Genomic DNA, 71,569 nt, shown 5'->3' with positions numbered 1-71,569 from the left:
GCAGGCATAGGCTTCTCGACAATATCGCAGATACACTGCATACGTCCTAGAGTTAGGTTCACGTGTGTGTAGCATGATTGCATGGTTTGCGTTGACTAAAGTTGTCCCTACGGTCACTCTTAAGGGATGCAATGAAATCATCTCCGCATTTTATCTATTTTCCCATTCATTTGTTTCATGTCAAGTGTAGTCGTATCTCTACCTTTCATGCATATTCTCATTGTGTTGTCTGTTAGATAGGAGTAGGAGTAGGATTAACTTAGCAACATCCCCTCCATTCTTTTTAGTTTTGTAAAACACTCGGCAGCAATGCACATTGTAACGGTCATGCTGTGTCCAGGGCCTGTTGCCCATGGCGCATGCCCAATCCAACCCCTTTCTAGCTTACTTTCACATCCTGTATGTATTAGTGTAGTTAGCTTGCTTTCTTTACATTTTCATTGTAAGTGACCACTCGCCCTTTTGCATATGCAAGGGCGCAAGTTGGCTTTTTTGTTCAGAATGCACTATATGGGGATAAGACTAACCATCATTTCCTCATACCCGGAGTAGTACTCTATAAAGCCGTTGTTGTTGCTTATTGCTTTCTATTCTACTACACATTTTTCTTTCTTTATTCACACTCACAAATCTTCTTACGAAAACCTTTTCTCCAAACCCGTTTTCTAAAACCGTTTTCCCTAAAACGGGGGGAGGTTGCAAAGGCACTCGGTGTGCCATCGGCAGTCCGTAATCGAGTTGGCTGGCTTGTTCGTGAGCGGGAACAAGTGCTGCAATCGCTAAGAGAAGCTTCCGAAAGAGCGATTGTGACAGTTGGTATCAGAGCCAAGGTTGGCTTATAAGAAGAGATCAGTGATCATGTCGGCGACGAAGAACCTGAACAACCCATGTGAACAGATTGGTAGAGATGGAAGAACAAATGTCTCTACCTGAGAGAGGTCCCAGATAATGTTCGTTTCCTTGAGACTCGGCTACAAGAAGTTGCGAGAGAAAAGCCGATGGAATTGATGCGGTGTAGGCCGCCTAGACGGATTCCCGTCAGAGAATTGATGATGAGGGTAGAGACCCTCGAGACAAGACAGTACGGTCCGACAGCTTTGAACGAGGCGATAGCTCTCTCGGGCTCTGTTGCCCACATAGAGGAGCGTGTCGAAGAGCTGGACAGCTCCCAAAAACAATACTTCGAATGGTAACTGACTTATCTGAAAGACTTTCGATCGGCCCTGGATGTCGTCAGAGCCGAGATAGCGGATGTGAGTGCTAGAGTGAATCTCACCATCCGAGCGGTAGGGAACCAAGCCCCCACCTGGGGGAGCAATGGCAGTGAGCCGAATAAAAATCCCAGAACCGAAACCCTTTCTGTGGGGTGCGAGAAGCGAAAGCCCTGGAAATTTTTATCTTCGACCTTGAGCAATACTTCAAGGCGACGAACACAGTGACTGAAGAGTCGAAAGTCACAATAGCAACGATGCATCTAGTTGAAGATGCGAAATTGTGGTGGAGATCACGATTTACAGACATACAGGAAGGACGCTGCACTATTGATACTTGGGATAGATTGAAACAAAGAACTTCGTTCGCAGTTCTTCCCTGAAAATGTCGAGATCTTGGCTCGACGAAAACTTCGAGAGCTAAAGCAAACAGGTAACATCAGGGACTATGTAAAACAGTTTGCAGGACTTATGTTAGACATACGAGATATGTCTGAAAAAGACAAGGTCTTTTGCTTTGTGGAAGGGCTGAAACCGTGGGCAAAATCAAAACTATATGAACAGAGAGTACAGGATCTCCCCTCTGCCTACGCGGCAGCTGAACGGCTGTACGACCTTAGCACTGACTCGCAAGATGTGAGGAAACAATCAACTCCTCCAATGGGGGAAACAGAAACAGCCGGTTCCAGTCCTCCCCGACCTGGGGGAGGAGACAAGAACACAGGGGGGAGACCGTAAATCATCCCAACCGAGATCAGGAAAACAACTAGCGGGGGCCGCCACAACAGCATAACAATTACAATTGCCCCCTATCTTGTTTCATATGTAGAGGGCCACAACAGGGCGGGCGAATGTCCAAATCGAACTGCGTTCAATGCTTTTCAAGCCACATTGGCCTCTACCTCCGAAGACAAGGCTGAACTGGGGAGGAGCGGTAAACGAGCCAGTGGCAGAAATTGAGAATCCCAGGATGGGGGCATTGAAATTCCTATCTGCACTTCAGAAGAATATGGGAAAGGCGACGGAGCCACTAGAAAAAGGTCTCAATGTATGTGGACGCTTGGTCAACCAAAGATCGGCCAAGACCACGATGGTTGACTCTGGAGCTACCCATAACTTCATGGCTGAAAGGGAAGCTCGCCGCCTGAACTTGAATTGGGAAAGAGATGCAGGGAAGATGAAAGCTGTGAATTCCGCAGCCCTACCAATTACGGGGATAGCGAAGAGAACTCCAGTGAAGTTAGGAGATTGGAAGGGCTTCGTTGACTTCGTAATTGTCAAGATGGATGATTTCGACGTAGGTACTGGGAATGGAATTTCTGCTTGAACATAAAGTCATACCAATGCCCCTTGCCAAAATGCTTAGTCATTACCGAATCTACACCGACGTAGTCCAAGCCAGTATCAAGCAGCCAAATGGGGTGAGAATGATCTCAGCCCTCCAATTGAAGAGGGGCCTGGCCCACGACGAACCCACGTTCATGGCCATCCCGATAGAATCAGTTGAGTCCACTGAAGAGGAGACTCCCCAAAGACGTTCTATTGTCTTGAAGAGTATCGGACGTCATGCCGAAAAAGTCTGCCCAAGTCCTTACCCCACGAAGGGGGATTGACCATGAGATTGAGTTGTTGCAGGGGCAAAGCCGCCTGCAAGAATGCATAATGCGGATGGCCCCGCCAGAATGGCTGAACTTCGGAAAACAGTTAGACGAGTTTGTTAGAGGCAGGATTTATTAGACCGGCAAAGGCTCCTTATGGAGCCCAGTACTGTTTCCAGAAGAAGAAGGATGGGAGCCTCCGGTTGTGCATCGACTATCGGGCTTAATAAGCTCACAGTCCGCAACAAATATCCCCTTCCTATTCATGACTTATTTGATCAGCTTCACAGTGCTAAGTATTTTCTCGAAGCTGGACCTACGGTCTGGATATTATCAGGTTCGAAATTGCTGAAGGAGACGAACCCAAGACGACCTGTGTCACGAGATATGGAGCCTTCGAATTCCTCGTGATGCCCTTTGGCCTCACCAATGCTCCAGCAACGTTCTGTACCCTAATGAACCAAGTGTTTCACGAATACCTCGACAAATTCGTCGTAGTATATCTTGATGACATTGTGGTCTATAGTGCCTCGTTGGAGGACCATCGGCGTCACCTCCAACTAGTCTTTGAAAAGCTGAGGAGAAATCAGTTGTATGTAAAGAGAGAGAAGTGCTCCTTTGCCCAAGAGCGCATAAATTTCCTCGGCCACGTGATTGAGTGTGGTCGGAATTGGTATGAAAGAGGGCAAGGTGGCCGCAATTAGAGACTGGAGGGTACATCATCCGTGACCGAACTACGATCCTTCTCGGACTAGCCAACTACTATAGGCGGTTCGTAGAAGGATTCTCGAGAAGAACAGGGCCGTTAACCGAACTGTTGAAGAAGGATGCAATGGAGCTGGACTCCTGAATGTCAAGCCGCCTTTGAGGGCTTGAAGAAAGTGATGATTGAGGGGCCGGTCCTCGGAATTGCACGTGACCATTGATCTATAGCGCCGACACAAATCCGAAGCACGAACACCGTTACCAACAAAAGATACCGGGACGGACTGTCCATGTGTCAAGCGATTATTAGGAGCTTGGAGGTAACCCGCCGCGGAAGCCGCACTGAATGCCCTGAGCTTCTTCTGACTTCGCGTTGGGCGGTGTTTCTCCTCCAAGACGGACAGCCCATCGCGTATGAGAGTAGAAACTAAATGATGCAGAACGGAGGTATGCCGCCGCCTCCGAGAAAGAGATGTTAGCAGTAAGTTCACTGCTTGAGGGCCTGGACAGTATCTCTTTGGGGCCAAGTTCGTGGTCAAGACCGACAATAACTCCATTTGTCACTTCTTTCAACCAACCGAAGTTGTCGTCCAAACAGGCACGGTGGCAGGAATGTTAGCGGAGTTCGACTTCCAATTCGAACATAGACCGGGAAGAGCAAACCAAGCGGCTGACGCTCTTAGCCGAAAGAGCGAACATGCGGCCCTGTGCATGTTCGCCCGCTACAAGCAAGTACGTTGAGTGCAACAGTACGAGAAACTGTCAAAACTCACTTGACAAATGATACAGCAGCGCAGGCCATCTTACAGTTGGCCAGGAGGGAAGACACGCCAGTTCTGGGTGGAAGATGATCTACTATACACCAAGGCAATCGCCTCTACATCCCCAGATCGGGGAGTTACGAAGGTCACTGATGAAGGAGTGTCACGACACACCGTGGGCAGGACATAATGGTTGGCAGAGGACTTATGCCCTTCTGAAGCAAGGCTAACTATTGGCCAAGTCTTCGAGACGATGTCATGCAATTTTACCAAGACTTGCCTTGTCTGCCAACAAGATAAGGTTGAAAGGGCGAAATTAGCGGGTCTGCTGGAACCCCTACCTGTGCCTCTAGACCGTGGAAGAGTGTGTCTCTCGACTTCATCACCATTTGCCCAAGGTGGGAGAGTTTGAATCGGTCCTTGTTATCATCGACCGTTCTCGAAATATGCCACGTTCGTCAACGCCGAAAATGTGCACAGCCGTTGAATGACTGCTCAGTTGTTCTTCAAACACATCGTGAAATTATGGGGTGTCCCCATGAGCATTGTTAGCGATCGGGACGGAAGATTCACTGGGACTTCTGGAACAGAATTGTTCAGAATATTGGGATCATCACTGAATATCTCCTCTAGCTATCATCCCCAAACCGATGGACAGACGGAACGCTTCAACAGTAATGCTCGAGAATATCTGCGTCACTTTATCGACGCTAGGCAGAAAAACTGGGTCCAGTTGTTAGATGTGGCTCAGTTCAGCTTCAATAGCCAGCAGAGTTCCGCGACCGGAAAAACACCCTTCGAAGTCGTGTGCGGCAGACAGCCACTCATGCCACACTTGGGTGGACCAACCCTTATGCAGGCAAAAGTCCTCAGGCACATAACTTCACTAAAGAGTGGAGCGAAACCTCTGAGATCGCTCGCGCTCTACCTAGAAAGAGCATCGAAGAGGATGAAGAAGTGGGCTGATAAGAAGCGGAGGGCCCTTGAGTTTCAAGCTGGGGAACAAGGTCCTGATCAAGCTACGACCGGAACAGTTTCGTTCCGAGGCCAGAGAGACCAACGGCTAGTAAGGAAATATGAAGGTCCAGTGGAGATAATTGAAAAGGTCGGGAGAACCTCATACAGGGTTCAGTTACCCTCATGGATGAAGATTCATCCTGTCATCCATGTGAGTATCCTGAAGCCCTATCATTCCGATCCCGAGACGAACAGCGAAACATGCTAAGGCGCCCACCGGTCACGATGAAGAGTTCTGCTGAGAAAGAAGTTGCACAAATCCTGGATAAACGTACGCGCCGTATTGGAAGACCCAGACGTGAACTGACAGAGTTCTTAGTGAAATGGAAGGATCTCCCCGACGAAGAGATCAGTTGGGAGCGGGCCGAAGACTTGAAGAATGCAGCTCCAGCCATTGCAGGTTTTGAACAAGGTCGGTTGACGGGGAACGTCAACCAATTAAGTGGGGGAGAATGTAACGGTCATAGCTTGTCCAGGGCCTGTTGCCCCATGGCCGCATGCCCAATCCAACCCCTTTCTAGCTTACTTTCACATCCTGTATTGTATTAGTGTAGTTAGCTTGCTTTCTTTACATTTTCATTGTAAAGTGACCACTCGCCTTCTTGCATATGCAAGGGCGCCAGTTGGCTTTTTGTTCAGAATGCACTATATGGGGATAAGACTAACCATCATTTTCCTCATACCGGAGTAGTACTCTATAAAGCCGTTGTTGTTTGCTTATTGTTTCTAGTCTACTACAATCTTTCTTTCTTTATTCACACTCACAAATCTTCTTACAAAACCTTTTCTCCAAACCCGTTTTCTAAAACGTTTTCCCTAAAACGGGGGTGGAGGTTGCAAGAGGCACTCGGTGTGCCATCGGCAGTCCGTAATCGAGTTGGCTGGTTGTTCGTGAGCGGGAACAAGTGCCGCACATCGCTAAGAGAAGCTTCCGAAAGAGCGATTGTGACACACATCACTGCATACATATAGCTACAAGTCCCTGTGTTCGACCTAAGATTACCCAAGAAACTTGCATTCGCGTTGTACTTGGCGTGAGCGCAAGAAAACTTGTGGCAGGACACAATGGTCATCGCATACATTCATTAACGCATACGACAAATACTATCAACGCATATCTTAAGAACATGCATCGCATACCGCGTCCACGGGATTTTGGTTGTCGAGTAAAATTGACTTCTAATTTCCCGCCATCAACTGCCCCTTTCTCTAGTTCGTGGTGTCATACCTGGTGACAACACGCAGCACTTCAATACACGCTAGCAGGGTAAACCATCAAACGACAACACACAAGTAGGATTTCATGTATATATATATTTCCCTAAAGGTTTTTTTTTTAAAAAAAAAAAAACGGGCGATGACGAAAGATCCATTTGTGGCCATAAGGAACAGATTAAACTCACGATGTAAGTCAGTCTACAGAACCTAAAACTTAGGCTCTAATACCAACTATAACGACCCTAGTTTCCTACTACATTCTAGGACGTTCCTTCAAGCATGCATAGGCTTAATCGTACAATCTCTTTTAAATCATCAAATTAAAGAGCCAACATTTATTTAATAATGCTCAAACGAGTAAAGATGTGAAAACATAATTAAATAATAATAAATAAACTAAAGCAAAATAAAATAAAATAATTTACTATTCGGGGTACCCCTAAACCCTACTAAAAACAAATGAATGAAATTAAATAGTCAAATAATAAAATTAATATATCTTGCATAAAAGTGAAAGACGCCTAACTCCTAAACCAGATTTCAAAACGTAATACTTGTCATGCACCAGTCTGTCAGCAGCTCACTCAGTGATCTATTAATCTATCCATTGGACCCAAAATGGGCAAACTCGAAGACATGCTTTCATAAGTAGTGACACAAAGGTCACGACATAAATACAAGTGGTGATCCCAAAAAGGACATCGTACATATTGTGGGCCCGAAGGCTCACACATGCTATGTGCATGGCCTAACGATACACTAATAGCCACTAAAATCTCACATCAGACATAAGCATGCAATCAAGGTCATGACTCAGCATCAAACTTTAACACCATTACCCATACTAACTGTTTCACAGTCTACTCATACATCATCGGGCCTTAACACAGTCTATTCATACTTCTCCCCTTAACCCTTATGTCCAACTTCATCACAGTATGAATACAGCACAAATACCCATAATAGACCTCATCACAGTTTCACATATGGCATAAAAATTCCTCAGCATACTTATCAAAATTTAGGGCAACCAGCAGTAAAGACCTTACTCCACTTGAGAACTTCCTTCACTGCTGCACGTTCCTATAACCAATCACAAATTAGGCCCAAGAATCTCGGGCTACCAAAAGGGAACCAACACTTACCTCGAACAGAAAAATCAGGCGGAACCAACCACGAATCGGCGACAACCGACACTGTTCTAGTATGCAATCGAACGAGGTGAGCGATCTGATGCGCGTTGGGCTTCGGCTAACGACGGAACACTGACGTGCGGCAGACGAACAGAGGCGGAAGGGGAGCTCGGCGTGGCTGGAACGACGAAGAGGCTCGCGACTTCATGCTCGGTGGCTTCGGACTCGGTCGATGGCGAAGACGAGGGCCTCGCGAACTCCGGCTTCAATGGCTTCGTCTGCGTCGGGTCGAACAGTGGCGTGGAGAAGAAGCACGATCGGCGGCGGAAGGCGGAAGAGGCGGAAGGCGAACTTGCACAGCTGACGACGGAGATCGACGAAGAGGCGCGCGGCTGACGATGGAGATCGACGAAGAGGTGCACGGTCGACAGCGGAGATCGGTGACTGTAGAAAGGGGGGCTGGAGGAGGAAGAAGAAAAAGAAAAAGAAAAAAGAAAAAAAAACTTTTTTTTTCTCTTTGCACGCAGCCCGAGGCCCCAACTTTTATAACCCTACTTCCATCTTCCTTTTCCCAAATTAACCAACTATATTGTTTTTATTTTATTATTTATTTATTTTCTTTTTCTTTTTCTTTTTTTAAATTTTGGGTCGTCAAACCTAACCTTAGATACCAAAGATTGACGTTTTCCTTAGGAGAAACTTTTGGTTTTTTAACTGTCGTTGTCGTACTGAACATTTCGGTGTTAAATAATGCTTTTATGACTAACGGCCTTAGTACATATAAGTTACTTTTCATTGAACCATAATCAATCTCCATTTCACTAACCATAACTTTAAAATGTATATATATTTTTTTACTCATGATACAATTATATACATGTATTTATTTTATATTTATTTAATTTCATTATTTTCTAGATAATATATTCTCCAACAACTCCTAAAAATAGTTTTTTTTTTACATTTTGAAAAGAAAGTTTTCATTAAATAAATTGAAATTAAGTTTTATTATTAATTCAATATATAAAAATAATTAAGTCAATTTTTAAATATTAACATTTTACTTCTTTTTAGAATAAAATTTTAAATAAATGATCTGAGTAACTAGATTGAGTTTGGTTCATTTTTCTAATAAAGATTATTTGGATTAAAGAAAATTACAATTTGAATAATTAAGTCAATTTTTAAATATTAACATTTTACTTCTTTTTAGAATAAAAATTTAAATAAATAATCTGAGTAACCCGAACTAATCAAAGTCAAATGTTTCATGGTTGGATTGGGTTTGGCTCATTTTTCTTAATAAAGATTATTTGGGTTAAATTAGAAAATCCTTCAACCCATCTCAATTCAAATTCAAAAAAAAAAAAAAAAAAAAGGGTAAAAATAAATAAACAAATAAAAAATAAAAAACCCCCCGACCCATCTATAGCAACCGTTCCGGTTTGTAAACACGTCTCTCAAGTCCCCACACGTGTGAAGTAATCGAAATTCTCAACGGCTAGTAATTATATAAAACGGCTAATTTTTTGTTCCCCACTCTTCAGGACCATCATCGCTTTTTCGTTCTCGCCTTTTCACTTCACACTTCTCTCTGTATTTGTTCTAACCACAATAATAATCAATCCCATGCAAGATCCAAAGAAGAATATCTAGCCCAAGAACGAGAAGACAAAAACCCATCAAAAGAAAACTTGTTTTTTCTTGGCGATTTTCTAGGACGAGAAACTGAGACCGAAATTTTTCTCGGGAAAATTCAGTTGAGATTGAGGAACCCCATGTGGACGAACAGCGGCAAGAACAATTTTCCCTGCAAGGGATTTTCAACCCCACCGCCGTCGTGGAAATCCAGGCCGTTCCGGTCAATCAAAACGTCGCCATTCTCAGAGAGGAAAAGATCGTCTCCTAATTCTGCAAATAAGTCTGATCTTTTTCATGTCATTCATAAAGTTCCCGCCGGGGACTCTCCCTATGTTAAGGCTAAACAAGTTCAGGTTTGTGAGTTTTTGAATTTTGGGTTCGAATTCTTTTGTTGATTGGTACTCTGTTTTGTTCTTGGTGGCTTTGTTCTGTTTTTTGTTTTGAAGTTTCTGGTTCTTGAATTGAAGATTGTTGGTTCTGTTTTTGAATCTGTTTCTTTCCTTCTCTGTGGTGGTTAATTCAAATAATGTTGGGTTTTTAAGTGGGAATTAATGAGAAACAGAGAGGAATGAATTGGAGATTAGTTGTTAGTTTAATAAAATGGATCATTTGGGGTTTGGTTGAACTGATTAAAAGCTTGAAGAAATTAAAGCTGTGTTCTTGTTTCAATGAGTTTGTAGATGATTAGTGATTAGAATGTATGTACTAGAAACCATTTGGTTTTTGAAAATTATTTCCTCTCAATTTCTTACGGTAGAGTTGAGAGTTGAATTCTTAGCCAAATTCAAAAAACAAAAACAAGTTTTTAAAAATGATTTTTTTTCAAAACTTGGTTTGGTTTTTTAAAACATTAGTTAGAAGTAGATTTACACATCAATAGATTTATAGGCAGAAAGGGTGTTTTTAGATTTAATTTTCAAAAACTAAATGAGTATCAAAGGGGGTTTCGGCGTTTTGAAGTGATGAAAATTTAGGTCTTTGGTCATTTTTGCTTTTGCAGTTGATAGACAAAGATCCTAGTAGGGCTGTTTCTCTGTTTTGGGCAGCGATAAATGCCGGTGATCGAGTGGATAGTGCACTGAAAGACATGGCTGTAGTGATGAAGCAGCTGGACCGCTCCGATGAGGCAATTGAGGCGATCAGATCGTTTCGCCATCTCTGCCCTTATGATTCTCAGGAATCCATTGACAATGTCTTGATTGAATTATACAAGGTAAGAACTTTTGTTGGTTTAATGAATGAGATTTGTGTATTCTGTTTACTGTAAAGAGAGAAACCATTGTTCAGTCTCAATTTTTAATGAATATGGCAATGTTTAAGAAATCATTGTTCAGTCCCATAGATGTCATTTGAGATTGAATTTTCTTGCAGAGATCTGGAAGAATAGAAGAAGAGATTGATATGCTTCAATGCAAGCTGAAACAGATCGAAGAAGGCACGGTTTTTGGAGGGAAGAGGACGAAGGCTGCAAGATCCCAGGGGAAGAAGGTGCAAATTACCATTGAACAAGAGAAATCAAGGTAGCTATTAAATTTGTTTTTGTTCTTTTCTTGATTAATTCTACATCGGACTTACAAGAACTCTTTCCCAACTCAGAGTTCTTGGCAACTTGGCCTGGGCTTTCTTGCAGCTGGACAATGTCTATGTCGCTGAAGATTATTACCGGTGAGTCGGTTTCCTCCGTATACTTTGATCCAATGAGGTTAAGATTTACCATTGGAATGAGAGCTAGCTTTTTTCATGTTTTCTAACATCCAAGGCATCATAAATTCATAAGTTTTTAAGGAAGTAATTTTTGCTTGCAGGAAAGCTTTGTCTCTCGAGTCAGATAACAACAAAAAATGCAATCTTGCTATCTGTCTGATCCTTACGAATCGGCTCCTGGAAGCAAAGTCTCTGCTTCAGTCTGTAAGAGCTTCTTCTGGAGGTAAGCCCATGGAAGAATCATATGCCAAATCATTTGAACGTGCGTCTCACATGCTGGCCGAAAAAGAATCAAATTCATTCAATTCAACAGGACACGAAGAAGATAACTGCACTGTGACTGCAATAACCTCAAAGAACACGACTGCTAGAGCTGGGCCTTGTGTTCCTCAGATGACTACATCCACAAGGTGGACTCATGATGATGAACAGATGTACATCAATGAAAATAGTCGGGACGACAATCATCACTGGGATTGCTATGAGAACAAGTCAAATGGAGCTGTGAATTCTTCACATAATTATCTGCATTGTGATAAATGGAGTGAAGGTTGTTTCATTGAAAATCTAGGAAAAACTGACTCCTGCATTCTTCCCATCAAAAAGAAGGGAAACCGAAACAACCAGGATGGTTTATTGAGATTAGTAGATGAGAGTTTCAACTGCTGCTCACTGTATTCATCTCCGATTCCAGCGAAAAGAAATGTCGAAGTTCCATTCACTCAACCGAAAAACTCCTTTTGGGAATTCAATAATCGATGGCGGTCGAAGGAAAGGAGGCAGCAGCGAAAAAGATCTAGGAAAGTTTTGTTTGAGAATCCTTCAATGAAGGATCAAAGTTTTGACAATGGCTTTGTTGTAGATGCTTCTTCTGAATCTGAAGGAACCGCCGGACCGACTTCGAATTACAAGACAAAGTACAGGTCTGCAGCTCCTGATCCAGCTGAACTGGAAGTTCCATTTACACAGCCAAGGAGTTGTTCATGGGGTATGAATGGAGGAGAACATTCGAGAAAGGCGACCGAATGCTTCCGAAGTTTGATCAGCAGCAGTTCTAGTAGAAAACTTTCATTTGAGCCGCCCACAAACACTGAAAATATTCAAGATTCAAACTTTGGAAGATCTGAACTTTCCAGAGCAGTGAGTGATGAACCTCAAGATCTTGCTGCAGACTGGAAAAAGACTTCTTGTGGAGATATCAAGTATGGAGAAGGCGCAGTGCTGTACGGCTCGATCAAGATAAAGGAAGAACACGTAACTGTTGATCAAAAGTTCAAAGATAATTCATCAACAGTTGGTGGGAAGAAAAGTTGGGCAGATATGGTTGAAGAAGAGGAAGAAGACAGTGACGTCGAGAAAGAAGAAGATACAGAAGAAATGTCGTCGTCAAGCGGAAGAGGTCAAGTCAATTGCTTTGACGACAATTGGAGCAGCAGCAGTGACAATGGAGAGTTCAAGTTCAATGATGAAAATCTAAATTCCAACATACTCCACCAGAAAAATCAGAGTCCAAGCAGCAATAATCAAGTGGAAGATATCATAACATTTGATTCACTTGAGATCAAAGATGGAGCTAAAGACTCAGGTGACGTTGTTTTGTTGAGAAATCCGGCAGTACGGCGACCCTTGTATTTCGACCAACAGCCTATGCTAGAGTCGACCAATAACCGCTGCACCTCGCCACTGCCAAGGAAAGATTTGACAACTGAGGTTTGTTGTAATTCTGGGCAGGAAAACAACTTGATGAGGAGAAACAGATTGCAAGTATTCCATGAGATAACAGTGCATCAAGAGCTAGAATGTTAAGAAAAACTCTCTCAAAGTTTGCACTTCTTTATTCTCTCTCATTTTGGCTTGTTTTGTTTTTGGGTTGATACAGTAGTTCCTTTTTGTGTATCTTCTTCCACATCATATACTGATATTGTAAAGAAGTTTGTAAAGGATGCTTGCTATACTATACTAATACAATACTCATTATACCCTATAGTTTAATCAACTTCGAGTTGTCTATTTAGCTTATAAACTTTTAATTAATTGTTCTTATCTTTCAATTTTGTGTCAATGCTAATAAATTTGAATTTTATGTCTAATATGATTCTAACTTTTTAGTTTTCTATGTTAGTAGGTTTGTAAATTTTAGAAAATTTAAATATTTAACGATTAAAATTGTAATTTTGAATGCTCATAAATCAAATAGACACAAACTTCAAAGTTCAAGGATTAAATTTTTATTTTTATTTTTCCTTTTGAGTTTGACAACATTTAGAGTCGAAAGATGTATCTACATAACCTCTCTTCATGAAGGATATATATGACTACACCGATTGAACTATGTTTAGGTTGTCATATTATTGCCAAAATGAGCATAACTCATTTGGTATAGTGTTTTATTAACAACCTCGAAATCAGAGGTCCGTTTCTTCCGTCCCACATATTGTTAAAAAAATTGTCATATTATCATCACATATTTCTCTATCACTAATCTATTCACACTCATTTTTACACGAAGAAAACTATATAGTTTGATTAACATAAAAATACTACTTGCATTAAATTTTGAAAAGAGAGAGGGGAAAAAAAAAGACTAAAACTAGCCTACAAGAGCGTTACTCAATTGTCACAATGTTTATATTATTAACCTCGTGGTCTGAGGTTCAATCCCCACCCCACACTTTAGTTACCATACCTTTAAAAAAAAAAAAAAAAAAACGCTAAAACTAATAATGAAGCAAGCAATACGGGAGAGATGACCTCTTAATTGCCAAATAATGGCAAGGAAATGTTTCTTTGTTTCATATGGTTTTTTTTAATCTTAGATTTTTGTTGGTAAATCAACGGTATAAAAAATCCATATCAAAGTTAAAAAGAAAATATATATTTACCGAAATGAACATAACTCAAATCATATAAAGCCTCTACTTTAAATCTCAATGTGAGAGTTCCCATCTTACATGGTTGTAAGAAAATGTTATTTTATTTTAAGAAAGCCAATATAATGACTGCAAATTTTAAAAATCAATTGAATTGATATAAATTTGAACTCTATAGATATAGAATTTTGTATATTATGTGGATTAATAAATTGTAAAAACTTTTAATATTCGATAGCTAAAATTATAATTTTAAAAATTCATAGATCAAATAGGTACCAGTTTTAAAATTCAAGGACTAGCGCGCGCAGGCACATATATATATATATATTGTTGTTTTGATTCACTAGCATTTGGAGTAGTAATATTCTAATATAAATCTCTTGGTCAATAATGTATGACTACGTCAATTGAACTATGTTTAGGTTGTTATATTATTGTTATATACCTATTCATCGCTACCATGTAAGTATAGTTGTGTTACGTTCATTTTCACGCGCACATATATATTAGAAAAATATGTTTGTTTAATAAGAATTAGACTTGTTTTTCTTTTGGTAAAAAATCCTGTTTTTCTTAAAAAGGACTTCAAAAATGTTGGTCAAATTTTAAGATCTTGCACATATTTCTCAGTTTCATTGAGTTCAACAAATATGTGTTAGGTTGATCATTCATACTCTACTTATAAAATCCGTTTTTTGGATTTTATGATCAAATCAATGTAAATTTTTAAAACAACATTTTTTTATTTTCATTATATCCATATTTTGAATTTTAAATTATAAAATTTAGAATTATATTAAATAAATATAAACATATTTAAAAATGAAGTATGTTATGTTATAAATCAAATTATTTTAAAAAAAATTGAAATATAAATTGTATTACGTAATGTATTATAAGTCATATAACATTTAGAAATAATAATTATATTTTTTTAATATAAAATATGTTCATAAATAAATTAATAATAACTATTGTCATCTAATATTTAGTGGAAAAATTAACTAATTCTATAATTTATAAATATGGTATCAAAGACATTTTAGTTTAAATTAGAATCCAATTTTTGAATACGCTATTAGACACATATATAAAAACATGAAATATAACTTTATTTTGTTGAATCATTGTTTTTAGGCTACATTTACCAAACCATAACGAAGATTGATGTAATGGTAATGAAATTTCATCGATGAATTAATGGTAATGAGCTTGAATCGTAAACGTAATTGGATTGATTTTGATCGTATTTAAAATTATGAATTTTGTCAGATTTACTATTATTGTTACTTCTACCTCTACTTTTTTGAATCATTCTTTCAAAGGTATGTTTTTATGCCACGTTTACCAAACCATAATGAAATTGAGTGTAATAGTAATGAAATTTCATCGATGGATTAATTGTAATGAGCTTGAATCGTAAATGTAATCAGATTGATTTTGATCGTATTTACTTAAAATTATGAATCTTGTCAGATTTACTGTTATCGTTATCTCTACCTCTATTTTTTAGGGTCAGTAAATATGTCAAAATTGATAATTTTTCAGTATAACAACAATGATAGTTGTACCGGTAACTATAATGGTAAGAATAACGATAAGACGTAATTCTCATACACAATCATATTGAGTACTCTTTATTCATCAATCACGTTACATTATTTCATTACAGATTAAGATGTGGGATCCATGTGATAGCACAAATATATAACACAAATAAACAACACAAAAAATAATTAAACGAGGCTTGTTTTTTTTTAAAAAAAATTATGGATCTATTACGTTTTTAATGGGATAAACATGACATTAAATTTTCTATCAACGAGACTAGAGATGTTCGATTTCCCCATAAGGACGGGGCGGGGATTCCCCGATTAGACGGGGGAATGGGGGAGGAGTGGGAAAAAAAATTCCCTGTGAACTAAATGAGGACGAGGACGGGGAATGCATTTCCTATCCCCGTCTCGATTAGCTTTTACATATTCATTTAGTATAGTTATCTAATAATATGATGTTATTATCATTATATAAATATTATATTTAAATTTCAAATTTGACTATTTATTGGAAAAGATAATGAATATGTTTAAATTTAGAGTGTAATAATTTGAATTATATTTATTTCTACTAAAAAAGTAATTAGCTTTTTTAAGGCAAAATTTGAATAATTTATATTTAAATTTAAATTATCATTCAAAACTAACCCTAATAAATAATTTAATAATAAAATTAATTATTTAATTAAAATTGGTTCACACAAGTGATTTAAATTAATTGTTGAATGACATCCTGGCCCCTAAACTCTTTAAAAAAAAAAAGTTATTATTAAAGAATCTTAATTTTTTTAAGGCAGAAAATTTGTTGGGAAATCCCTAAAATTCAAATTGGTCTTCCACGATTGAATCCTCCCGTGTGCGACTGCTGCTGCATCAGCGGTGAAAACTTGCTTCCATCGGACGGCGACACCACAATCGGACCATCGAACGACGGCCCACCATCGGACGGCGGCGCACCATCTGTGAACACTTTTCTGATTTTAGTTTCGTTTTTAGCTTCCAAGCCGGTGCTTGCAGCCACAGCCGGGGATAAGGTCCATCTTCAGTGGTAATCCCTGAAATCACAGTTACGTTTATTTCACTCCGGATTTATTCTTCGTTTTCATTTTTGTTAGCGCTGGTTACAGTGTTTGAAAATTGGGTGGACCATATAATTTCTAATGTTTTCTGGGTACATTTCACTAATTTATGAAGCCATACTCTGATCAATCTGATTGAAGGTGATTATGGACAGTCAGATTATAAGCTTGAATTGGAGGTGTAATTTCTTGGTTCAACAACGTAGGACGCGGAATTTTCGAACTTTGTGTGTTTCGAAGTCTGCTTCTTTTCAGACTTCTTATTTTTCCGGAGGTATAATTGTGCATTTTTGTCTGTGCTTTTCGATTCCTTGTGTGTGAATATGGAGAAGTCTTTACTTCACAAGGTCTAGAGCAAATGCTGTAGAAGTTTATATTTATTGCATTTGATTGAACAAGAAATTAACAATGGCTTTCGAGGACGCTGGTCTGTCAAATCCAAATGTTACGTAGTTTTGGATCGTGGGATGAGGATACCATGGTCGTCATGCTAATATTTTCTTAGAAGACTTCGTAGTTCTTTTTCTTTTTTGGCTAGGAAACATAGACATTTCATTGATATCATGAAATTACAAAAAGGGAAGTCCTATCCCATGGATTACAAAAAGCTTTTTGAATTGTTCATCAGATTTGTTAAGCTATAATTACTAAAAAGGCGAACTCAATTTACACCAATTAAGTGACAAGTATACAATGGATGTTAAAAGGATTGAGGGTCTCATGCCTTTTTGTTGCATAAACAAGAATTAAGCTCTAGCTAGATACATATGGGTATCTTCTTCCGCAAAAAAAGCCTGAATAGAATTCAACAAAATGTTATTTTCTTTCTTGAAAGGATACCCAATGAGCAATAAAGGATGTACCGAGTGTCACATGGAAAATTAGTCTGCCAACCAAAAGCTTTAAGATTGTAGTTTTTAGCGTCCGAATTCTGATTGTAGTTTAATGGACTTGGTAGAAATTTTTGTTCTTCTTATCTTCCTGCCTGCAACATTTTATTGTTCACTCTGTTTGGTATTTTGTTTCTATCAGGAATTTTGGGTAGAGGCATAAAGTGTTCAATGAAGTCTTACAAATTATCTGAACTTAATCAGGATGCTGTCACTAGTCTAAAGGCTCGTCCTCGTATTGATTTTTCTTCAATATTTGGTGTGGTGCGTTTTATTCACTGTTTTCCATATCCTGGTGTTAACTATAACTTTAAACTTCAGTTTCTCTTTCAGTTTAAAACATCTGATTTTAAATTCTATGTTTAGGTCCAGCCCATTGTTGATGATGTTCGAAAAAGAGGCGATGCTGCAGTTAGAGAGTAGGTGGTCGTGGTTCTTTTTTATTTATTTCATCATATATATTCTATATTTACTCTGAATCATTTGATCTGTGTGTAAACATAACCTCTCGCCAAATTTGAATATTTTGCAGCTATACTGCAAAGTTTGACAGAGCGGAACTCAACGAGATTGTTGTTAGTGTCTCTGACCTGCCAGAGCCAGAGGTAACTTTGAATAAATCCAGGATCCACATATTTTAACTAATTATGTATTTACACTGCAAAATGGATTCATTATTATTTCTTTTGGATTTACATAATTAAACTGGACTTCTTGGGTTTTTCTTCGCATATTGATAATTGGCATTTGTAATTTTTGCTTTCACACAGCTTGATGCAGCTGTCAAAGAAGCCTTTGATGTAGCTTATGACAATATATATGCATTTCATGCTGCCCAGATATCAGTGGAAAAAAGTGTAGAAAATATGCCTGTGAGTTTGCATCTTAATTTGTAGTATTATCAGCTATAGGAGCTTTTAATCTATGTTATAAGCTTTGTACACAAATATTTCAGGGGGTAAAATGCAAACGAGTGGCAAGAAGCATTGCTTCTGTTGGTCTCTACGTTCCTGGGGGAACTGCTGTTTTACCTTCAACAGCTTTGATGCTCTCGATTGTGAGTTACCAGTACCATTGTGAGTTACCAGTACCATAGGATCTTAGTTGCTAAGGATGATCTGTACAATTCGATTTTTGTCATGTTTACCTGTTAGGAATGAGAAATAGGGAATGACGCTCATTTTCTATTATTCATATCTTCATTGCATACTGAACTTCTAATATGATGTGGAATGATTTCTAATTTATGCCTCACTCCAAAATTGAGTCATTCCATTGATCCTGAAGGTAAGGAATGCTACACTCATGTTTGTGAATCTCTCTACTTTTCACTGTCTCATTTGTTTTGGGGCCCGCACTAGTTTAAACTTGATTTAAATATCAATGATTTTTTTTAGTACACTTCCGGGTGTGGGAGATTGAACTTGTGTCAGGACGGAGCACATGGCACTAATATTGAGCTAAGCTCACTTTGGCATTTTAAATATCAACAATAACACATATATTTATTCTTATTTCCAGATTTTTTTAATTATTTTTTTATTTCAATGTATCTTCATACTCATGCCTCATTAATAAATGTGGCTTATGAGATACCAGATGCATCCATTAACACTTCTTTTTATTGGCGTCAGCCTGCTCAGATTGCTGGTTGTGGTACTGTTGTTCTTGCAACACCTCCCAGTCAGGATGGCAGCATATGCAAGGTATCTTCTCTACCTTTACATGCTTCAAGTTTATCCTGTTTTGGGATAAAAAGCACATATAACAGCAATAAGTGAGACGTATTTCTTTTCAATTATCGCATGTAAAGGGTCTAACTGATGCCAATTTATTTAGGAGGTGCTCTATTGTGCGAAGAAGGCTGGTGTGACTCACATTCTTAAGGCAGGAGGAGCTCAGGTGATGAAAATGTGCACGACGGTCAAAAATACATATTTCTACTCTTGAATGTACATTGAATAGAGAGATGGTTGAGTTTGTTTTTGTGATATTAGTTGTCAAAAATAAATATTTCTGACTGCATGACCTTTTGTGATTGTAGGCTATCTCTGCTATGGCTTGGGGGACAGAATCTTGCCCTAAGGTAATACTTTTTTAGATTTCATGTCACTTTTACGTTTATTTACCATATAGTATTAGAATCCTTTGATTTATAGCCGAATTAGTGGTTTCTCAAAGCTTTCTAAAGATTGATGTCAATTTTGTTTCTCAAAGCATATGAATATCCTTTATCTAATATCCTGTATGGCTGTATCAATATGTGAGAACTTTTGTGGATGGATTATAGCAAATTCAAGCAAGTAATAGGGTCTTTTAAGTCTTGAATATTTGAAATACGTGATAATAATGCCTTGTGCAGATGTAGTCTCCTGGTAAATGCCTATTAAAATATTTTTTGCACTCTATTTGATAATAATCAATCCATTTCTTTTATTGATTAATTATTATATGTTATTGTCAACATACGTTCAAGGTTATATATTAATATGCAGTGGGATATGTATATATTTATTATTTTATGGTTATATATTTTGGTCGAGCTTCCTTTGGAGTTAATTGGTTCTTTGTTTGCAGGTTGAGAAAATTTTTGGCCCTGGTAATCAATATGTAACAGCTGCCAAAATGATTCTTCAAGTATGATTTTTTTTTTCAGCGTCTGTGTTTTAAAATTTATTTTCATGGGAGACCAGAAGAATGTCTAACAATATTGTAGTTTCTTATTCACGGGAATTAATGTTCAAGATGGAGGTTGTCCTAATGTTGATATTTGTTTTTTCATGCAATAATGGTCATAGTTAGAGGTCAAAATATCCCATGTGATGATACCTGGTGTCACGGGGTGGAAGCGTGGTATGCGTAAATGATAGAATCTTTCCCGTGCGGCGCCAAGGAGGTTTCTTTGACCAGCCTATAAGTTGGACCCAAAATTTCCCTAAGGGCACCTACCGAAGTTCACAAACCCTAGAGTGGGTTGTTTTGCTTGATTCACGTTGAGAGGGAGAAGAGGAGAATACACTTGATTGTGAAAATCACACTTTATTATCAGGACTGTAAACTCTAGAGAGAGTTACAATGGAGAGAATATCACTTTTGCCTAGAAGTGAAGTAGTATTTTGACATTCCCAAAACTCCTCATATTTATACTAGTAGGAGGAGCCTAAAAACTTGGAGGATGTGGGAGAGTGGCCCAAATGGGGGTTAACTGGCCACTACCCTTGAAAATAAGGCCACTCTTCATGTCCCATGATCTCCTTCCTTTTTGGAGAGGACATGACGACTAGCTCCACTTTGCCACATACTATTTTTAGGACACCACCTTCCTAGTTTGTAGGACACTTCCCAGGATCCCACCTAGTGGGTGGTTACCCTTGGAATCCACAATTCGTGCAGCTTCATCCCACGTTTGGAACGTGGTCTTCCCTACTCCTCGGGTAGTCTTCCGACCGTCCATAGGTCAAGTGTCCACTAAGTGCATTGCCCGCTCGTGGCTGCCAGGTTCAGAGTCGGACTGCACCTCCCATGCACTGCCTTGTGCATGCATGCTTACCGCTCGTTGCTTGGCGCACACCTGGGACGCCTCGTGTGCCCGCCTAGTGTGTGCACGCGCCCAATGTTGCATCGCTTTGTGCCCGTTGTGCCTATCTGGGCTGTGCGCCATGCACGCGCGCGCCCCTTACCATTGGGCCCTATGCGTGCGCCCTATGGTGCTCGTTGTCGAGCGCGCATCCGTGTGCCGCGCACGCCTATCTGCCGCATATGTCCATGCTAACCTCCAAGCACGGGGCATGGGCCGCCTGCCCATGTGTGCGTACACGTGTGCGCGTGTGAGGTGCAATAAAGTGCAATAATCTCATTAGAGATGTCCACAGGGTGGGGCGGGGACGGGGAAGGCTTCCCCGCCCCTTTTTCATTCCCCGTCCTTGCGAAATTCCTTGTGGGAATCGGGGCAGGGATTCCCTGCAGGGAATTCGTAGGGATCGGGTTCCCTATGGGGAAAATTTCCCCATTTGTTTTTTTATAATGTTAGTCATTTTTAGCAATTTTGTTTGTTCTCAACCAAATAAAATTATATATATTAAATGAGTTCTTTCCAATACATTTTTCATTCAAAGAAAATATTATAAAATTTCCTAATAAAAATAATACTATTATATGTGTAAAAATATAATTTAATCCTATAATTTCTAAAAGTTAAAAGTTAAATATTACAATATCATAGTCTAGTTTTCCATTTAAATACTACAACATTTATGGTTTAAGGTAGAAAGTCTTAAATGTTAAAACAATTTAGAGGTGTATTAAAGAACGAAAAGGTTGAAATGAAAATTAGAAAATAACTATTTTTTTATACCACAATCTTTGTAAAATGTATATAGATAAAATAATAATTATGATTATGATTATTATAAAAATTAATAATAATAATAATAATAATAATAATTTGTAAACTCATTTTCTGTTTATGTAAACAAAATTTGAGTTTAATTAATAATAATAATAATAGTACTATTATTATATGAATATATTAAAATATTTCATTGGGGCGGTGGCGGGACGGGCGGGGAATATAATCCCGCCCCCGTCCCCGTTTAGTCAACGGGAAAAAATTGCCCCCACTCCCTCCCCCGTTCCCCATCCAATCGGGGATTCCCCACCCCGTTCGAGGGACCCGTCCCACAGGGTAAATGGACATCTCTAAGTCTCATGGGGCTTAGGTGCAATGAGCCAAAAAAAAAAAGCGTTTTTGTGAGCTGCATTATAATAGAAGAGAAAACATAGTTGAGGTGGGAATATTAAAAAAAAAAAAAAACCCTAAAGACAGAAATTTTGCATTCAGTCTGTGGGTGTGTTTTTTTTCTAAATAAATAAGAGAAAACCTTAGGTCCCGTTTGACTACTATTTAGTTTTTTTGTTTTTGAAAATTAGGCCTATAGACACTTCCACTTCCAAATTCTTCCTTTTTCATATTCTTTTTATCGATGGTTTAAAAACAAGTCAAAATTGTTTTTGTTTTTGGAATTTGGCTAAGAATTCAACTATTGTATTTAAGAAAGATGCAAATCATTGTAAGAAAGGGAGGAGATAGGCTTAATATTAAAAAATCAAAATGAAAAAACGAAATTGTTGCCAAACGGGGACTTGATTATTACTATTTAAAAAATAATGGAAAAGCCCCAAGGCCAAGGCTTTATAAAAGGCGCGCACCTTACTCTTTTATTTTTCTTCCTCAACGAAAGTTGTTGATTCCATAAAAAAATGCACGCCTTTTTTTGTTTACCTCACCTTAAGGTGAGGCACAAGACTTGTGCTCAGTGACTAGGCGAGCGCTTGGGAGGACCACCTAAAAAACTGCTCTACCCTATTGACACCCTTAGTCATATTCATGTGACGTTCACCCCTCATATTCTGTCATGTTACAGGATTGCTGATTTTCTTTTTGGAAAATATAGTGAAGTAAATGCATGGGTTAAAGAAAGCACATGCACATACATTAAAATAAACGGACTGATTTTGACAAAGTTAAAAAAAGCTTTTTGGATCCAGGTATAAGACAAATATATTCAACTTAAGATGGATTATAAAAATATTGACTTCTGCATTGGAATTGTTATTTTAGATTTGAGTTGTACTTGAAAAAAATTTGAAAAAGGGTAAAGAATCTCATTTGCTAGAAGTTTGATGAACATTTTAACTATTTGGCCATTTTTCCTGGGACAGAATAGTGAAGCGATGATCTCAATTGACATGCCTGCGGGCCCTTCAGAAGTTCTGGTTATTGCTGATAGATATGCCAGCCCAGTTCATATAGCGGCAGATCTGCTTTCCCAGGTGATTTCCGTAGTGACAACATCCCTTAATAGTTATTAAACTTCTGTGGTTAATATAGGATAGGAGCACAAAATCCCTCAATATTTTTGGATAAATAATAATTTCATTGATAGTATGATTACAAATGGGGGATAATCCCTCAATATTTATACTTCACCTTTGGACAACAATTTATGTGACCGAAGCTTTGTCTTATTCTCTTGTGTTGCATGCGATTGATGAGTTACTTAGGTCCCTTTGACAATTTTCTACACCTAACATTTCAGTTAATATGTAGGCTGAGCATGGCCCTGACAGTCAAGTAGTTCTTGTAATTGCCGGTGATGGTGTGGATCTTAAAGCTATTGAAGAAGAACTCAGCAAACAATGTAAAAGTCTTCCAAGGGGAGAGTTTGCTTCAAAAGCCCTGAGCCATAGTTTTACTGTGTTTGCTCGTGATATGGTTGAGGTTTGTTGTCTTGGATAAACGGCTTGAGTTTGTATCCAATCCACATAAGGAAATGCTAATGTAAACTGGAGGTTTTGGTTAATAATGGGAACTTACATGACTTAAATATATGGAAATTCAAATTCATTTTAAGCCAGTAGAAATAAATCAGTCATGCATTTTTTTAAATGGTGATATCAATATTGATTAAGGTGTGGCCAGGAATATGTTGTGATCAAGTTGATATTTAGCATTACTTTTGACTGCCACTATCAATGTTAGTCGTTAGAGGCGAAGAAATGGTAGTACTGCTAATAATATATCAAGGGAATCTGTAAAAACATTATCTGTAAGAACATTTTTGAGGACAAAGCCTCTGATTTTGATTGTTCTTTTGGACGTTTGACTTTTACGGCTCTCTCTTATGTGATTTTTCCCCTTATTTTAGTAGCTAATTTCACTCCTCTTATTGCCCATTGGATGTTTTTTTTTTTTTTGTTTTGTTAAACTTCTTTGGCACATAGGGTTCCTTATCTTATCAATGAAATGGAGGAATCAAAGTTTCATATAGTAGTAGTAATAACAATAACATTAACAATAATAATAATAATAATAATAATAATAATAATAATAATAATAATAATAATAATAATAATAATGTGTTTCTAACTAACAACAGAGAACTCCTAGAAATTTTCTTGTACTCTAAATTGCATTTGTTTCCTGCATATAGATGTACATATACCATCAACTACAAATATGTGCTTGACCCTGCCTGTCATTGGTCATTGGATTTTTGCAAAATTCAGTTACTATATTATTTCAGAATTTCTACAGCACTTCATGTCTTGTGGAACTAAATAGGGTTGTTTTATATTCTCAGGCAGTCTCCTTTTCAAACTTATATGCACCTGAGCATTTAATAATTAATGTCAAGGACGCAGAAAAGTGGGAGAGTTTCATTCAGAATGCAGGTATCTGCTAAGAGTTTTTTTTTTTTTTTTTGGTTCAAGCTTGTACTTAACACCTTACTAGCTTTTAGGCTAATACTAGGGGGTTTCTACATATATTACTATAATTTCTTAAAATAAGAAGCACTGGACTAGAGAAAAATCATGGAGTTATATCAGAGTTGAGAGATCTCCACCCGGTTATAACCATCAAGGGAGAATAGTTACAAAAGGACTTGGTAGGTTGCTACTAGGGTAACTCTCATATTTTAAATTTCTTAATCCCTCAAAACTTTGTAATATAATCTGTCTCATGTTCTTTAGACTATGAAGGATTGTAATAACGTTCATCAAATATAAATTCAGTTCAACTGTTCCATTTGGAGTTTAGAGCCTCACAAGTACTCTATGAAATTGTTAAATACGAAGTAGGTCCAGAGTGTGTAATAAACGCAATTCAGTTGTTAATTATCCAGTTAGTGTTGCTTTGATAGTTATTTGTGGCATGTAATTTGATGTAGGCATAACCAAATTCTCCCTGGGTCCCCATTTGTTGTCACTGGTTAATTGTTATTGTTAGCTTCGACAGCTTTTGACAATAATGGCATGTCCATTATAATGAACTTTGTTTTTATCTTGCAGGTTCTGTCTTCTTGGGGCCATGGACTCCAGAAAGCGTGGGAGATTATGCAAGTGGGACAAATCACGTTCTTCCAACCTATGGTTATGCACGGATGTATGGTGGAGTTTCGCTTGACTCGTTTTTAAAATACATGACAGTACAATCTTTGACAGAGGAAGGTTTAAGAAAACTTGGCCCCTATGTCGAAAAAATGGCTGAAGTTGAGGGACTGGATGCCCATAAAAGAGCTGTAAGTCTTAGATTGAAGGATATTGAAGCCAAGCAGATCTCAACTTCAAGGTGATTGTCTAGATACCTTATGTAGTGCCTATTTATGGAAAATTCAAACTTCAGATTTCGACTATTTATCATGAAACTGTTACTACATTTTTGGCTGCTCTGGTTGTTGTAAGATGACATAAATCTGGAAACAGGTATAAGATCATTATCAATGACTCTTGAACCTTGAATGCCAGTGAGTGTATAAACACCATTAGAAGGAAACAACTTCTACAACATTTATCTTTATACATATAATGATTTCAAAATTCCAATCACTGGAGAGGAGCTGTGCACTTAGTATGGTTGATGATACCATATCACCTAGTAACTTATCCTGTCTGTTTCTTTAAGAAACGATCACATCAACATAAGGTTATAAAAAAGGAGGAGAAGCGATGCCAAAAGCCAAAGGAATTTTGAAATTAAGTGGCAGAAAGGGTATTAACGTTTAAATTGTAGAAAGGAAAGACAAGTTTACAATGGAAAAGGGCCACAAAGGACAGTCTATTTTTCTTTATTGTCACTTGTCAGACATCCTAGCGTTCTTTTCAAGCCAAAGAATTTAAAAATGCTCTCGTCAAGTGGAGAGCATCTTTTTCTCCTTGTTGAAATGACAAATTACAAAAAAATCACAGAAAGGAAGGTGTTGATGTCCCTCTTTCTGCTAATATTATGGAAGCACAAAAAAAAAAAAAAAAAAAAAACACGAACTACAAAAACAAAATAACCCTCTCATCCCACTCCTGATTTTTTCTTAAACACCCTCAGCTGTTACATTTTGAACCACTTTCACATTCTGCTAATATTATGGAAGCCTAAATAGGAGATTCGCTTGAACTGCAAGTGATGTATTTTAAGGGAAATTCATTGCATATTCTGCATATGACAAACAAGCAGATGTAAATGATTCTTATAGAACAATTTCATGTATAAACTCCTGTCTTTTCTGAATTTTAAATTTCTAATCTAGAACTTACTTTGAAGGTAACCAATAACCTGTTTATTAATTTGAAAAGATTTCTCTAGAACGTCACTGGAAATATTTGGAGTAGACCCAAATACTGCATTTGCAACTATAATAACTCCTGGATTTTGGCTACTGAGAGCAGCAATAGCGACTGCATTGGTAGGACCTGGATTTCTCTGGTAGTGAACTAGACCAACAGGGAAGACAAATGCATCGCCCTTCTGCAACACTTTCCCTATATGTCGATTTTCAGGGAATGATGTGATGAATCCGACTTCTAGACTGCCTTCCAAGACGATCAATATCTCAGAAGCTCGGGGGTGCGTGTGCAGAGGGTTGATGCCTTGTGGTGCATAGTCTATTCTAACGATCGAGAGGCCGAGGGTGTTGAGTCCTGGCATTTCTGATGGAGTAACTGGAGTCACATGACACCCCAGTGCATTTGATGTGTTGGCTGCAAGGTGAAGCCCCCCAAAGGAAAAGTCATCGGCTACAACTTGCTTTGGATCTTTGCAGGTTAGTCCATTTAGTAACACTGCAATCAATTGCTAACATCATCAGATGCTTTAGTGATTAGGTTCATCAGGAAAAGAAGTTAGTGAAGTCCTAGCAGAATCATGGAAAAGAACTTCTTAGAAACTTTATATTTTTCTGATAAAGATGACAGATAACTTAGAATGAAAGCATATCATGATTATCCTTCACAAATTTGATAAAGATGCGTGAATGAATGAATGAAAGAAAGAAAAAGGGGGAAAAGAAAAGGAAACTTGGGAGTCAAGAATATTTATGTCCACAGGACTAGTTGCTAAAATAAAGAGCACAAATGAGATACATGAGCAAAAATGAATATGATTAGTTTCATAGTTGTGTTGGTTATACACTACGAAGCACATACACTCCATTTAGGCCGAGTGTCCGTGTTGGACATGCGCCGGACGTCTGTCTGACACACAAAGTTCCTTGTCCTATTTTTAATTTCAAATACGTGGAGACACGTTTGGGACACTTACTGGAATGCTTCAGAAATTATTTTAAAAAGGAAATGATCCAGCCTTTCATATTGGACCCAAATTTAAAAGTCTAAATCAATTATATCTAACGAAGATAAAAAACCAAAAACAAAAACAAAAACAAAAGGAAAGCTCATTTTTTTAAAACCAAATATTAAAAAAAAAAAAAAAAAAAGTTAGGAGCCTAAACAATTCATTTCCTATAACTTGACATTTTTTGTTTTTGGTTTTGTTTTTTTTGTTGTTTTTTAGTGCATTTAGTATTTTATGTTAAACTTATATATCCTTAAAAAAATAGTAAAAAAAGAGCGTATCCGTGTCCTAGTTATTTTGAAATTGGCGTATTGTCATGTTGTGTCGTGTTCGTATCTGTTTCCATGCTTCTTACGTTATACGGTTGCAATAAGCAACAAAATTGTAGCTAAGCTAGAGATTTTGCTGAAGATTTAGAGAATAAGAAGGTGCTCTTCTTTCTCTTGAAATATCTTAGATGGTGCTAGTTAAATCCTGAACCTCTACCAGTTCAATCTGTCTTATTAACAACTCAGGTAAATATGTTAAACAAGGAAAGCATAGGAACAAAAACAAGCAGAGGAGATCAAACAATACCTGTACTTCCAGTATCTGCTACACAAAAATCTTGAATAGGATTCTGGTCAGATGCCAAGGCAATAAAGAAAACTAATTGTAGAAATGAAACAGCCAATATACAACCATTACTGGCCATTAGAAACAAGGAGATAATGAGTCCAGAAGTTTATCTTGAAAGAACAGGAACAGAAGGGGATATTGAGTCAAATTTACTCAATGTTAAAGTTTGTGGGAGAAGGAATAAAGAAGCTGAGGTATTTATAGGAAGAAGTTTAGGAATTGGGTGCAAAAAATGCCTTCTAGGGCTCTGAAAATTTCAGTAAAGCTTTTTTGGTGCCTCAAAGACCAAGAGTGAGGCTATTGCTGTAATGTTTTAGTTAGAGAAAGGCATAGAAAATCAAATATGTAAAGCAAAGCTTTAGGTTAGGAGTGACCCAATAATCTGGTTTTGGTTGGCTTTTAGAAAGGAACAAAGTTATGGCTCTTTCCCATGCGCACTTACATGTAGGGAACCAGTGGACCCCCTTCTCCCTTTGGTATTCACAAATTATAATGATCTGCCTGTCTGCCTGTATTCTATTTCTCATTTTTCTCGTTCTTTATGGTTGTCTTATTGTGTTAACATGAAAAGGTCTTCTTTATTGTTACTCTTTTACTGTTGTTTGGCAATTGTTCTTAGGAACTGTTTTCTATCTTTTTAAGTATATTTGCAATTTGTTTTGTAGTGATATGATCTTACGGGATTGTGTTTATGGAGTTGTGTCAATCTGAGTATAATTCACTTTGTTAGGACATATATTGTTGTCCAAAAAGTTAGTAATTCGAATTCAGACTCCCACGTGTTTTACTAAAAAAAAATATATTTATGTGAATCGTTAGAACGGTCATCCTTAGGATGTGCAATATTATAAATCGGTCAATCATAGTTTTAAGAATTGAGCTGACAAGCAATCATTTGACTCGCTACATCATTATAAAGTTAAAAAGTTGAAAGATTTTTGTTTATTTTTTTGGGATAATCTTACGAATGACCTAAAATATCGAGTTGAAATGAGATTTGGCATACTTTCTTAATTTCAAGACTTTTGCCCTTTTGTTTATGTCATATTTGTGTGAAATTATCAAAACGAAACTTTGCATGTGCAGATTGGGCCACTTCCTCTCTCGCTTTCACTGTTCCTCTCTCCGTCTCTTTTCTCACTCACATTCCCTTCTCTCTCGTTCTTGTCGATGACACATTTGATGCTCATCCCATCTCAATCTCCTCTCTCGCTCTTGCTAGTGACACCCCATCTCGATCTCATCTTGCCTTTGCGATGGTCAACGATTGATTTTCAATTTTTCTCTCTCGCATTCTCGCATCACCATTTTTCCCTCACTTTCCGTGGCCCCACACATTTGACATTTTAATCCCACTATGGTGATTCTATTGCAATCTTTCGATGATCGGTGACAACATCTCTCCAATTGGAAAAAATGGAAAGAGGAAGGGGGAAAAATTAGGGGTAATTTTGTAATTTTGGCTGATGATGTAAGCAGGAAAATTTCACAAAATGACCCAAAACTCAAAAACTTTTCTACCAATGATCACTTAAAATTTTTTTTACCATTGACCTTTTGTCCATTCGAAATTCCAAAATTACCCCCAGTTTTTAAAAAAACCTTCAGACCGTTGGTGAACGCGTGTCTCTACGAATACTTTGCAACGATAGGGTCTCCCTCCATTTCGTTCATTTTCTGCTCAAAGCATTTTTCTTCGGAGCGTTTTCTCTCGATTTTGCTCTCGTTTTCTCTCCGAAGTCGAGCACTTCTCGTAGGTTTCTCGTCGGTTGTCTCTACGCATTTGTCATTGTTGTCGTGATCTGAAAGGTATGACTATTTTTCTTGAAGAATGCAAGTGTTTAGATATTACTAAGCGATCGTATAGAGATTACTAAGCAATCAGATCATTTAGGTTTATATCGTGCGATCATTTAGCTAACTGTTACGCGATCGTTTAGACATTTGTTATGCGATCGTTTGGTTAACTGTTACGCGATCGTTTAGATATCAGTTATGCGATCGTTTGGCTAATTGTTATGCAATTGTTTAGACATCCGTTATGCGATCGCTTAGCTAACTGTTACGCGATCGTTTAGATATTCATTATGCGATCGTTTATCTAGCTATTACACGATCGTTTAGATATCTGTTATGCAATTGTTTGACTAACTATTACACGATCGTTTGGCTAACTGTTACGCGATCGTTTAGTTTTTGTTATACGATCGTTTTGGTTTTGTTATGCGATTGTTTAGTTTTTGTTATGATATCGTTTAGTTTTTGTTATGCGATTGCTTACTAATTCTTGTAATGTATACGATTGTGAGATTGGTAAGATGGTCGTCTCTGCTGAGAAATATTTTCCTGCTACAGTCGCTTGCCAAGTCCACAAAATTGCCCTTGTCATTAAGAAAAAGTTGACATAATAATGTATGAGACTGTATAGGAAAACGACCTTTGGTCCTCTGTTGGATATAGGTCTTGTTTTCAATGGACAACTTTCGCACCACTTTCTATTAAGGGAGGTAGCAGATGCGAACCTAGACGTTATTTCATTCAACATTCGGGAAGAAGATAACATTCTCCCAAGTGGATTTTAACTTAATAAATGGGTTGTGACCGACCAAGGAAACAGTGGAAAAAGAAACAAGTGGTGAAAGACTACAAAAATTCATTCTTAGACCTAAGGACCCAAATGGAAAGGATAGTTCTTGCAAGGATGTGGAGATCGCCTTCGAGAATTTCAATTTTACTAATGACGAAGATGCTATCAAGGTTGTATTGGCACTGTTCATTGAAATGGTGATGATTGAAAAGGACAAGAAAACCCAGTTCGATAGCAATATATTTGGGATTGTCGATGTCCACGACGTCTTCGTACATTATGACTGGTCTTCCCTCTTCTATGGATGTACATTGTATACCATGAAGACTATCGTGCGCGGGAAGAAGGCATATGATTCAAAGAAAGCAGAAGGTGATCACCACGCCTCACATTGCTGTATAAGGGATTCATGTACTTGCATTCTAGGTATGTACTTTTATTTCTAATTCACTTTAATATACATTGAACTTGTGTTATATTCGTCTAAGAAGTTTACATATCGTAGGATTGGACTTACGAAATTTTATCCACATCGAGTAAATTCCTAGCCACCAAAGTCAACAAGGTTGCAATCCCTAAAATTCTTAGATGGACTTATTCTCATGCTCCATCTTATAAATCATTGAGCAATAAAGTTTTCCAGCAAAAAAAAAATAAGTAACTGATCACTCCTGACTTGCTCATTTGTTTATAGTTTCATGCATATTGACTTGCTCATTTGTTTATGTACAAACTATTGTTGTGTCGAGACTTGTACCTAGCACAGAGGAGTTAAGGTATAAGGAGGATCGACTTGAAGGACTTAATGTGGTTTCTGTTGTTGGGGAAAGGAGGATTGAAGGGGTTGAACACTCCATCGATACTCGCGAGTCATTTGGGGGACATGAAGAGCATGAACCCCATGTAGAAAGCTCTGTAAATGTGCAACGAATAAAGCCAGAACCACGTATGCTGGTTCAGACTAACCAAACAGAGTCGGAACCACATAAGCAACAAAAGTCCTCCAGACATCATCATTCCAAATCGTACAAGATTCTTAGGGAGGAAATAAAAGAAGTTCGGAAAGACTTGGTGAACTTGACTACCATGGTTCGTCAGATGGGAGATACATTTACTGTCCAACATCATTTGATGGGCCAACAACTGAACGAGATAAAGATGATGATCCATCATCTATGTGAGGTATGTATTTCTGTACAGTCGTTTAGATATTCTTAAATGGACAATCGTTTAGAATATCTATATAATGACTCCTTATGATGATAATAATGGTGATGGTAACAATTATCAGGAACCTCATAATGATGATGATCCCCCACAGACCGATGCACAAGGTCCCCCTCAAACCCACCAAGAAACCCACAATGAACAGCCAGCTGGGACGATCAGTGAGCAGTCCAAAACTATCAACGATCAGGATTCAATATCTGAATTGATGGACACCTCTATCAATGAACCAAATGTCAATGAACAACTAATTCCTCAAACTGCTAATGAAATATTGGAGTTGGTTGTGGGAACGTCAATTGAAGTGTTCAGTGTTAGGGTCCATTTCAATTCAAGGATGTCAATTGAAAGGATGCCACTGAAGTTGAGGTACGACTATTGCATGAACAAACCAGAGCGTCGGAAAAGGAAAAAAACCCAGCCAAGTTCACACCTGAGTGTTTCAAAAAGGGGAAGAAGTTTACAACTCAGCCCCAACATTCTCAACCCCAATCTTCTCAGCCCCATTCTCAGCCACATTCAGAAACAATTCAACCTTATTCACCTCCAAAATCTCCTCAGCCCCAAGAAGAAGCTGAATCACCTATAGTGGCACTGAAATCGGCCATCGATGTTATCAATCTCAACCCCTTAGTCCATGTACTTGAGTTCCCTATAAGGATCGTTCGTTTCTGTGACCCATGCTTCCCAGTCCTTGATGTTATGTGGAATGCATACAATAAATGGAAGAGCCATCCTAAAACAGAAAATGAGGAGCGAACGGTAGTATATACATTTAGGACCAAGGATTTCTTTAAAACGCTGAGGAGAACGTATGGGTGCTTGGAGACATGAGTATTTTTGTTAATTCATTAACCAAGATTTTCTTTTAGTAACTTTTAAGCTCAACTTATATTTTTCTTTGTTGTACCAGACTATGGATCTCCTTTTGATGCACGTGCATCAGAAGTTGCAATCGAAACCTGACCTCTGTATGATTCGATTCACGATCATTGATTCAAGCTTCACGGTATGAAAATTTCACATATCTGTTGAAACTACTGTTAACTCAAGCATATATTTACATCTTGCCTTTCCCAAGATGTTTTGATGGAGCCAGAGGGTGTTGCTTCTAAGATTCGGCCAGATGGTATTGAAATAGAGGATGGCAAAGTGGCAGGCTGGTTAGATCAAGAAGCACACATGAGGTTTTGGGCGAACTCCCACCTCTTCCTTTACTACGTGCTTAGACAGTACAAAGAATACCAGCATGGACGGATGTTGACTTCGTATTTAGGCATCAACATCAAACAACACTGGCATATGCTTGCCATCAATCTATAGGGGTGCACAATCTTTGTATTCGACTCCATGCCGAACTACATCAATGGCGACATAGTTTAGGGTCATCTAATGCTCGTGGTCAGAGCAATACCGTCCATGTTGATTTCTGTCGGATTTGACAAACAACATAAGAAGTTCAAGTATGGGCAATGGGAAGTTAGGAGATCGAATGCGACCTTCCAAGAGGGCAAGTCTCTGGATTGTGGAATATTTTGTGCTAAATTTATAGAATATTGTGTAACTGGGACTGATGGGGCTGACTTAGCACAGGTGAATATGGGATTGTATAGGAAACAATATGTTGCCCAAGTGTGGGCAAATAAATATTTATGGTAATATATTCTGTGATAAATTTGTGCTGAATTTGTAAAATATAATTGGTGTTGTACGTTGAACTAAGCAAATAAATAACTAAGCAATCGCCTAAAACTAAGTAAAAGATCATTTAAGTTTATGTGCAAGATCGTTTAAGAATATGTAAACGATCTTCTAGAAAATCTAAACGACCGTTTAGAAAATTCTAACCGATCGTTTAAAAAATCTATCTATCTATACGATCGTTTAGTACTATCTATACGATCATTTAGGAAATAAATATCTATTCTGAACGATCGCGCATAATTAGTTAAGCGTACATAATTAACTGAGTGATCGCGCACAAATAACTAAGCGATCGTGTACAAATAACTAAGCGATCACCCAAAAAATTACATATCGTTTAGTCTAAATGGGCAAGTGCCAGGTGTTATTAATGTTTGTCTTCATGTTTTCTTGTTGTGTCTTCTCTGACCACATCGTGTACACCTATGTATTTGTCGTGACTTCTTTCCAATTGAAGGTATCCCGACGGTTTGACATCGACCTACACGTGCTACCTTTCGCGATGGTAGAATTGGTTCAACATCTTCAAAATATGGTCTTCGATGCCATTCTTGTCTGTGTCCACTAGAAAGATTGGCGACAAGCACACACTCAACTGTAAACTATTTTTCACATGATGTTTGAACATTAATGTTTCTTAGGGTCGCTGCAAATATAGCATGGGAGCACGGGATCTCGATGCAATTAAACTCTAAACCCCCTAAATATCAATTAATGTGGACGATGGATATTTGGGAGATTGGTTGATCTTCGTTCACGAACATGTACTTGTATGGAGTTTAAGTGCATCGAGATCCTGTGCTCCCATGCAATGACCCTGAGAAACATTAATGTTCAAACATTATGTGAAAAATGATTTACAACTGTGCTGCTTACGTCGAACCAATCTTTAGTGGACACAGACAAGAATGACGTCGAAGACCAGATTTTGAAGATGTTGAACCAATTCTACCACCGCGAAAGGTATCATGTGTAGGTCGACGTCAAATCGTCAGCATACCTTCAATTGGAGAGGAGCCACAACAAAATACATAGGTGTACACGATGTGATCAGAGAGGACATAACAAGAAAACGTGCAGACAAACATTGATAACACCTGGCACTAGCATATCTAGACTGAAAGATATGTAATTTTTTAAGCCAATTGCTTAGTTATTTTTGTACGATCGCTTAGTTATTTGTACGCAATCGCTTAGTTATTTGTGCGTGATCGCTCAGTTAATTATGTACAATCGCTTAGCTAATTATGCGCGATCATTTAGAATAGATATTTGCTACACGATCGTATAGATAGATTTTTTAAACGATCGGTTAGAATTTTTTAACCTTTTTGAGTACTCTGATAAGGGTCGTTACTCATAATTACACATTTACATTCAAAACATTTTTTACCATTGAGGAAAATAAATTTCATTAAAATAATGAAGACAATTTCCAAAATAAATAACAAATAAGTAAAACCTTTGTTCGGGACCCCTAAAATAATGAAGAAAAACAAACTTAAATAGATAGCATTTTGATCAACATCGAGTTTCAAATAAAAATTTTTAAATAACTTGAAAACGTAAACTGAGCCGAAGCGATTTACATGTCCCATATGGCATGATCACAGCTTCCTCTCGTCACCCGCCGGTCCGTTCCTATCCTTACCTGAAAAATATGAATTAAGAAAGCTTGAGTATAAAAATACTCAGTAAGTGATCCCATTACAGGGATCAGGCTATGCATCCACGAGCAGAGAATGATGGCTCGTGGCTTAAACAACTACATCGATTTTAGATGATGAAAAGAAACCAAAGGACTGTCTTGCCTTGACACGCATGTCTAGCGGCCCGTAGGCACATCGTCTAACATGAACGTGAACCCGTCGACTTACACATGTCTAGCAGCCCATAGGCACACCGTCAAACATGGAAAAAATGTGAACTTGTCGATTCACGCATGTCTAACGGCCCATAGGCACACCGTCAAACATGGAAAATAACATGAACGTGAACCTGTCAACTCACACATGTTTAACGGCCCATAGGCACACCGTCAAACATGAAACTAGACCCGTCGGTCCTCTGAAATAAAACATACGTCAAGGCGAGACGGTGAACAGCCCTATTGGTCTATTCATGCATCATATACATAATTTCAGTATTGATTAGAAATTCGAACATGCTCATGATACTCATAACTGTCATGCAACAAGTATATCACAATGACAAAATCATGCTTCTAAAGTCCATTAATTAACTTTATAAATCTAATCTAGGTCGTCTGGCACGAAGGCACCGGTAATAGTATTACTTACCTCAACTTGGTCACAAAAGTCCACGCAAATAATTCCTTAAAACCTTTGGAAAACTTGAATCAACCACAAAGTTGTGTCTTGATCCCAGACAAATTCCAAAACTTGATTCAATTAGCCAATCTGATCAAGAATTAAATCCAAAATCAATAACTTAATTTTCCCACTATTACTCTCAATCTAAAATAATAACCAACCAACAACTTACCGAAAACTTATTGATCTTTACCAATTTTCTGCAAAACGAGAAATGGTATCTAGCTTGATGGTCAATGCCTCAAAACTTCCAAATCTTGAATCTAAGTTTCACACCAAAGAGAGGTTAACTAATTTAACCCAAAATCAAATGGGTGAATTTCACCTCCCTAATTATAAGGAAAATAAGTCTTACCCAAGGTTTTTCTCAAGATTCCGGCAAAGATCGGACAAGTGGTGGCTGTTGGCACGTCGGCTCGTGGCTACCATAGACAGGAAGCGGGTGTTGCTGTCGGACGGCATAAATTGTTTAGACTAGCAGTGGGTAGTGAGGGTCTTGCATGAGGAGGGTTTGCGAGAGTGAGAGAGAAGGGGAATTTCTAGTTTTACATATTTTATTCAGCAGCGATTACGAACAAACCAGAGCTTCAAACAACGATCCAACCGTTCAAAATGAAACTCTATATGTCTCGAACCGACTGACCAAATTTGAGCACGATCCAACGATTCAAACTCCGGAAATTCACAATTTTGTGGAAGTTGTCGCTGAAAAACCGAATTGTTTTCTCTCCAATTTTTGGCCTCTTTTCACTCTCATTTAATTTCGAAAAAATCTCAATTCTTTTATTATTTTTTTTTTCAAAATTTGAAAGGATAAATAAAATATTTTATCATAATATCTCCAAAATCTCCAAAGATTCTATTAAATTAATAAATCAGTTAACCTTTCAAATTATCTTAATTTAGGCTTCAAAAACCAAAATTAAATGGCATAAGATCCATCAATTTGATATAAATTAAATTCTTCCAAATATTTAAATTAATTCAAAACCACATGAAATTAATTATCTCCTTAATTTAATTTTTTTTAAGTTGATCCTAAAATCCAAAATCAAAGGAAGCAAAATTCAATATTTTCAAAATAATTAGTTGAATATCTAATAATTAAATTCAATTTAACAAATAAAAGTTTTTCAATTATTTCATTTTAATCCCAATTTTTCAAATGAAAGAGAAATTTGAACTCAATAATTTTAGATAATTAACTTAATTTTTTCTGAAATTCGGGATGTTTACATAAACAATTGGTTAGAATTTTCTAAACGGTCGTTTAGATTTAGACGACCGTTTACATATTCTTAAACGATTTTGCACATAAACTTAAATGATCTTTTACTTAGTTTTGGGTGATTGCTTAGTTATTTATTTGCTTAGTTCAATATACAACACCAATTATATTCTAAAAATTCAACACAAATTTATCACAAAAAATATTACCATAAATATTTATTTGCCCACATTTAGGCAACATATTGTTTCCTATACAATCCCATATTCACCTGTGTTAAGTTAGTTCTAGTTACACAATATTCTATAAATTTAACACAAAATATTCCACAATCTAGAGACTTGCCCTCTTGGAGGGTTGTATTCGATCTCCTAACTTTCCATTGCCTGTACTTGAATTTCTTATGTTGTTTGTCAAATCCGACAGAAATCAACATGGACGGTATTGCTCTGGCCACGAGCGTTAGATGACCCTCAACTATGTTGCCACCGATGTAGTTCGGTATGGAGTAGAATACAAAGATTGTGCACTCTTGTAGATCGATGGCAAGCATAAGCTAGTGTTGTTTGATGTTGATTGGCCCAAATACGAAGTCAACGTTCGTCCATACTGGTTTGTATTCTTTGTACTGTCTAAGCACATAGTCAAGGAAAAAGTGGGAGTCCGCCAAAATCTCATGTGTGCTTCTTGATCTAACCAACCTGCCACTTTGTCATCCTCTATTTCAAACCATTTTCAACTTTTATATTTTTGGGGTTTTCATACCATTATCTCAATTTCTTTCTTTCAAGAATAAGAAAATAAGTTCCTCTAATGACGTCTTTCTTCTCATTTTCTAGTTAGTTAGAAACCCCATCGAATTTGGAAACACATAAAATTTTAGAATCAGTTTGGAATGCAATTCTATCTTTAGTTTTTCTAAAAACATTCAAATAATAAAAATCTAAAAAGTAGATTGTTTTGTTACCAAACGATCTTTCTTTCTTTCCTTTTTTTTTTTTTTTTTTTTTTTTTTTTTTTCCTTTTAAGTGAATTTAAAAATAAAATTATAGTCATGTGGCCTCCTCATATTTTATATTACTATTTACTCAAATAATTGCATATTTTTTTTATGGAGTTATTCATGAAATAAAACCCAATTAGCTTTACGCATGTGGCCTCATTATGCACAACATTTACCATCTTTACAGGTTATATGCTTGATGATCTACAATCAAGTTGTGGACACTTAAAAAAAAGTTATACAAGTAATAAATTTAGTCTATAATTTTGTGATCTTATTTGTTTATTTTTTAAAATTTAAAAAGATTCTTAATACTGGAACTTTGAAGCGTGAGTCTATACAAGTGATAAATAGTTACTTGACATATTTCTTGGATAAATGTAACGAATTTGATGCAACAAGCGCACAAATAGAAAAACAAACTAATCAGTAAGATAAATTGAGTTGAGTCCAATATTGAAATTCTTGGTAAATCTGGATCACTCACTTTTTCATTTTTAACTTTTAGTAAACTATCTCTCAAGGGGATTATGAAAAATGTTCCACTAGAAATATTCTTGTTGACCCAAAAGCGAGAGAAATTTCGTCCCACTCTTTCATTTTTTTTCACCCCAGCGGATGAGTTGTGGTTAGGGGTGAAATGTCACTCGAACCCAGAGCTATCTAATTCTCCCTTAAATGCGTTGAGGTGGAACTTTCTTTCTTTTTTTAATTTAAATTTTGATATAGTCAAATGATTGCTCCCCACCTTTTAAAAGTTGACTAATTCTTTGGAAGATAATGAAGTGCATTTCATGACACGATGGTAGAGTGGAGTGGATGCGACGGGAAGTTCTTTTATCTTAATTGGATATTGTTGTTGCTACTTAAATGGTAGGTAATCAATGGCTATGGCATTCAAAGTCTTCATTTATGCATCCATCCTTAGCAGAAGAATTGAGTTATTAGTTCTATAAATCATGACTTTACCACTTAAGTGATTTAGTTGGTAGAATGTCAATATATCATCTCAATTTCATTCACATTCCTATATGTTTTAGGAAATATATAGTATCAAAAGTAACTCCAATTTGTCAATTTATAACTCAAATTCAATAATTAAGACCTATTATGATCGTAAATGTACTATTATTATTATTATTATTTTAAAATAGAGAAATAAGTATAGATAAGATAAGAGAGATTTGTGTAGCAATTAGATATTGAGATGTATAAAAGATGCTTTTTGAACTTTATCTTTTAAAATGATGGTATCATATAACGATTACTTACTTAATTAAGGGTTTGTCTAAAATGACTTTTCAAATATTTAAAAATATTTTTTTTAGCACTTGAAAAGTTATACTAAATAGATTTTACGGAAAAATGGATAATGGAAGGAAAAAAAAAGGTTCAAACATATTTCATGTCAATAACTTCAACATTTCATCTTTATCACTTTTTAGTGATATTTGGTGTGCTTAGCCTCTTTGTTTTATAGATTTTTTCATGGGTTTGTTCAATGTTTTCATCTTTTAAAACTTTGGATACTATGTTTTCACTAATTTTTGAAAAGGTCATTTTTTAATATAAAAAATATTTAAAAATATTTATATTTTATAGCAAAAAGTTTCAAAAGTACAAAATATTTTTGGGACTTTTTATTATTAAGTGTAAATATTTTTTGGATTTTTCTATTTATAAGAATTTCTTTTTTGAAAAGCAAGCTTATAAAATTTACTCCTACGTTCAACCTATGAGTTCGTTTTGTTATCTACTTTGTAACAATATTTTTAAAATTCATACGAAATTTTGTTAACTAAGAAATGTAGTCTCCATCCAATAATAATTTTTTTTTTTTTAAAAAAATTAGGTTTATAAACAATACTTCCAACTTATAGTTTCTTTCTTTATGAAAGATGAAAACTATTGTAAAAACAAGTATGGGATAACAAATAAAAAGATTTAAAAATTAAGAACTAAAAATCAAATTTTTATCAAACGAGACAATAATTTTTAAGATTTGTTGTTTTTTTGTTTGTTTTTGGAATTGGCTCTTTATAGGATCCGATAGTTGAAAGCTCTCTCGTTTTGGGATCTGACTCTTAAAAGGTCATGAAGAGTTTGGCCTCTTGGAAGCATGGTTATTTCTCCAAAGCTAGAAGACTTACTTTGTTTAGATTGGTTTTAAGTGGCATTTCCATTTATTATCTTTTCCATTTTCGAGCCCCTTGCATGATTTGGAGTTGTGAGTTTGTGAAATTTGTGTGAAAGACGCTTCTTCTCGGAATTTGGTAAGCTTGCTCATCATAGGGTTGTTAGAGATTCGATCAGGGAGTTCATCTACCTTTTAGTGAGAAAAGTCTTTTTATATGGTGTGCTGGGTTGGATGCCTTGTTATGGAGTCTTTGGAATGAGAAAAATAATAGAGTTTTTTAGTAGTGTGAAAAGAGACCCTTGTGATGTTTAGTCCTTGTTAAGGTTCCATGTTTCTTTTTGGTTTCGACTTTGAAGAATTTTGTAGTTACTCAAACTTTCTACACATATAACTTAAATAAATAGTCTCAATTACACAATTGTCTAAACTTTTTTTTTACGTGAATAGTCTAATGGGTTATTATTTACATTTACCTTTTCCCTAGTTTACTTTTTTATCGGACCTTTAATATTAATATTGTTGTTTTCAAAACTTATTAGAGAAATATTGTTGTTTTGAAACTTATTAGAGAAATATTGTTGTTTTGGGAGTTCGAGGCTAGAGTTCGAACGTTGAGAACTCGACGAACAAATAAAAACTTGGAAACAATACATAGGCCGAAACTTCAAGCCTCGACAAGGAAAATCTCGCGAATCTCGCTTAGGTTGTCGAAAGTTGAAGTTTCGACACACATCCACCCTCGAGATTGTAGATTTATTACTTTTCTTTTTCCCTCATAGAGGAAATAAAGTAATGAGATGGTATACTATATGTATCTGTATACTCGAGTCGCTTCTAACAACCTATGCATTTTGTTATCATTTCGAATTAGACGGAGGCTTGTGGGATTGATGTGAGGGGGTGGGGATGGTTATATTTCTGGGAGCAAACTCGAGGCGAATATGAAGCGCATGGATACAAGTTATGCCTTAAAATGAAAGACAATTTCGAATTAACTTTGTCTACTAACAAAATTTTATATATTAGGTTGTCAAAGGTTACACACATGTCGAAACTTTAAAGCGATTAAGGAGATAAATGGACTGAAGCAGATTAAGGAGAGAGCGAGATTCAAAGCGAGATTCAAAGCGAGAATGTTGGAGAGAGCGAGATTTAGTTTATATTGACTAATCTGACTAACATTGAATTTGGTAAAATGAAATGGTTGAATAATTGAAAAATGAGATTATTTAGGAATACACATTGAATGTTAAGATTACGCATTGAGTTTCTGGAAGTAGATCCATAATAAAAAAAGTGTTTATGATTGTTCCAGAAGAAATGAAAGCTAGTAATCATTAATGGAAAAATAACAACAATAACAGAGAGAGCGAGAGTGAGAGAGCGAGATCTTAGGAGGGAGCGAGAGCGAGATCTTAGGAGAGAGCGAGAGCGAGAGAGCGAGATCTTAGGAGGGAGCAAGAGTGAGAGAGCGAGATCTTAGGAGAGAGCGAGAGTCTTCATTTATTTGAACTTCCCATAGAAATATATATAAAAAAAGAGAAAAAAGAGCTAATAATCATACTATAATTGAATAATCATAGACTATTTGAATATATTAGATTATTATACTATAATTGAATAATCATTAGATAATAAATTGAATATATTAGATTATTATACTATAATTGAATAATCATTAGACAACAAATTAAATATATTAGATTATTATACTATAACATTGAATATATTATAAATTATTATATTGATTACAAAAAAAAATTGAATACAATCTGGAGCCCGTCTTAGTAACAAAGGACACTTCCTTCGATTATGTCCTAACTGGTTTATAAATCCACATCGTTGTCGAGTGACTGGTTCTGTCCAATCCATCTCGTTGTGATAACGTGAATTTTTTTGGTCTACCAGGTCTTCTAAAAAACGATGGATCAGGATGTAAGACGGGCATATTAGGGTGCGTGATCCAGTAATCTTCATGCGGTATATGTTGAAATTGAGGAGAGTAACATTCAGCATACGTTGACAATTTGTAGTAGTTCTTAATAAAATCTTCGTAATTCAAAGTTAAAATATGAGCAAACGGCCATAAAATCGGAGCATGGAATGCCGAATGCTTGCCACTTGTTACATGAACAGTATCGCTCGGTATGATGGCTTGTTCGAGGATCACTAAGTATATGAAACACCTGAGAGAAATTTGTAACACACGAAGAGGTGTGTTAATTTTAGATCGATATGCTGGTATAATTGCAGCAGTGAACAACCCAGCAAATGGTTGGACGGGACCGAAATGTCACCATCATTTCTGCTTACGACATATCGTCAACAACTTCAATAAAAAGTATAAATTTAATTCATTGAAAAATTATGTTTATCGTGCCGGGTGTCAGTTTCAAATTCAAAAGTTCAACAAAGCAATTGAAGATATAAAATGAATAAATCGGAGCTGTCTAAGTTTTTTTGATAACATTAGTTTAGAGCAATGGATTCAAGTACATGATGGAGGATTTAGATATGGGTGGATGACGACAAATCTATCAGAGTGCATAAATGGAGTCCTCAAAGGAGCTCGAATGTTGCCTATAAATGCTCTTGCTCAGATAACATTCTTTAAATGGTTAGGAACACAATTTTGTGAGCTCACAGATGATGCAGACGAGGAAACCGTCATAAGATATGCGCGAGCATATATACTACAAATGATGGGTGGAAGTCTGTTTTTAGATAAATCAAGTCATTTTGTTCACTTGATATTCCTGCCACTGTTAGCTAACCTCCATGATACGGGGCGGTATTCGTGGGGTGGAGCATGCTTGGCATGGTTGTATAGACAACTATGCAAAGCAACAAGATCTGAGGTTCAAGAGATAGCTGGGTCTCTCATACTTTTGCAACTATGGGCTTGGGAGTGATTTCCAACAATGGCTCCACAGCTACATCATGTTAATGACGCTCAGTTAGTTGGACGAGCCTACGGTTCTCGGTATGTTGTTTTAATTCAATTTAATTTTTATATCACTGATCTAGTTAATTTAAATTTTAAATTATCAATTTAAAATATTAGGTGGAGAGGCAAATTTTGTGTGACTAGGACAGCCACACATGTAGTCAACTAGTATAGATACATGTTTGATCTGCTTCAACCTGAACAAGTAAATTACACTAAACCTAATTGATTATTTTATTCACATTTTTATTGTATTTTTCTTTTATATTCTCTAATATAATATTTTGTGTTTCAGGTTATTTGGGAGCCGTACAAAATTATTGTACATACTTTGCCTAATTTTTGTACGAATGGTCAAAACATATGGGGACGATGAGTCCTCTCATATGTTTTTACATTGGTGAGTGGCATCTTCTTGACAGGGTGATGAGACAATTCGGTTTTCAGCAGGATGTCCCATCGCCTTATAATACTGAATCCGTATATGATATTGACCTAAGGATTGGAGATTGGTCCGAAAAAGTTGCACATTTGGTAGTGTGATAGCACTATCGTGCAAGGTTTATTGTAGTGGGGGTTTCTCTTGAACAGTTTGACACAGATGTCACTCTAGAATATATTCATTGGTAAAATAATATCACAAGGCGCTACGTCACTCGTCCGGGAGCAGCTGTGGGTCATCTGGTAAATGAATGAATATTATCTAATTTTTTTAATTTAAATTTATTTTAAATATTATCTAATTGTTTTATAATTCACAGAGATCGAACAATAGTAGATTCCGTGAGGTTGCGAATGATCTGAACCAAGTTCTTGCTATATGTAGTGACAACCAAAGCTATATGGAGGAAATTCATTATATGTATGATATACCTATTGTTCCTCCACCAACTCCTAGACGTAGAGGACCTGTTTGGGAAGAGGATGAGTTCTGTCTCTTATACACATCTAGATGTGTATAAGAGACAGCCCTCGCCCTCGCCCTCGCCCTCGCCCTCGCCCTCGCCCTCGCTCACGCCCACGCCCACGCCCTCGCCCTCGCCCTCGCCCTCGCCCTCGCCCTCGCCCACGTCCACGCGTCCACGCCCTCGCTCACGCCCACGCCCTCGCTCTCGCCCACGCCCACGCTCATGCCCTTGCTCTCGTTCACACTCTCGCCCTCGTTCACGCTCAAAATCCCACTCTCGCTCAAAATCTCGCTCTCGCAAACTCTCGCTCTCTCAAAATCTCGCCATCTCTCATAATCCCACTCTTGAATTTGATTGGGAAGTTTAGTGGCAAAAAGAAGGAGACTCATTAGCTCGTTATTTAATCAGACTTGTTGAGATGACAGAATCCGTAAAAATTATTCAACAAGCTTTGGAAGGAATTTCAGGGGGACCTTATGAAAATTTAGAAATACGATCTTTTGATAGAGAAAGGTCTCCGGAATGATAATTAAACAGACTCAATAATAATGTTAGGAAGGGCAAGGTCGAGGGTTCAAAGTTCAACGTACAAGTGAAAGGAAGGTCGATGGTTCAAAATTCGACCTATCTAGATCGAATTTTCAACCCTCGACTTATTTTTTTTAAAAAAAAACAACAATATTTTTACAAATAGTTTGAAAACAATATTTTCCTAAATAGTTTTTAAAAGGACGATATTCTTTTAATTTTGTTTTTGTTTTCATTAAATATGTATTTAATAATATTAATACCAAAATCATATGCAAAACAAGTTTCTCGCAATTATGAGCTATCGGAAATGGGCTTCTTTTCAAAAATAAGGAAAGATTATCTAATAATCTGAAAATTCTTCCCCTTATAAATGAAAACCAGAAACAACAAGAAGTTTCGAGGTAGAAAACAAGGTATATTTGATATATACGACAAAATATATTCTATTTATATTTTGAATTTTTAAAGAATAAATCAAAGTATATTAGATAAGACAATTGATACAACATATCATCTTATATACCAAACATTATATGCAATGTGTATTTACATTTTCTAGTATATTACTATTACATTCAACATATATTGAGATCTCAATGAGGAGGTGATCGATTTTCAGCTAAGAATATGGAAAAACAAATGAAATCTCCTAAAATGAATGTAACATTAATTTTAAATATCCTGCATTAAATGAATATCGATCGAAATTAAAATATAACAAAAACAAAGTCAAAATTTAAAAATGATGTTAGTAACGGAACCCTTTTTGTCACCCTCTTAGTTGAAACTTCCTTCTTTAGTGGAACTTTTGTGGACTTTTTTTTCCCTTATTTTTATGTCATTGTATTCCTTCATTTTTTTCCCTCGATGAAGTTTGTTTGAAAAAGGGGAAAAAAGAAAAGGTCTATTGTAATGAAAATTATGAAAATAGTTAGGCTAAAATCGGAAAATGGAAACTTCAACTGATAAGAGAAAAAGGAAGAAAAAAGTGAAGGATATAAAAATGGTTTTGTGAGCTAATCAAACACAGAAATCACACTATTAAGGAATAAAAAGGATTATCCCAAGGAAAAATTCAAATAATCCAGATGACATTAGGATGTCAAAAGTTTTTTACTATGAATTATGAATAAAAAAATGTATTAAGTATAAGTGCTCCAAGCAACAATTGTTTAATTTATATCAAGATAGAAGACAATGAAACAAATTTCCAACTTAAAATATGCCCACCTACTAAATACAAATATCAATCATTCTAAATCAAACAAAGAAATATTATATCCAAAACCCAGCTCTGATTACATTACATGAACCCTCACTCACTCCATACAGCTCAAAACATGTAAAAAGCTTCTACAAACTGCTGGACAACAGGAAACAACACCATCATCATAACCATCACAAACTTAAACATAAATGTCAACAACAGCAAATTATAGTTTCGAACAAACCAAGGTCGTTGCTGGGGACGGTGGCTCAAGCAGGGATTTCCTCTTCTTCATCTTCATACTCTTCATCCGCAGTTGCATCCTGGTACTGCTGATACTCGGCGACCAGATCGTTCATGTTACTCTCAGCCTCCGTGAACTCCATTTCGTCCATTCCTTCACCGGTGTACCAATGCAAGAAGGCCTTGCGCCTAAACATGGCTGTGAACTGCTCGCTAACCCTCCTGAACATCTCCTGAATCGAAGTCGAGTTACCGATGAAAGTCGATGCCATTTTCAGACCCTTGGGTGGGATGTCACAGACGCTGGACTTCACGTTGTTGGGTATCCATTCGACAAAGTAAGATGAGTTCTTGTTTTGTACATTAATCATCTGCTCGTCTACTTCTTTCGTGCTCATCTTGCCACGGAACATGGCTGAAGCAGTAAGGTATCGCCCATGTCGTGGATCAGCAGCACACATCATGTTTTTGGCATCCCACATCTGCTGGGTTAATTCTGGCACTGTAAGGGCTCGGTATTGTTGGGATCCTCTTGATGTTAATGGTGCAAAACCAACCATAAAGAAATGTAGACGAGGGAATGGAATAAGATTGACAGCAAGCTTTCGTAGATCAGAGTTCAATTGTCCAGGGAAACGTAGACAACAAGTAACACCGCTCATAGTAGCAGAGATAAGGTGGTTCAGATCACCAACTACAATATGACAATTGAACAAGAAAAAAACCTGATGAATAAGGCTCCGTTTGGTAATAATTTTATTTTTAGTTTTCTATTTTTGAAATTTATGTCCGTTTTCTCCCAAATCCCTTGCCATGGTTTTCACTTTCCTTAAATAAACATTTGAATTCTCAGTGAAAATATAAAAACAAAAACAAGTTTTCAAAATTTGGTTTGGTTTTTTGAAAACATTGATAAAAAAAAGACTACACAAATAAAATTTCGGAGTGAAAGTAGAATTTAGAAGCTTAATTTTTAAAAAACAAAAAATCAAACATAAAATAGTTACCAAATGGGTCTAAGGCTTATCTTATAAACACAATATTAAATAAATGAAGAAAACTACTAAAAGATTGCACTTATTTGACATTTACATGCAGGTGAATATGCGGTTGCATTTGTGCATAACATGCCAAAGTCCACTTTCTTTTCCTTTTGCCAGTATTGAAATTTGGCCAAAAAGGTGAAAGGGAAAAGTAAAACTAAAGAAAGAACGTACAACTGGAACCCTTTTTACTACAACTGCCACCAGTGAATGATGATCGGGATTTGAAAACAATCAATTTTTTGCTATTGCTCAGTACAGCCATGAAAAAACACATTATAAACAGTTCAAGAGCCATATCAGAATTTCAGATTTTCAACACCATCCATTTTAAGATTTTAGATAACAATGAGTATGGAAGGGTAACTTCGAGACCCAAATATGAGTTGTATGACTTGGGAACTTACATGTTGGAGTAGCAAGCTTGAGTGTCCGGAAACAAATATCGTAGAGGGCTTCATTGTCAAGAACCATGCATTCATCAGCATTTTCAACAAGCTGGTGAACAGACAAAGTGGCATTGTATGGTTCTACAACTGTGTCTGAAACCTTGGGAGAAGGAAATACAGAAAATGTCAACATCATGCGATCTGGGTACTCCTCTCTGATCTTTGAAATCAGAAGTGTTCCCATTCCAGATCCAGTACCTCCACCCAAAGAATGACAAACTTGAAATCCTATACAAATAATCAGGAAAAAGGAGTGAGCCGTTTTAAGAGACCTCTTTGTACATGCATGTGCATGTGGCATAGATGATAAATTATTTGATGAGACCGCCATAATGCAATTGCCAATTTCTTGATGTTGGATATATAAAAGAGAAGTATCTTGAATTTATATCCAGTTTGAAAAAATGACCAGATATAAGAAGAATCGAGAAGTTAACACTTTAAGGAGATGAAGAATCATTTATCAACATAGTGAATCCTCAAGTTCATAAATGATAAATAACTGACTTGAAAGCGGAGTAACAATATTAATTACATTAGATTTTACTTGATTAGAACAGAGTTAATGGTGCAAACAAACAGAACGTGTATATATTAAAAGAAAGATACAAAATTACCCACAAAATCAAAGCTGATAAAAACAACTTCATAGAATTACAAATTATGAAGAGGATGAAAATAGGAAGATTCTCCGGTCCTGATTATCTTTTCAGCATGATCAGATCTAAACACGGAGAAATATATACTACCCATGATATCAGAAGCTCAACTCAACGAACGTAAAAAGATTTGCAGGAATTGAACCATTTCTCAAATTATAAGAAGCAAGCTCAGTAGAGAAATGGTTCTTGAAAACAAAACCCCAAACACCAAAAGGCTATAAAAGAAGCTAATCGATAAGATACGAAGATAAAGGGTGGAATTACAATAACGCCAGAATTGCGATGCCAGATAAATTCACTGAAATCTCAATACAAATTACCACAAAATGAACCAAGTGAGAAAATTGCGCGCGAAACAGTAAGTCCAAGACCAACAGTTTTTCGAAATTTAAAAAACTAAAATTACCTTGCAAGCAATCACAATTCTCAGCCTCCTTCCTGACAACGTCTAGAACAGAATCGATAAGTTCAGCTCCTTCGGTGTAGTGTCCCTTAGCCCAATTATTCCCAGCCCCAGACTGACCAAAAACGAAGTTATCGGGACGGAAGATCTGGCCATAGGGTCCGGATCTGACGGAATCCATGGTTCCAGGCTCAAGATCCATAAGAACAGCACGAGGAACATACCTTCCGCCACTGGCTTCATTGTAATAGACATTAATCCGCTCGAGCTGAAGCTCAGAGTCGCCGCTATACTTGCCGGTGTGATCAATGCCATGTTCGTCGCAAATGACCTCCCAGAACTTGGCTCCGATCTGGTTGCCGCATTGGCCGCCCTGGATGTGGAGGATTTCTCTCATCTTTGATTGATTTTCCCGGGAAACAAACGGAAAAATGACGAGATCTACAGCGGGAAAATTGGGGGAGTTGGATTTCTGTTATTGAACCAATGGAACTCAGAAGGTGGGAGGGATAAACAGGGATGTCGGGGGGTATTTATACTTGCTTTTTCAAGTAAATAAGATAAATTTGATGGGCTTTTTTGCAAATAAACTTTTTTTTTCTCAGTTCCAAAAAAGGAAAATAAACTAAATCAAAACCAATGTTTTTCTCTCTCTTTCTCTCAACCCTTCATTTTTACCCTTTCTTAAAAAAAAAAAACTAAACAAGTCAATAGGCAGCTAATTTTTGTTCTTATATTTTCTAACCATGAAAATAAAAATTAGTTTTTTTCTTTTTTACTGTTACAATGGATATACCTTTTTATCATACATTTATATATATATATATATATATAAAAACTAGAAAAATTATTTTAAATAACAGTACAGCTGAAAATATTTACAAATAATATTAAAATACCACGGAGTATTTGCGATAGATCGCGATAAACTATTATTTGTATCTATCATGACACAGATAAACACAGATAATAGTCTATCGTGATCTATCGCAAATATACAATGAAATTTTGTTATATTTGTAAATATTTTAGTTCATTTTCCTATATTTGAAAACAACATCCGAACTATCATTTTTCTCTTTTCCTATTATAAAAAGGATCTTTGTGTAATTTTCATCGAATTTTTTTTTCATATTGAGAAAGTTCTATCTTTCTCATATTTAAATTTAACTAGAATCCAAAGTTGAAAAGAAAAGAATAATGGGTTTTAATTTTGGTTGATATTTGGTATGATTAATGGCCATAATTGTTATTTACATAGAATTAAGTAAAATTTAGGGTAATTATTGTGAATAACACTTTTAAGACTAATAATTAAATGTACATTAACATTTTTAGAGAGTTCCAAATATAGCAAAAGTAGACTTCTATTAGTGATAGACTCTATCAGTTGATTGATTTCTATCAACAATATAGTATAATACCGATAGACTTTAAGAGTTGGATCTAAATTTTGTTATATCTATATATTCTTTTACATTGTGCTATATATGCTAATACTTTGAGTTTGATTATTATATTTGTAACTGCTCCTAAAATTTAAACACCATAATATAGTCTAAATCAAAGTGAATATAACTCAATTAACGTAAAAATATATTAACGATCAAAAAAATTTGTGGTTCAAGTCTCTTTATTGCTATCGTATCGAGAGAAATTTTCATATGCTACACAAAAGATTGTTAGGTGAAATAGATATTTAAAATAGTAATAGAAATAAGTGTGGCGAAAATTGCAACTAATCAAAAATCGACATTTCGATGATAAGTTTGAATTATAGGTATATTTCTCTTTAGAAATAATTTAATAATTTAAGGGTGGAAAAAAAGAAACGAAAATAAAAAGGATTTTAGAAGTTGATTTAAATATCTGAAAAGATGTTATGGGCTATGGCCTATGGGATGGGATGATTGGTAGAGAGTGAGTTGTACTGGAAAATGACATGTGATCTGAATAAAAAATAAAACAATAATAATAATTAAAAATTAAAGAATAAAGAAATAAAACTTTTAATTGGATTTTGTTTTTTTTCCCTTTTTTGAGAAATTAAAATTGGGTTTTGTTAAAGTGTTGTGTCAGTTACATTATACACATAATATATGGCCATGACTTTCAATGCAAGCCAAACCACATCACTTTTTACTTATTTTCATTTTTTCTTAAGTCTAAATTTAAATTTACAAGTTGAAATCTCTCACCTCCAAATTGTGTTCAACTCAACAATATTAATAAAAATAAATAAATAAATAAATAAATAAAATTAAAAATTAAAAATTTGAAAGTTTCCAATGACATTGTTAAATCTTTTGTCTACGGAATCCATTATCAAGAAGTGTATCCACGGCTCCCCCTCGAATCAGAAAAAAAGAGGAATTATATTTTTATTTAATGCTGTCATTAAAACAATTAATATAACATTTATATTTTAGTAATAAAATATCATTTTGATCTCCATAGTTTGAAGTTAGGCTATATTTACCAATTTGTAATGAAAATTGGGAATTCCATTATGATTAGACTAATTTTTATTACAGAATATAGCCTAACTTCAAACTATGGAGATCAAAATGATATTTTATGATGGAATAATTGCATTAGGCCTGAATCGTAAACGTAATTGAATTATTTTTTATCATGTTTATTTAGAATAACAAATCTGTCACATTTACCGTTACTATTACTGTTTGACCTTAATGGTAACGGTAATGGTAAGTGTAACAGTAAATGTGACAAATCCATAATTCTCATACTGGTACAGTAACAATATCTATAACAGTAACACTACTGATAATGGTAGAGGTCATGAGTCTCATGTAATTTTCAAATACAATCAGATTAAGCACCATCCATTTTCCAATCAGATTGCGCATTTTGATTACAAATTTGGAGGCGAGTCCCACAGTTCATTACAATTACGGAATACAAGTAAAAAACAACAAACGTAATCAATTAGAACCCACCTTGCATATTACCATTGCTAGATTATGTTTCACATGCGCTAGACGACAAACGTGACCTTAATCTATTAAATTAGTAGAGCCTAAATTTAATACCTATTTAAACTTCAACGACTAAAATTGAATACTTGAAAGTAGGATTAAATTTAAACAAATTTGTAAGTACATGGATAAAATAATATTAAAAAAAGGGCAGTAAGATATTTATATAAGATGCCCATTAGTCTATTTAGTTGTGTTCAAATATTAAGATTATGGCAACTCATTCTAACATTTATCTAATGGCTATGTCATGTAATTCTTATTAATAGTGTTTTTTTCTTTTAAATTTTTTTGGAGGAGACCTTGAAAGGAATAGTGTTATGTTTAAGAATTAAATAAAAGTATAATTCAAAATTTAATGATGTATTTGAAAATTAAAGCTAGAGCCTATTTAAGCTAAAATGTAGAGAGAATATATCTATAATTAAATCCATTTTTTAGATTTTTTTTCGATAGATGATAATTATGATTTTTTTTAAAAGATTTAAAAATAGTACAAATTTATTGAGGATTTTACATTAAAAAACCAGAGAGATCTCACAATATTTATATGATATATGAATTACTCATTTGATTACTAATTGTTTTGAGATAGAATTTCATAAATTTATATAGATTTTTTTTTAAAAAAAATTGGAATAAGCGTATGAAAACTATAGAAAGCTAATAGCTATTTTTTTTTTTAATGTTTATTTATTTATTACTTTTGTTTATTTGAATGTATGGTAAATTTGGATTGTTAGGTACTCAAAAGCATTAGTTTGGGTTGTAACTAACAAAGTATTCTTAAAAATCTGTTAACAAATATTTTTCCCTATTTATTGTGGAGGTTGAATTCCATAATTGAAAGATCTAAAGAAAGGCAAATTAAAATAATAACAATAATATTAGTAATAATAATAAATAAATTAGCAAATGTTATAAAAAGAAAAGAAAAGAAAATGAGCCATCTTGTTGGCTTCACGAGAAGTATGAGTAAAAACAACATCAAAAAGGCACAAAGGAGCCCATTAATATGACCAATGAAAACTTCGACTTCACTAATCACTTTCTAATTATATTTGTGTTCAAGAAGTCTGTATTTAGAATTTATATTATCTTAATTCGAGTACAATAATTTTATGTTTGGGATACAACGTATTTTAATTTGTGTAAGAAAATCTGTATCTATCGTACTAATTTGTATAATATGGAGTTTTGAAGTATGAGTTTAGGTTGATTATTGTTTTTCTACTTTTTCTTTTATTATACAAATAGTGATATGTTAAATATCATATTTTTGCAAATAGAAATTAAAAAAATATATTATTTAACATGTCATTTGATCTTTTATTGACATAAAAAATTTGAATTAGCACGTTAATATCAATGATGAAGACTACAACCTCACAGGTCACATACTCTGAAGTTTGTTCAATTTTAGTACATATATTTTCAGTAGATCTTAAATTTAGTCCTACTAATTTATTGTTTATTTTTTTTTTAAAAAAATTATTGTCTAATATAAGCATTTTGCTGTAATTTTTTTAAAAATATATTCATATATCATATTTTCTTGCATAAAAATCATTATTTTATTTACTCAGTTTTTGGTAAAAATTAATTTTGAGGAACTAAATTTAAGAGTAGAGAGACCAAAATGATATTTGAAACTAAAATCAAATATGTGGATAGGTCCCTAATGGCTAAGACTCAAGCATTTACCAAAATCATTGCTGGATCTTGGAAATAAGCAACGGAAGCAAAACAAAGAGGGTTTCAACACTAACCTTTGAAGATACCCTTAAATCACAAATTCGAGCTGCAATTCTTCCGTCCTATGGATGTGAACCACCACAAGGTCTTCTCCACTATCCTCTTGGTGCCTTAGATTGAATTGTGGGACTCAAAATAAGCTGGAGAAGAGGTTCTGGTTTTTCAGCTCAAAACCCAGTTTTCAACTCTTGAAACTTTTAGCTGAAACACCTCTGATGCATGCCCGATTTCTACTCCAATTTGGTTTATTTATAGCATGATTTTCATGCAAATGGATTTCCTACCTGAATTACAACTCATGCTTGAGAAATTGGGCTGGAAGAGTTTATGGAATGTGAATAAGGTGCTAGCACCTAAAGTGGGAGAACCCCATTTTTTCCATTTCTAATTTTCTTCTTTTTCTTTTTTCTTTTTAATTTAAAATTTATTTTTCAAATTAATTAATTTCAGTTTTTAATTTAAAAAAAAAACTGAAATTTTATTAGTTTTACAAAAAAGAATTCAAAATTAATTTTTTAAATAAAATTAATAATTAATAATTAATTAAATAATTTAATTAATTCTCAAATGATTTAATATCAGATATTAAATTAATTTAACACCAATTCCACTACCGTGAATTCTTATTCATGAATTAATTTAACACCAATTCCACAACCGTGAATTCTTATTCATGAATTTAATATTTAACTCATATTTAAATACTAATTGATTCTCCAATTTTGTTTAATTCTAAAATTAAACGTGTAATTATATCACATATAATTACTAATTCCCTTAATTTTAATTTGAACATTTCAAATCAACTTATCACGCTACTCTAAGGCTAATCTGTTTGTGAGCTAGTAGGGAGACCTAGTGAACCTACAGATCATGGGCTCCAACGATCCGATATTAATTGACTAAACTCTTTGCATCGAATAAACCCCCATTCTTTAACTATTGGATCACTCCACTAAAGCCTAGAGTTGCACTTCCCTCACCGTAGATATATTGTATCCACTCGATATAACCATGATTAGTAAGTTAACCCTTTTTAGGTTGTTCGTAATAACTGGGCCAAATAGTTGTTTTACCCTCGAGATTACCTCTTGTTCCTATCCCATTGGTCCTCTAATAAACAATTGGTTTGTGATCCGATCATCAAATCGAGCCCCTATCGGGCCAATGAGAGGGTAGAGCCTCTTGTTCAAGACCCAGGGTTAGCACTTAAGGGAACAACCTCTCTACTATTCCTAAAAGTGGGTAAGAGTGAGTTTCATTTTGCACCCTATGTTCTCAGCTATCTACCTGGTATTACCCCTGAAATGAAAGGTTTATTGAGCCGACGCTGTTGAGCCAATCTTCACCTATACAAATCTAAGGATAATCCCGAATAAATAAGAGTTCATAGTTAGCTCAGGATTAAGGTCAAGTTACCTAGGTCATCGTTGTGAAATAATTAGTCTTAAATAGTAAACAACGTTATAAAGTAAGAGTGACTTATTTCGTGGTTCGATCTTGTGCAAATTCATTGCACAGGATGCTCCTACTCCTCATGTCATCACATGTACGAATTATGATCACTTCGTTTGTAGCACTTTACAACTTCTTATAACAACTACAGAATGGGCCACATCCGATAGTGTAATCAGAATAAGGCACCCAATCTTATTCATATACTATAGACCATTTTGACTATTTGCTCGAACCTGATCCACATTTATGTCTCCACATAAAGTTCAAGTACTCATATAATAGTCATGGATTTATTCGTTTATTGGATTTATTTCTAAAACGAAATAAAATAAGAAATTCATATATTCAATAACAACTTTACTAAATTTCAGAATAAGTTTATTGTTTACAAACCACGAGTTTTAGAACATAAAACCTAACAATCATTTTATGAGATTTTTCAAAAGGAAAGAGCAGGCTCCTATACTTGATAGGTTTTTTCTTCCTCTCTCTAATACAACAATGGGAGGTGAGGAGATTGATCATCTTTTTAGTATAATAATGGTTGAAAATTTAAACTATAGACCTCTCAATTGTTAACACATTTATATCCTAATTCAACCGTGCTCGTTTTAGTGAGATTATGGATGGTTCAACTTCCAAGAAAGTGATAAAGTATTTTTATCCATTGAACTTGTTCGAAAGATCTCAATTCCCATAGCTAGGTGTGCATGCAAACTCCTATTTGAGTTATACTCCAACGAAGTAATAATATTAAATAGACCATTTAGGTCATGTTAACTCATTTTAATTGGAAGAAACTTTTAAAGTTTAAAGTTAATAAACTTCAGAGTACAAAATTTAGTTGAATTGAACATGTAATAATTAGATGTGGAGTTCATAAAAATGTGTTTGGAGTGGAAAATTGAGTTGAGTGGAATAGAGATATCTAGTGCAGTTTTTTGTAATCTAAAAAACTATGATTTTCTGTTTGCACTACTTTTGTGCAACCATTTATTTACACATGTTTTCCTAAGTTTTCAATGTCCAATTGAGATACCAATTTAAAAAGTTTACATATATTTTACGATCGATTTTGTGCATGTAATTTTTCAAGGATATCAACTTAGAAAGTAATGAAAAAAAAGCCTTTGATCATTGAGATTAGTGAATACGTCCCCTACTTTTCTTTCTTTTCTTTTTTGAAATAGAGGAACCAACGACCTTAAGTACTTCAATAACTTATTAGATTCCAATTATAGTGATTTTTTTTAGTACAACAACATGAAAGTATGAGGATTTAAACATTTGACTCTCCTTGTCGATGGCACATGTCTAAGTTAATTGAGTTGACTTAACATTTTTTATAATTTTCTGCATGTAAACCATTGTACTCAAGGTATACTTTTTTTTTTCATAGAATCAACATATTTATAACATACTTTCACATTTGTGGAATGTATAAATGAAAAATGCACAAAAAAAAAAAAAAAAGTAGATCAATCTTATGGCTTAAGATTTTTATGGCATTTAAATCAAATTGTAAGTTATGGTTTATTATATATGTATGTTGGTTGGATTAGAGCATTAGTATGTGCCACTTTTTCATATACATGACACAAGAAATTTTAACAACATTATGTCTAAAATTGAGAATGCATGTTTTAATCTATTTTTCTTATGAAAAATGCATCTTTAACTTTTTTAAAAATAAAAATGTATATGTATTATTTAGGGCTTTCTTATGAAATTTATACGGATATTTCCATTTTTTTAAAATTTGTAAGACGTATGTTCTTTTTTAACATGTCATTTGATATTTTTTTAACTTAAAAACTTGAATTAGGTTTTGTTTGGATTACCTAGAAAAATATGTTTTCTAAAAAGTCATATTCATTTCCTCATGTGGCTACATTTTCTCAAAGTATTTTTTATACACAAGTTTGTTTGATTTGATAGAAACTCATTGGCTGAGTTTTTCGATTTTTATTTTGAGTATTATATGATTGATCGAGTTGATCGTGAAATTAGTCGTTCGAGATGATCAATAGAAGTGGTGGTTGGAGTTGGTCGTTGAAGGTAGTTCCTAAAGTTGGTCGTCGAAGTGAGGTGCGTGGTGTCGATAGTGATTGTTATCAGAGTTGGTCACTTAAGTGAGGCGGCGATAATCATCGACACGGTTGTTATCGAAGTTGGTCACACACAATAATAAGCAGGTGAAGTCATTAAAAACATTAGAGAGAGCGAGAGTTTAGTTGCATTACTAATTTTTACCAGCTCAATAAATACATTAATGATCTAGACATTAAGTTGGTAAAAATTAACTCAATTTAGTGTCAAACACCCTAATAGATATGTTAGAACTCGAATATGATCCTTTTAAATTCTAATGAAATTATTTTTCACGTGTGGTTGATAGTAGGCGACATATTCCCTAATGAGTAAATGCCATTTGCACAATAAATAATTGAGAACATTATTCCAACGGTACTTGGTTATATTTCTAGTGGGTCCCACTTAGTGTGATTTTTTTAAAAAATAATAAATGACATTTTTAAATTTAAAGAAAAAAATAATTGCATCTCAGGCTGTTTTTCTCGAGCAATTAATAAATTTAAATTAAATTACAATTTTGGTATGTAGTTAGTTTTTGAAGCTTTCTCTATATCGATTTAGTCCGTATATTTCCAATTTTGTATCAATTTAGTTCCTAAATTTTAGTATATAATAATTTAGTCCCTGAATTTTAGTATGTAACAATTTAGTCTATAAATTTTAGTATGTAATAATTTAGTCTTTGTACTTTCAAATTAATAACAGTTTAGTTCCCAATATAAAAAATTCATTAAAAATTGATGTCAATTTTATTAGTTTATGATATTATCTTTGTATTTTATAAAAGGATCGAGTCTCTAATTAGTTTGTCGGTTTATTTATGTAAGAAATTTTATTGAATTTTCACACTAATTTCTACGAAAGGGATTAAATCGTTACAAATTTTAAAGTACAAGGATTAAGTTGTTACATAGTAAAACTAAAAGATTAAATTGTTACAAAATTGAATATCTAAGAACTAAATCGTTATAAATTAAAGTTTATGGACTAAGTTGTTACTTCTACGAAAGTTTGGGGTCTAAAAGTGATTTTTAACCTAATATATAATATAAATAAAAAATCCTTTGATTTCTAAGACATTTGATTATTTGAAGTCACAACAAAATCCTTGATTATTTAAAGTAAAACAATCCTTGTAACAATTCCAATATTAAAAACAACAATACCAAAAGGGATGGCAACTGTCTTGGTCTATATTGTTTAAATATTTCCATCTTGTTCATGATTCCCTCCATGAAAAAGTGGGGGAAAGGATACTCAAATCTAACCAAACAGCATTAATATATGAATAACCAATAACTCAATTTGATGAAAAAAATAGAACATATGATAAAGACATTTTCTTTTTTTAAAGAGTAAAGACATCATTAAGAATAGGTATATGTGTGTGTGTATATTTACATTTTGACAAAGATATCATTGTCAATCAATTACATCTTTTACTTTGCTTTCTTTTCTTGGAAGTTGAGATAATATCATTTTGGTTTCACTTTTAATAGGAAGAGTTTGGATCAATTGCTTGAAACATAAGGGAGCCAATTGGCATTCTCATTGGGTCTTTCAAAATTCTTAAACAAATATATTATGGACTCGTCTTTTAGCATTTCAGTTTATAATTTTTTATTTAACAATTACAATGAATAGTACTTTTAGGGTATTTCACCCTACAGATGAAGTTGGTGCGTAGAGATTATCAACTTAATGGATGATCATCTTGCCTCTCTTCGAGTTCATAGCTTGCCTCTTCAGCTACTTGACAGGACAGGGGGTTGAGTCCACATTTAGGCGATGCACGACCATGATCGGATTGACTCTAGGCATGCCTTCGTGGAACCATGCAAATATATCGACATTCTCTCTGAGGACTTGTTCAAGTTTAGCCCTTAGAGCGAGGAAGACCTTGAATCCAATTTAGATTGTATGGCCCTCTTGTTTTAGGGTCATCTCCTCGGTTTTCGTCACCAATTGTACGGTTGGTCCTCATAAAATCTTGATTGACTTGGGTCTCCAATCGATCGGACTCGTCCTCGAGCAGTTATGAAGCACAATTAACTCGAGAGTTGGAAGAACCCCGATCTTTTCATTGTTGTTTTCCCTCTGGGGTGCTAATCTTCGTTGGTGGTTCTTGGACTTGTCATCCCCACATGCAGCACCAAATATTGTTGTGCATATCCCGCAATCTTGGGCTTGTAGCAAAGCTCCTTTGGGATTGTGAATGCGTCTGGATCGACTTGCAAGAAAACTCGCACTAGCGTGGTGTCAAGCCAAACACACTCTAATGCCTAAATTACATGAAGTGTTTAGTTCAACTAAGCATTTAGAGTATTATTTACCCCTCAAAGGCAGTGGAATGAGACTATTTATAGAATTTGTCATCTGACATCTGCTTGGGACGTGTAATATCAACGACGTTAGCATAGGTAGTCCTCAAATTTGTAGGCTTTCAGTCATCGAGCTCTACTTGGATATTTCATCTTTGGTGATATCAAACTCAACTGGTTGACCCAACACTCTAGACTTTGACTTTATATTTAGGGACATGTAGACCTCTAGGTCTATTCTTGGGATGCCTTGGGCTTAGAACTTACATTGCCTTGAGCAACCTTCAACAAAAGTTTAAAAATACTAATGCAACTTTATTATGTTCAATAGTATTAATGGTTTTCAAACATAATAACGATAATGATATCTCCAAACTTGTTTTTTTAATACCGAATCTCGCGTCTGAAATGGAATCCTTTTGTGGTCTTTGTGGATGTGTTTGTGAGCATAATTGAAACTCCCACGACTCTTTGTAGTTAACAGAACGGTGATGGAGTGGTAAAGGAAGAGAAGAAATATCGAGATCTCAAGCTATTTTCACTTGAGTATTTTCATTTCAGTACTCATCAATATCAACATTTGCATTACCATCACATTTAAAGTTCTCAACCAGAATTTTTTTCATCACCACAAATTGAATTTATTTAAAGTTCAGAAGACAATTTGTATTCAAAGAATTGTACATGTGTATAGACTTTTATTATAATATGAACCATCATATAATATTAAGAGCCTATCAATAGTCTAACTACAAAATATAAGGAATAATGTCAGGAATAATGTCAGGATCAGATTTGCATGTCAATCTCCAAAATATTAAAATGGGAAAAAATAAATAAATAAAAAGTTGACTTGCACATCTGCAACAGAGGTCATTACAAGTCTCTCTAATATAAAGAAAGTCAAATATATATATATATATAGAGAGAGAGAGCAATGCCTATGTTAATTTCTTAAGAGCAAAGTTCTTAACAGAGGCCTTTAGCAGCATTCAGGTATTCAACTTTCCCAAAAGGCAAAAACCTTCTAAACTTATACATTACAACTTCTGAGGAATTTTTCACAAAGACAGATTTAAAAGAACCCCACCTCGATTCTTCAGCAGACTGACGCCTTAGAGTTGTCTGTTCCTTTGATTCTCCATCAAACAAGTCTCTTGAAATCTAAGCTCTACCGTGCAAAACAGTTCTTTGAAGTTTAAGCCATTTCCGGTTCGTACTGCAGTGAGAGGGAGAGTCTCTCCGAAGTCTGGCAACAGCTTCATCCCCCAATCTACAAGAAATGTGTCTTTTTTATCAGAAATAGTCACACCTATATTCGGCAATATGGAACCAGGGATATATCTGCGAGTTTTTCTGCAGATTTAAAGTCAAATGGATATGTTTTTAAAATAATTCCAATATAGGCCTCAATAGTCTTTTAGAAAGATCATTTTAGATCACAATTTAACCATACCGAATCCCTCTGCTGCAAAATCAAAACTTGGATCGACCATCAACAAAGTTATGGGAGCGTAGGAGACTGTTGTCTCGTTTCGTGTACCAAAAGTTTTCATTCTAAAAGCCAATTAGCCTAAAATTTTTGCTATAAGAAAAGATTTATCCATGCATCTATCTAGTAAAGTACACTATACTTGTTAACATATTTGAAACCACATTATCCTAAAAAAAAGGTCCAGTAAAGAGAACTGAGGTGGCTGGCTTTGAGGTTGGCTTTGAAGACGTGTCAGGGGAGGAAACAGCTGAGGAAATGGAATTAACCCTCAAAAGCCAAGAACATGCTGCAGCATTGCAAGCAGAGCCACCTTGAAATTGTACTTTATGGAATACATCATTTCAATTTCAATCAAGTGTAGTATTCATGAGGGCAAATTGCAAAAACCAACTCTAAAATATGATAGTAATTACAATTATACCCTCAAACTTCTACAAGTATTAAAATTAAACCCTCAAACTTACAATAGTCGTAGAAATTGGATCTCTAAATGATACAAACTGAGCCCTCAAACTTATACAATGGTCACAATTTCTCTAATTATGTAAGTTTGAAGCTCAATTTTTACAATTGAAAGTTTAAAGATATAATTACAACTATCACCATATTTGAGGGTGGTTTTTGTAATTTGCCCTATTTACAACATGTGTTATAGTTTATACATGCTTTTGGCCCTGTACTCCAGAAAGAAAAAGGTATGCGAAAGGAAAATGCTCTCAGATTGGTTAGAACCAATAAAAAAGCAACATAACTTTTCTTGATGTGCCAGGAGTACAGGCAGGGGAGGGCCAGGGCAGGGCGGCAAGGGGGCTGACTCTCAAACCTAGCTTTCTTCAAAAGTCTAAGTTCTTTCCTATCATTAGGCTTCCTTTTGAAGCTATGAGCCACCAAAAATTTGAGAGAATACGTTCAAATGCTAGGGAACCACAACAGGAAATGAACAAGGTTAAGAAATTTTCACCAACTTCATGTAGAATCTTTGATGTCAATATGATTCTGCTCCTCATCATTTATATTGCACAACAAACCCCAGTTTGAAGAAAGTGAAATGCTTGGATTCATCTTCTAAACTTTATCATTCTACTCTTGAATCAAATAGCAGAACTTCCTTTACTCTAGAATAGACCATCATACTGAGAAGGGAAAGATATTTGATCATTGGCATCACTTGTGCTCATCGTCTTCCAATGCAAAGTTCGAGGTCTTTATCTCAATTCAAGTACAGCACACAGATCAAATTACCCCCAATGGATTTTCTTGGTTGTTGAAGACCATTGTTTCTCTCAAGCTTTCGCGACTGGGAAGTAGACATACTCCACTAAACTGAGTGGGAAGAACTGATCGATGGTCAGTGGAAAATAAAGGACCGTGAAAAAATAAGCTATCACTTCTTGAAATAATTTAAGAAAGAAAGACAAACCTTATATCAATACGTGCACCTTTAATGACATGAAGGTGCAAAATGAGCAGCTGTGAAAGCCACAGCAGTAGTAATTGCATTATTCCAGGTCTTCACACCTTACTGTCAAAGAGAAAGGGAACAAGGAACTGCATTATTCCAGGTGCATTAATTATTGCATAAAGATCAGAAATCCACAGCAGTAATGGATAGAGTCGTATAAAATGTTCTAAGGATGAAGATTTCAGCTGCTGTACCTTCATTGTGTTTGAGAGTATGTTAGAATACATTCTAGATTGCCAAAAATAGCAACTGTACCATCATTTTGAAAATTGACTTTCCTCCACATGCAAACTCAGCCCACAGAAGCAGCCACATCAGTATATTCTTCGGAGCTAGATGTATCGCAAAATAGACAATATTCTAGACAGCCATTCAATAATTTATAATGTTTTTCAGTAATATTCACAGCTTTGGGGGAATTATCAACCAATGTCTTACAAGCTCATTTCCCAGGTAATAAACCCAAAACTTTCATCTCAATTAATAAACAGATGACCAGATGAGGGTCGTTTGATGATCTACAAATGGCATTATATAACCTAAAGAAATTATTCCTGCTCATTTCTATTCCCAGATCAATCATCTCTTGTAGCATCTGTTTCATGGATTCAAAATTTTTTTCTTTACAAAAACTGGAGAGCATTATGTTGCAAATATGCCTATTTGGATTTATACCAACCTCCTTCATGTAGTTATACATGTTACAAGCCTCTGTATCTCTACCAACCATAAGAAGCCCACAAATGGCAACAGAATATGATACAACATCTAAAGAATTTTCCTCCAATAAATTTGTTCTGAATACTCTAATGGCTGAATGATATTTACCAGCTTTTATAAGTCCATCTATAGTTACAGTGTGGATATGAGCATCAACTCCTGTATAGTTCAAGAGAATGTCATTGTACAGACGAACTGCTTCACCAATTCTTCTTGATTCACAAAGACCAATTAGTACTCCAAGAACACTATACTTATCTGGCGTTAAACCTTTATCCACCATCTCATCATATACTTCCAAGGCAAGCAAAGGAAATCCGGCCTTACCGAGATAGCTAAGCAGAGAGTTACATGCCACCAAATCAACTTCTACAAAAAATTCATCTACTAACTTGGGTAGAAGGAAAAACCTTTTGGATAAACATATGGTATTCAGCAATGAACTGAAGGTATAACAGTCAGGAAGTATATTTCGTTTATCCATATTAAGAAAAATACTGAGGAGCATCATTGAACCTCTCATTCTTAGCAAGACTATCAATCAATACATTATAAAGAATCTGGTCGGGGGAAGGCCCTTCTGATTCAATAATACTTAAAACATCAAATGCATCGCTAACCCGTTTTGCATATATATATCCCTTAATCAAGGTAGTATGTGTCACAATGTTTGGAGAACAGCCAGATCTTTCCATCTTTTTCACTAAAAAAGAAGCATCAGTTCTGTGCAATCGACATAATCCATCAATCATTATAGTCCAAATGTTTACAGACATGGATAGTCCAAAAGTTATCATTACACCCAATACTTGATGTGCTTCTGCCAGCCTACCTAATTTGCATAAACCATTCAAAACCACTTCAAATGTCCCAGGATTAGGACAATACCCCATTCTCCACATACATCTAAAAACATCTCTAATACCTATTAAATCCTTTATTTTGGATAAATTACACAATACAATGTTGAATGTCAAAAAATTTGGCATAAGGGTCTCTTTAAAGACCTTCAAAGCAACATCAGCACGTCCGACCTTGAACAACATATCTATAATCACATTATGTGCAAAATGTGTTTGGTGTATATCCACAGTGATCCATATGGTCAAATGCTTCAAAAACCAAATTGTACATTCCTCCACGCCAATAAATCCTCAAAAGAAGCAGAAACGTTTGTGCCTTAGTTACATTACCAACACTCTCCAATCCCCCAATAATCCCATTCACAGTTTCATATCGTTTCATGAGACGGGAAACCACACCCACCATATAATCAAACGCAGCAGTGTTATGGAAGAAATTGGGCTGTTTAGCACACCACATGAAAAAGCTCAAAGCCACTAAATCAGAAGAACAGTTCAACAGAGTGGTGAGCACGCGATCATTAGTGAGAATCACTTGCCTGTTCTCAGAAAATTTCTGTTCAATGTCTTCGTCTAGTCGGTTGTGGAGGTTTTTGGTCAAATTCAAAAATGGGGCTGACCATTTACGATGTGACTGATGGGCAAATGTTCGGAGGATTTGACGAGGTGCTATTTGGAAGATATTACAGCCATGTCTCCATATCATTGCCAAAAATGTTCAACTTTCTTGTGTCCCAACGCAACATGAGAAAACTGAACAATGGTGATAGAAGCTAGAGATAGCAAAAAAGTTAACTCCAGCTTGTAACCCCTGAATTTGGAAGGATTTCAAATCAGATATGTTCGGATGAAAAAAAAGAAAAACAAACAAAAGGAAGAAATGAAATCTTGCTCAAGTTCTTCGCTGTAACTCAATGAAACAAAATAAAAAAAAAAAAAAAAATCAAAACCTTGGGTATCTGAAAAATGAGCGCCGGTGCAAGTGAGTGTCAGTGGCTGCCTGACCGGTAAGGGGACGGAAGGGGTTTTGCTGAACGTGGAGTAGGGTTAGAAACGTAAGGTAGGATGGTTTTAAAAAGTTTGCTAAATTATTAAAAATACCCCAACTTTTAACTTTATTTCATAAATATCTCTAAGAAGTTTCAATAATTCCTTTAACTTTGAATTTTGATCACGTTTACTAATCCGTAATAAAAATTGATGTACTTTTTATGAAATTTTATTGATGGATCCATCGTAATAGACTCGCAAATCTAATTTGATTGCTTTAGATCGTGTTTATTTAGAATTGCGAATTTATCATACTTATGATTGTCATTATCATTACCATTTAATCCTAACGGTAATGATAATAGCAATGATAAATGTAATAGTAAATGTGACATATTCATTGTTATCATACTAGATTTCGTGGTTTGTAATGTATAAACAAAATTCATTTATGTCTATCATTTTGGGGACAGAACCAAGTGGGAAGCTGAGAACATAACTACACAAGATGGATTTCACTCCTTTCCAACTTTAGAGCAAGTAGATGAGTTGTTCCCTTAACGGCTGATTCCAGGTCTTAAACAATGATGCCTCTCTCTCTTATTGGCTTGAGAGGAATTTTGTTTATAGTTGGACCATAAATAGGTTATTAATTAGAAAATTAGTGGGACTTAAAGAGTAAGAGGTAATTACAGGGGTAAAAGTAATTTGACCCAACTGTAATTACGAACGACTTGTGAAAGATCGACTTATTGATAATGGTTATATCCATGGACATAAAAATATTCTACAATGCGAATGGTGGAACTATGGTCTTTAGTGAAATGACTCATAATTAGTGAATGTTGATTAACGTAATTAAAGAGTTTAATTAATTAATTTCGAATCATTGGAGCTTCTAATATGTAGGTTCATAGGTCACATGCTAGCTCAATAAAGATAAAACAATGATTAATTAGTTTTGGAAGAATTTGAATTGTTCAAATTATAAGGGAATATATGTTAATTGTATATGATACTATCAAAATAATGTATATAGATATATTATATTATAAAGTTAATTTTGAATAAGACTCAAAATTAAACTATGAGAGAATAATGTATTTGAATAAAATTCAAATATTAAATAATATAAACGATATTCATATTGAAACTATAGGTTAAATTTAATATGAATGAGATTCATATTACAACTATAATTTATGAGAGGAAAATACATTTGAATATGATTCAAATATAATAATAATTACATATATGATATTTAATTAATTAAAATTTATTAATAATTATTAAATTAAATAAAATAATAACTTCCTTGCAGTTACATGGGAGTTGAAGAGAGTGGTGAGGGGAGTTAACTCCTACTTTCAACAACACCACGAAAATAGGTGAAACCCAATCCCTTGGCCTCTCGGAAGCTCGATCTCGGTTGAGCTGCTTCGCTCCTTTCCATCTATCTTGTCCGGGAAAAGGGGGAGGACCTTGTGGAAGCCCTGCCCACCCTTCTCTATTTTAAGGGATCCAGATCCCTCATATTTAGGATTTTTGGCTTCCTGGACTCATAACAAACGACTAGGAGAGACCAATTGTCTTAGTTAGAAGGAAGGCATTTTGGAGACATAGCTTTCTAAGTAGAATCTGAAATCTCAGCGATTACCAAGTGACCCATTAACTAATCTTTCTTCGATGTCGTGTAAAGATGCTACCCAAAAAGACCAATCAATGGTTGGCCTTTGAAATGACACATTGAAAGTCTTGTAAAGGAAGAAAAAAAACGTTGCTATTCTCTAAAAAGAACCTTCCTTCTATTCCTTACGTCAAGATTCTTCCTAGTTCGTGCTACTTTAGAATACATCTACACCGAAGGAAATATTGAATTTCATTGTCCTTACTAGCTTTGGAAGAATACCCAATATGCCTTCAAGATAAGAAATCAAACAATCAAGGTAGAGATTGTTGGCTTGGAACTCTCGCAGTCTCTCCTCATACACCGGGAAGGCTTCTAGCTTCTCCGCCTGAAAGAGCTTTTGGCAGTGATTCGAAAGTGTTAGTGAGAAGTCCTCTCCTATCTATGATTATTTCCACTTTTCTCTGAGTGCCAAAAAAACAGTGTTAAGGTAGTGCTCACAGCGAGAGCTCAGCTTACTATTATTCCACCCTATTGTGTCAAGAATTGAATAGGTAGTACAGGTCAACAAATAAGCATAGCTAGATCTAAGGTATTCGGATCAGAAGGTATATCCTACCCCAACCCTTCTTGTTCTTGGTTCTTTTTTCATCAATGCTGGCCCAGTCGAGGCTCGTCCATGCCCAATCCTAATGGACAAACCTTCGATCTGACATATACGAAAAATGACTGCTTCATGCTGATGTTCACGACAGCTACCTTGGAATCTGCGATCACACATGAGTACCTCAGAGGCTCATCCATGCCCAATCCTAATGGACAAACCTTCGATCCGATCTACCCTTAGCTCTATAATCCACCCGTCTTCCCTAGTCCAATCAAGCCCTCCTCTCCTGAGCCTAACCCTCTTAACTCGAGTCTGAAGTTCAACAGCTTTCATCGTTGATGTGAAGGAAATCGAATCCGAGATTTTCATGAGCAGCGAAAAATAGATCATTCCAAATTACAATCACGTATGAACATTACAATTACAGTCGTAAAACAAAACATACAGTTATGCAATCTATACAGAAATTACAGCATGAACAATCAAATAAACTAGGAGAATGCTATGAACGTTTGTCGACTCATCTCCACGCTCCTTGCTTACGAACGCTCAAACACAGCAACCTCGAACGCTCGAACAACACAATCGCAACACTGCACGATTCGCGCTCGTCCTCAGCGATCGCCTCGGTCACGAACTCCCCAGCAACATGAACGGTCTCCATAGAACCTCGACGGTGTTGAGTTGAGTATGACACCACCAAGAAGGTTACCTTGGTATTCTCGGTGTGAGAATCCAGAGGGTGGGCTCTGTGTGGACTTGGAATAAGGCAGACGAAGGAGGAATGAACAATCGTGTACACGATTGGAAAAGTGGGAGAAGACAGAAACCTATCGCATAGGTCGATACCTAATCGTTTAGCAAAAACTAAGTGATCGTCTAGCAAAAGCTAAGCGATCGTTTAGCTCATCGCTTAGTACCGTGTCTGTCGCCTACAAAACATTATACGATCGTTTACTTCGTTCAAGTTGTCGCTTAGTAAATCTGTATTTACTTAACAAGCTTCCGTTCCGTGAGATTCTTTTTCCGAGAGAGATCTCAAAACAATTTTTGCCAAAACTTTTCAAAAACTTATTAAAATTAGGAAAACAATTTTCCTTTTATCTCACGGTTACCATGAACCACCAATAGCCTCTCACTCAATTGGTTATTAGAGAAAAAGATTTAATTATCCAATAATTAATATTATTATAAATATAAATGATAACCAACTTATCATATTATATTTATAACTTATAGTTTTAATATTTCATCTCATGAAACATATAAACCATAGTTCTTTTTCTATTCCATGGTACTTAATGTAAATCTCATTTACATCAATCTCTACTAGATGTATCTCATACATCATATCGATTATATCAATATATAATCAAAATACCTCTTTGTCAATTTTGAACATTTCAAATCAACACCAAGAAACTGATCCTCAACTGAATCTATTGAGCTACCAAGGGGACCTATGGACCTGTAGCTCAAAGCTCCAACGGTACGTGAATAACTGACTAAAACTCTTTAGTCACGGATCCACCATCTGTTAACTGCCAGACACTCCACTAAAGACCGACAACTGAACTCTCCTTACACATATATATTATGTGTCCATTCTTAACTAATCAGCAGTGGGACAACCCTTCACAGATTGCTTCGTAAGTACAGTTGGGTCAATAAACCGTTTATGCCCCTGTAGTTACATCTAACTCTTTAAGTACCATTGATCTCTCTAATGAACATAAAGTCATAGTCGTACTATGACTGAGTCTTCTCTTCCAAAGAGAAGCTGTGGCCACTATGTTCAAGCCCCGAAATCCAACCTTAAAGGGAGCAATCTCTCTACTTATCCCTAACTTCGCGGAAAGGAGTGAGTTCCATCTTGTGGATTGAGTTTCCAGCTCCCAGATCAGACAAGTCCCCAAAAAGGTAGGCATGTTGAGTTGGCAATCTGGCCACTCTCACCCATACTAATCAAAGGATCGCCCTCAAAGGCAGGAGTTTTCAAAACACTCAGGATTGAGGTCGTGTCACCTATGGTCGTTTAGGTGAGATGCAAGTCTCTAGTATCAACGACGTTATATATAGAGTCTAATAATCTCGTGGTCTAGGACTTATACAAACTTTTTGTATAGGACACCCCCATTCGCACGTCTCCACATGAATGGTCAGGATCTACCATCTGTAGTAGTTTACAACACTTGCAAACCTCTACAAAGCGTGTCGTATCCGTAGTGTCATCAGGATCAGGTATCCCACCTTAATCCTTATACTACAGATCTATTTAGGTTATCACTTAAGGCATGATCCACTTGTATATCACATGTACATGCTTAAGTTCACATAAGATAACCAATGAGCTTTGTTTATTGGAAATGAGTAAATGCCAAAATTAAATAACACTTATTTTATTCATTAAACAATGTGTATCTTTACAAAACAACGAGACTCCGGGAGAATTAGGACGCCAATCCCAACATGACGAACACTAGTGCTAATAAGAAAAAAAAGTGGGGGTATGCCTTCCTTGAACGAATCAATAATTTTTTAAACAAATCTAAAAGTTTAAAGACATTTTCTATAATTTAACCTATTTAATTTTTTTAGGCTAAATTATAGAAAATACACATGAACTTTGTACTTTGGATAAAAAATGCATTGAAATTTTCAATAGTTTCAATGATACCCTTAAAAACTAATTTTTTTTTAAAAAAAGTTCAAAGATATGTCTATCAGTAGTTTTGGATGAAAACCATTGGAAGTACTCCTAAACTTTCAAAAGTTTCAATAATACCCCACACCTTAAAAAAGTTAAAAAAATACTTTTATCGTTAGTATATATGGACAAAAACCGTCAATTCCTCGTTAAAAAATATCCTTATACTTTCAAACATGTTCTTAACATTTTAAAAAAGTTTAAAAATGTTTCTACTTTAAGTATAGTCAATTTACTTAAAATTATCCTTGGAAAAGGACCTATTTCAAAATCTCACAAAATCCTAAACTCTAAGTATGTCCTTAACTCATCCAAACACTAAATAAAAAAATACAAAAAATGACCGACTGTTGATTAAAAAATTTCAGCCAATCACAAATTGTCACGTCATAAATTTGAGACCAATTAAAAATTTACATGTATCTTCATATTAAAACTAAAGACATGAAAGTTGGCAAATCAAGTAATGTCATTTGTCTAAGCATTGTCCATCAAGTAATGTCAGCTCATCTAATTAAATTATGTCACGTGGCAATTGGGCTCAAAGCTAGGTCAACTTGGATTTATATACATTGGGTCAAATTTAAATAAAAGTTATTAAAAAATAGATTAAAATTAATTATAAGCCTAAAAGTTGGGCCCCATATCAATCAGACCCAAACTCATATAGGGCCTTCAAAACTGTATAAATAGGGAAGGTCAACCATCATTTGAAGCATCCAGAAGTTAGAGAGTTCAGAGAATTTCAACATTTAGAATTCAGAAGATTCAAAGACTGGAAAACTTCAACCAATCGATCATTTTTTCTTCAACAAATTGAGTATCTCTCTTTCAACAGATTGATAATCTCTTCTTCACCAAATTGATTGTCTCTTCGCCATCTACAAATTGAAGACAGATCCCCCTTGATTTGATAACAAGCTTGCCAACCCTCAAATCAAAATCATTGTTCGAGAGAACACATTAGAGGATTATATACTAAAGACTGTAACACTTATAATACAAACTAATAAAATCATATTCATTCCCACGAATTAAACTTTCTTTGTTGAAGTCTCATGTGAAAAAATTGGCACGCCTAGTGGGGTAGTTTCTACCTCTCATCTCTTCCTCTCTAAGAAGCAATGACATCGAAAGAGTTTTCTTTAGAAATAGTTGTTTCAAGTAACTTTTATATTGGGCTTGTAGGATCGGTATGACAACCCTAGAGGGGGTGAATAGAGTTTATTAAAACTAATAATTTTTTTTTACTAATGTGGGTCCAATTAAATAAATTAACAAACTTTTCATGAATAAATAATTTAAACAATTAATTCATACAAATAAATTCAACCCAAAATAGCCAAGTAATTAAAACTAACACTTTTAAGCACCCAATTTGATTTTTAAAAAAAAGATTGGTATGAGATATGTAAAGATCAATTCAACCAACCTAAATAAATATTAAGCAACTAATTTAAGAAACAAATATTACAATTAATTTCATGCAATAAAATATAACAAAAAATTAATTGCAATAAAATAGGAGAGGGATAGAGAAATTAACACTGAAAATTTTATAGTGGTTTGGCACAATTGGCCTACGTCCATTTCCCAAGCTTCTCTTGGATACTTCAAGTTTTTGACTCTTTCCATGACTTAGAGTCCAACTGCTACAACGTTCTTTTTCTGAACACAAGAACAAACCCGATCCTTTCATGGCTGAGGATCAAACTGTTACAACGACTCT

General features: G+C 35.5%; 6 protein-coding genes across 15 annotated transcripts; 3 read left to right on the top strand and 3 right to left on the bottom strand.

The window, feature by feature from the left end:
- The first annotated feature begins 8,983 nt into the window (after positions 1 to 8,983).
- On the top strand, positions 8,984 to 12,964 carry LOC120082846. 2 transcript variants are annotated; one of them, XM_039038183.1, is made up of 6 exons: positions 8,984 to 9,637; positions 10,285 to 10,497; positions 10,656 to 10,804; positions 10,881 to 10,949; positions 11,090 to 11,211; positions 11,302 to 12,964. In XM_039038183.1, the coding sequence occupies exons 1-6, from the start codon at positions 9,422 to 9,424 to the stop codon at positions 12,792 to 12,794; spliced, it is 2,262 nt and encodes a 753-aa protein (XP_038894111.1). In that variant the 5' UTR covers positions 8,984 to 9,421; the 3' UTR covers positions 12,795 to 12,964. The 2 variants fall into 2 exon arrangements, with proteins under 2 accessions (XP_038894111.1, XP_038894110.1); XM_039038182.1 differs by having other exon boundaries at positions 8,990 to 9,637; positions 11,090 to 12,964.
- A 3,240-nt stretch (positions 12,965 to 16,204) lies between these two features.
- On the top strand, positions 16,205 to 37,973 carry LOC120082890 (histidinol dehydrogenase, chloroplastic). 9 transcript variants are annotated; one of them, XM_039038286.1, is made up of 16 exons: positions 16,205 to 16,465; positions 16,652 to 16,770; positions 17,529 to 17,650; positions 17,753 to 17,805; positions 17,919 to 17,991; positions 18,157 to 18,258; positions 18,342 to 18,443; positions 19,021 to 19,092; positions 19,226 to 19,288; positions 19,431 to 19,472; positions 19,964 to 20,023; positions 23,108 to 23,218; positions 23,496 to 23,666; positions 24,529 to 24,619; positions 25,238 to 25,517; positions 26,609 to 26,745. In XM_039038286.1, the coding sequence occupies exons 3-16, from the start codon at positions 17,558 to 17,560 to the stop codon at positions 26,655 to 26,657; spliced, it is 1,362 nt and encodes a 453-aa protein (XP_038894214.1). In that variant the 5' UTR covers positions 16,205 to 16,465; positions 16,652 to 16,770; positions 17,529 to 17,557; the 3' UTR covers positions 26,658 to 26,745. The 9 variants fall into 9 exon arrangements, with proteins under 9 accessions (XP_038894214.1, XP_038894210.1, XP_038894209.1 ...); XM_039038282.1 differs by having other exon boundaries at positions 16,324 to 16,483; positions 16,656 to 16,770; XM_039038281.1 differs by having other exon boundaries at positions 16,324 to 16,483.
- LOC120082893 (putative germin-like protein 2-1) lies at positions 25,973 to 28,236 on the bottom strand. The gene is made up of 3 exons (XM_039038288.1): positions 28,089 to 28,236; positions 26,477 to 27,001; positions 25,973 to 26,375 (listed from the first exon to the last, which is right to left on the bottom strand). The coding sequence occupies exons 1-3, from the start codon at positions 28,204 to 28,206 to the stop codon at positions 26,353 to 26,355; spliced, it is 666 nt and encodes a 221-aa protein (XP_038894216.1). The 5' UTR covers positions 28,207 to 28,236; the 3' UTR covers positions 25,973 to 26,352.
- LOC120082892 lies at positions 31,652 to 32,569 on the top strand. The gene is made up of 2 exons (XM_039038287.1): positions 31,652 to 31,899; positions 32,009 to 32,569. Exons 1-2 carry the CDS (start codon positions 31,666 to 31,668, stop codon positions 32,531 to 32,533), a joined length of 759 nt encoding a protein of 252 aa, XP_038894215.1. The 5' UTR covers positions 31,652 to 31,665; the 3' UTR covers positions 32,534 to 32,569.
- A 7,918-nt stretch (positions 37,974 to 45,891) lies between the features above and the next one.
- On the bottom strand, positions 45,892 to 49,259 carry LOC120082992 (tubulin beta chain). Its single transcript, XM_039038449.1, has 3 exons — positions 48,746 to 49,259; positions 47,636 to 47,905; positions 45,892 to 46,879 (listed from the first exon to the last, which is right to left on the bottom strand). Exons 1-3 carry the CDS (start codon positions 49,137 to 49,139, stop codon positions 46,212 to 46,214), a joined length of 1,332 nt encoding a protein of 443 aa, XP_038894377.1. The 5' UTR covers positions 49,140 to 49,259; the 3' UTR covers positions 45,892 to 46,211.
- Positions 49,260 to 60,258: 10,999 nt separating this feature from the next.
- Positions 60,259 to 64,992, bottom strand: LOC120083167 (putative pentatricopeptide repeat-containing protein At1g16830). Its single transcript, XM_039038775.1, is given in 6 exon segments — positions 60,259 to 62,187; positions 62,285 to 62,386; positions 62,521 to 63,548; positions 63,550 to 64,116; positions 64,118 to 64,720; positions 64,860 to 64,992. Coding segments are annotated over 3 exon segments (1,995 nt in total). The 5' UTR covers positions 64,616 to 64,720; positions 64,860 to 64,992; the 3' UTR covers positions 60,259 to 62,187; positions 62,285 to 62,386; positions 62,521 to 62,618.
- Positions 64,993 to 71,569: the final 6,577 nt, after the last annotated feature.

Source organism: Benincasa hispida, chromosome 8 (assembly GCF_009727055.1).
Source record: "Benincasa hispida cultivar B227 chromosome 8, ASM972705v1, whole genome shotgun sequence".
In the NCBI taxonomy this organism is placed as follows: Eukaryota; Viridiplantae; Streptophyta; class Magnoliopsida; order Cucurbitales; family Cucurbitaceae; genus Benincasa; species Benincasa hispida.
The sequence above is the reverse complement of the archived record's forward strand: the minus strand, read 5'-3'. Positions and strand labels throughout refer to the sequence as shown.

Bases quoted from the DNA above. Each gene is read 5' to 3' on its own strand.
- LOC120082846 (XM_039038182.1), top strand. From the start codon at position 9,422: ATGTGGACGAACAGCGGCAAGAACAATTTTCCCTGCAAGGGATTTTCA. The intron at 9,638-10,284 runs GTTTGTGAGTTT...TTGCTTTTGCAG, and splicing joins TTAAGGCTAAACAAGTTCAG to TTGATAGACAAAGATCCTAG. The intron at 10,950-11,089 runs GTGAGTCGGTTT...TTTTGCTTGCAG, and splicing joins GTCGCTGAAGATTATTACCG to GAAAGCTTTGTCTCTCGAGT.
- LOC120082890 (XM_039038278.1), top strand. From the start codon at position 16,644: ATGGACAGTCAGATTATAAGCTTGAATTGGAGGTGTAATTTCTTGGTT. The intron at 16,771-17,528 runs GTATAATTGTGC...TGTTTCTATCAG, and splicing joins GACTTCTTATTTTTCCGGAG to GAATTTTGGGTAGAGGCATA. The intron at 17,806-17,918 runs GTAGGTGGTCGT...AATATTTTGCAG, and splicing joins GGCGATGCTGCAGTTAGAGA to CTATACTGCAAAGTTTGACA.
- LOC120082893 (XM_039038288.1), bottom strand. From the start codon at position 28,206: ATGGCCAGTAATGGTTGTATATTGGCTGTTTCATTTCTACAATTAGTT. The intron at 27,002-28,088 runs GTATTGTTTGAT...AATTGATTGCAG, and splicing joins AGCAGATACTGGAAGTACAG to TGTTACTAAATGGACTAACC. The intron at 26,376-26,476 runs GTAAGTTCTAGA...TGTCATATGCAG, and splicing joins GGTTATTGGTTACCTTCAAA to AATATGCAATGAATTTCCCT.
- LOC120082892 (XM_039038287.1), top strand. From the start codon at position 31,666: ATGCTGGTTCAGACTAACCAAACAGAGTCGGAACCACATAAGCAACAA. The intron at 31,900-32,008 runs GTATGTATTTCT...AACAATTATCAG, and splicing joins TGATCCATCATCTATGTGAG to GAACCTCATAATGATGATGA.
- LOC120082992 (XM_039038449.1), bottom strand. From the start codon at position 49,139: ATGAGAGAAATCCTCCACATCCAGGGCGGCCAATGCGGCAACCAGATC. The intron at 47,906-48,745 runs GTAATTTTAGTT...TTATTTGTATAG, and splicing joins GAATTGTGATTGCTTGCAAG to GATTTCAAGTTTGTCATTCT. The intron at 46,880-47,635 runs GTAAGTTCCCAA...GTCATATTGTAG, and splicing joins CAAGCTTGCTACTCCAACAT to TTGGTGATCTGAACCACCTT.